This window comes from Salminus brasiliensis, chromosome 12 (assembly GCF_030463535.1).
Source record: "Salminus brasiliensis chromosome 12, fSalBra1.hap2, whole genome shotgun sequence".
NCBI classification, from domain to species: domain Eukaryota; kingdom Metazoa; phylum Chordata; class Actinopteri; order Characiformes; family Bryconidae; genus Salminus; species Salminus brasiliensis.
Window position 1 is genome coordinate 8,975,423 of NC_132889.1, and position 62,280 is coordinate 9,037,702.

At 41.6% G+C, this 62,280-nt stretch overlaps 9 protein-coding genes across 9 annotated transcripts; all 9 read right to left on the reverse strand.

The window, feature by feature from the left end:
• Positions 1–18,609: 18,609 nt before the first annotated feature.
• Positions 18,610–19,023, reverse strand: LOC140574138 (histone H3). The gene has a single exon (XM_072693868.1). The coding sequence runs from the start codon at positions 19,018–19,020 to the stop codon at positions 18,610–18,612; it is 411 nt and encodes a 136-aa protein (XP_072549969.1). The 5' UTR covers positions 19,021–19,023.
• Positions 19,024–19,590: 567 nt separating this feature from the next.
• LOC140574158 (uncharacterized) lies at positions 19,591–32,404 on the reverse strand. Its single transcript, XM_072693888.1, has 2 exons — positions 32,022–32,404; positions 19,591–20,008 (listed from the first exon to the last, which is right to left on the reverse strand). The coding sequence occupies exons 1-2, from the start codon at positions 32,402–32,404 to the stop codon at positions 19,591–19,593; spliced, it is 801 nt and encodes a 266-aa protein (XP_072549989.1).
• Positions 20,568–21,182, reverse strand: LOC140573713 (histone H1-like). Its single transcript, XM_072693225.1, has one exon. It carries the CDS (start codon positions 21,180–21,182, stop codon positions 20,568–20,570), a length of 615 nt encoding a protein of 204 aa, XP_072549326.1.
• Positions 23,759–24,133, reverse strand: LOC140574334 (histone H2B). The gene has a single exon (XM_072694124.1). The coding sequence runs from the start codon at positions 24,131–24,133 to the stop codon at positions 23,759–23,761; it is 375 nt and encodes a 124-aa protein (XP_072550225.1).
• Positions 24,972–25,283, reverse strand: LOC140574452 (histone H4). Its single transcript, XM_072694287.1, has one exon. The coding sequence runs from the start codon at positions 25,281–25,283 to the stop codon at positions 24,972–24,974; it is 312 nt and encodes a 103-aa protein (XP_072550388.1).
• LOC140574140 (histone H3) lies at positions 31,025–31,438 on the reverse strand. Its single transcript, XM_072693869.1, has one exon. It carries the CDS (start codon positions 31,433–31,435, stop codon positions 31,025–31,027), a length of 411 nt encoding a protein of 136 aa, XP_072549970.1. The 5' UTR covers positions 31,436–31,438.
• Positions 32,405–32,991: 587 nt separating the features above from the next.
• LOC140573657 (histone H1-like) lies at positions 32,992–33,615 on the reverse strand. The gene has a single exon (XM_072693128.1). It carries the CDS (start codon positions 33,613–33,615, stop codon positions 32,992–32,994), a length of 624 nt encoding a protein of 207 aa, XP_072549229.1.
• Positions 33,616–36,204: 2,589 nt separating this feature from the next.
• LOC140574333 (histone H2B) lies at positions 36,205–36,579 on the reverse strand. The gene has a single exon (XM_072694123.1). It carries the CDS (start codon positions 36,577–36,579, stop codon positions 36,205–36,207), a length of 375 nt encoding a protein of 124 aa, XP_072550224.1.
• An 838-nt stretch (positions 36,580–37,417) lies between these two features.
• On the reverse strand, positions 37,418–37,729 carry LOC140574451 (histone H4). The gene has a single exon (XM_072694286.1). It carries the CDS (start codon positions 37,727–37,729, stop codon positions 37,418–37,420), a length of 312 nt encoding a protein of 103 aa, XP_072550387.1.
• Between the last annotated feature and the right edge of the window lie 24,551 nt (positions 37,730–62,280).

The window sequence follows — 62,280 nt, forward strand, 5'->3', positions numbered from 1 at the left end:
ATCCAACTTGATTTAAAAAGCAACTCACCGACAGTATTCCTGCCACAACCAACATACTTAAGCTAATCTTGAACTTGAAAGTCTCTCTAGGCGCCATTTTGCTTGTTTCACACACATGGTGCTAAAAGCCAACATTAAAAAAGCTGCGATGGTAGTGTTAACATACACAAACTTTCCACAGTCTTGGTGAAAGAACACAATTACCAGCAGGAAAAAATGACAAAATATAAGGAGACAGGAACTTTCCAAAGGATTCTTTGTTAATTTCTTCACTGTGAATACTCCATGATTCAACTTTGTCATAATAGTCAAGCAGGTCTGAAAATAGGCTGTAAATAAATAAATAAAATAGAAGTGGATGCATTAAGTAATAAATTAATAAATGGACAAATGTCAGACATTATTAACACTGTCGAGGACTTACAAATATGTAATGCCTCGGCCTTGGTATATTTATAGTTTGGCAATAGGATGGCATCGGAGGTTCATCCATGGCTATAAATTGTACGCTTTTTTATCATTTTGCATAACAAACATGACAATGTCTCATGTTAACAATATCCAGATTAAATCTAAATAGAGCACTTAACCTACAATAGTTTAGAATTTTGTACATTCAGAGAGACCGGAAATAAGAGTCATCGTTAGCGCTACACTTACTTAGCTTACCACAACTTCTTTTCATCCTTCTTTCTCTTCCACTAACTGCATCATATGTCTAAAGTATAAAGCAACTTTCACTCCATCTGTGTTTGTCTAATACAGCAAATATGACTATTATAAAAAGATGTATTGTGTAAACCTGAACAAATGGTAAATGTGTAGCTTCGTAACCCTAGTAAGAAATAGGAAAATTTGGGTACCCTGAGGAGGGACATGTCCTTTTGCTGTTCTGTACTAAAATGTCATAAAATGATTTAAACAGTAGCTTTTCCAGCAGTGCTTCTACTTGTATTTTCACCTTTCAAACTTTTAGGTACGGCACGGAAATCTGGTTGAAGAGGCAAATATAGTTTATTACCAAACATGACACAGAAAAATAGTAGTTGGAAGCCACGCCTTTGTTAATGGTTTTTAATTCTTTATCATACACCTCCATACAATCCTGGAATCATAAAGTGATATATAATGTGTTCAATTGTACAGCTGGTGTGAAACTGAAGATACAAAAATCTTACATGAATAACAAGAAAATATATTTGCTAACAATTAACATAGGCACTGTTATTTTGCGCATGACAACAACAAATAGTAACTAGTCTAGCATAAGGATTAACTGGCCAAACATAAAGCAAAATGTGTAGGCACATCAGAAATAACAATGAGTAAATACTCATGCTCCAAAGCTTATATTTTTTTATATTAGTTCTGAATTTTGAATTCCAAGTTGGAATGCCAAAATCCAAATTTGGAACTCTGAATATGGAACTCAGATTTGGGAATTTAAAATTTGGAACATGTAACTTGGAGCTCGGAATTCGGAACTCGGAACATGCAATTTAGAATTCAGAACTCGGAACTTGGAACTTGAAATATTGAATTCAGAATTAGGAACTTGAGCTGCTTTTAGAGATGCAGCTCCATTTGGAGTTTGGAATTTGGCATTTGGAATTTGGTTCTCGGAATTTGGAATTCAGAACTCAAGAATTAAGAATTTGGAATTTGAAACTCTGAACATGGAGCTCGGAATGTAGAATTTGAACATTCGGCACTTGGAATTCAAAACTCGGAACATGCAATTGAAAATTTGGAACTTGGAATATGGAACTCAGAATTAGGAACTCTGAATTTGGAACTGGGAACTCTGAATTTAGATTTTTAAACAATCTCTGCTCTTGAACCTTTTGGTGGTGCTGGTTATGTTTTTCAGTCTGACTCACTGTTTGTCCCAGGAAGAATACATCAGTTGCGTCCTCCAAATTACTCTGAATGTCTGCTGCATTTCCAGGCTGTATTCAAAGGATCCTTAACTTTGGAAAAGCCTTCTAGGACGTAATGGCCGAGAAATGCAGCCTAGGCTTTATAATGCAGCTTAGTACACCAATGTGAGTGTACTTACAAGTACACTGTTCACCCAAAATTAGAGCTGAAATAATATGAATTTGATATCACTATTATAGTGGCCACAATGGTCAAGGTTATCAGTACTATCATGTGCTGAACAGTTAAATAAATACTGAATTACATGCTGAAATCCATTTCAGTAGACAAGGGAAAAGCAAATGTAAAATGTACAAGTTTGTGCCGCCTGTGAACATGTGTCAAAACGTGAACATGTGTCTTACTGAAAAATCCTTTCTTTGCTGCACTAGATGGATTTCATGCCATACTAACCACAATTGCAGCAGTAGTCGCATGGAGGCACTAACATATTCAAGAAGCTGCCAAGATCTCAAATCTCTCCCTCTTCACCATGTAGTGCACTTTGTGGAAGATGAAATAGCAGCAGCACTTCCATCAAACAGAGCAATATTAGTGTGACCAAGTCATTTCTATTCAGCAGTATGTTTGGATCTTGGAATTTGGAACTCGGAATTCGAAACTCTGAACATGGAATTCAGAATTCGGAACTCTGAATTTGCAATATGAAACATGAAATTTAGAATTTGGAACTCTGAACTCGGAATTAAGAACATGGAATTCAGAACTCGGAACTCAGAATTAAGAACATGGAATTCAGAACTCGGAACTCAGAATTCGGATTTCAGAATTTAGAATAGGGAACTCTGAATTTGGAATATGGAATCTCGGAAGTCGGAACTTGGAATTTGAAATTCTGAATTCAGAACTGAATAAAGAAATTGGAACATGGAATTCAGATTTCAGAATTTAGAATTCGGAAGTCAGAACATGGAAATTGGAGTGTGAAGCTAGGAATTCGGAACTCGCAACTCTGCATTTGGAATACAGAACTCGGAATTTGGAACTTGGAACTCAAAATTAAGAATTTAAAACTCAGAATTTAGAAGGCAGGAATTTAGAATGAATTTTTAATCAATGATTGCTCTTGAACCTTTTGGTGGTGCTGGTTATGATTTTCAGTCTGACCCACCGTTTGTACTCTGGGTAATTGATTCCTGGGAAGGATACATCAGTTGCGTCCTCCAAATCACTCTGAATGGGACGTATTGGCTGAGAAATGCAGCCTAGGCTTTGTAATGCAGCTTAAGACACCAATGTGAGTGTACTTTCAAGTACACCGTTCACCCAAAATTAGAGCTGAAATAATATGAATTTGATATCACAGTGGCCAAAATGGTCAAGGTTATCAGTATTATCATGTGCTGTTAAAATGTGCTGAACAGTTAAATACTGAATTACATGCTGAAATCATTTCAGTAGCATTAAAGGTCTTAATGAAAAATCACTGCACTAGATGGATTTCAGGCAATACTAACTGCAATTGCAGCAGTAGTGGCACAATAACATAATGAAGATGCTGCCAAAAGTCCAAATAAAAGTCCACACAGTGCGTCTCACCTGTGGAGCTGCATCTCTTAAAGCAGCTCAAAACTCAAAGCTAACTGAAAATTAACCTGCATTAGAGTTGAGTGCAGAAAAATTTCCTAAAACTCCATTTCTGAAAATCTATGTCTAACCATGTATCTCTGGTCAAAAAGTGCTTGGTTTACATAAATTGTGCTGTAGCCAACAAGCTCTTTTATTTTCATTTCGTGAGCTGTAGTCTCGACCTAATTTGCTCAATACTAATGATGCTAATCAAGTCCCCTGTCAAATATAACTGGTTAGGATGCTCAGATCATTAGTCGAGGTAACCTATATAAAGGTCTAGTAGTTATAACTTGTCTCTCTGCACTGCTCACTCACTCGGGCCTATGGAATTTAGAAGCGCGTGCGTCATAATGGCATGATGTGATAACGATGAGGTTTCTTCATGTCGCCAGTCACTGGGGCACTCTTGAGCTGCTTCTTTAGGAGCTTTTTAAACTAAATGCTGCATTTTGAACTAGTTGGAGCTTTTTTAATGATTTACATGAACTTCCAACCAGAGGGCATTACAGTAAAGCAATTGTTCTTTTATTATAATTGCATCTAATTCATTATTATTATTTTAGCAAAGTTCTTGTATTCTGCATTCAGTTAAATGTCTATAGTTTACATTTAATTGTTTATGCATATTTCTTATCATATTAGTTATTAAAAAAAAAACAAAAAAAAAAAAACATACTCACATTATCTACCACAATGTTTCTGAACATATTCTCATACCATGTTCTAATTAGGTTTCTCTTTTCTTTAGGTTCAGAAATTACATCTGTATCTGATGTGATCAAGATCATATGTGACAATTTTCTTAATCAAGTATAGAGACATCATTTTCTCTAGATTTAAAACGTTCAGTAAGGATCTGGATATTAGTCACATCTTGTCAGGCTCTCGTTATCACACTCTCCCCCGGGGCAATCCCAGGACTCCGCCCACAGGCCCATATAATGACTTCCTAAGGGCTTATATGGGCTTACCAGTCCACAGACTAGTAGGTGCTGTGAATTAGTTCTGTTGCAATCTCTTTACCACTGCGATCCATTGTCTGTTCAAGGGAAAATTATTCTGATACATTTCCTGTCTGGTCTAGCGTCTGGTGATCTTGTTCTCTTGTTTGTCCTGGTAGTCTGATTCTGTTTTTGTTTTTCTTGTCCCAGCCTTATCCCCCCCCCCCTCCCCTTTTTGTCAAAGCCCTGCTTCGAAGCTTTTGTTCACTATTTTTACGAAACCCTGTTTTGTGTTTGGTTTATCGCCATGTCCAAGCCCCTGCCTAGTGTTTTGCTTTTCTTGTATGTTTTGTGTTTATCCCTGTAGCTTGCTCAGTCTCTACTGGGAGGAAATCCTACCTTCTTGCAGCTTTTTCAGTTCCATCTCTTTTTTTTGCAAACGGGGTGAGAGTCCACACTGAGTTCCTCCTCTGTGGCACTGTCATAGGAATTGGCTATCGCATAGATATTTCACTGTCAGTCTCTTGACTGGAGTCTGACATAGAACAATCTTTCAACAGATTCTCTGTGAATCTATGTTTCACCCTAGAGCTGGGGGATATATTGGATAGTATATTTTTGCACGATTTTAAAAATTACCATATTCTTTATATCGAGTATGCAGAGGATCTTGTTCGCGCTCGCGTGCACACCCACCTACGCATGCACGCACACAAACCATGCTGCCCTGCCATTGTTCGTGTATGGTGCGGTAGAAGTTCTCAGCACAGTTGTGTGGAAGTGGTTTGGCTTTCGCAGGGATGATGCTGAATCGAGTAAAGCTTTGTGCAAACTGTGCAGTAAAAACGCTGCAACAAAAGGTAGAAGCACAATGAATTTATTTCATCATCTCAAACTACACCATCCACAGCAGTTTACTGGTGGTGAAATACTGCGAAAAGTCGGATAAACCCCCTCCTCTGTCGGAGGAAAGCAAGTAACACTGGCAGCTTCTTTTTCGAGAGACTGCGGTTTGTGTCCCAGCTCCTCGTTTACCCAAGAAGTTTGCTAGCGATAAGCATGATGGCTGAGGTGGCTTAAATGAACATTAAACTCGCAGAAAGGTGTTAATATTGTTGTGTTCAATTCTCTATGTTAATAGTTTATTTGGAACAAATGAGAAACAAACAGACGTGCTTAAACATGGCTAACAGTGGCGTGTCTCCTGTTTTTTTATAATTATAATTATAAAAATAATAATATATTGTTATTATATATATATAATAATAATTATTCACATCACAAACACATGGTAAAATCTACATAGTGTTTCACAAAAGTGAGTACACCCCTCACATTTCTGCAGATATTTAAGTATGTCTTTTCATGGGACAACACTGACAAAATGACACCTTGACACAATGAAAAGTAGTCTGTGTGCAGCTTATATAAAAGTGCAAATTTATTCTTCCCTCAAAATAACTTAATATACAGCCATTAATGTCTAAACCACCAGCAACAAAAGTGAATACACCGCTTAGTGAAAGTTCCTGAAGTGTCAATATTTTGTGTGGCCACCATTATTTTCCAGAACTGCCTTAACTCTCCTGGGCATGGAGTTTACCAGAGCTTCACAGGTTGCCACTGGAATGCTTTTCCACTCCTCCATGACGACATCACGGAGCTGGCGGATATTCGAAACTTTGCGCTCCTCCACTTTCCGCTTGAGGATGCCCCAAAGATGTTCTATTGGATTTAGGTCTGGTGACATGCTAGGTCAGTCCATCACCTTTACCCTCAGCCTCTTCAATAAAGCAGTGGTTGTCTTAGAGGTGTGTTTGGGGTCATTATCATGCTGGAAAACTGCCCTGCAACCCAGTTTTCGGAGGGAGGGGATCATGCTCTGCTTCAGTATTTCACAGTACATATTGGAGTTCATGTGTCCCTCAATGAAATGTAACTCCCAAACACCCGCTGCACTCATGCAGCCCCAGACCATGACATTCCCACCACCATGCTTGACTGTAGGCATGACACACATATCTTTGTACTGTGATGTAGTGTGTGACGTATGGTCTGAGCACTGACAGGCCGACCCCCCCCACCTCTTCAATCTCTGAAGCAAAGCTGACAGCACTTCTTGGCCTATCTTTCAAAGACAGCTTTTTGATGTGACACCTAAGCATGTGCACTCAGCTTCTTTGGACGACCAGCGCGAGGTCTATTCTGAGTGGACCCTGCTTATTTAAAACACTGGATGATCTTGGCCACTGTGCTGCAGCTCAGTTTCAGGGTGTTGGCAATCTTCTTGTAGCCTTGGCTATCTTCATGTAGCGCAACAATTCGTCTTTTAAGATCCTTAGAGAGTTCTTTGCCATGAGGTGCCATGTTGGAACTTTTAGTGACCAGTATGAGAGTGTGTGCGAGCTGTACTACAAAATTAAACACACCTGCTCCCTATGCACACCTGAGACCTAGTAACACTAATGAGTCATATGACATTTTGGAAGGAAAATGACAAGCTGTGCTCAATTTGGACATTTAGGGGTGTAGTATCTTAGGGGTGTCCTCACTTTTGTTGCAAATTTTCTGGATCTTTTGAGTGCAGCAAACCAAGCAAAGCTCCAGTTGTTCTGGGGGATCTTATTAGAGTTATGTAATGAGCAATGAAAATCGTATGACAAACAAGAACAGTGATATTTTACTCTTAGCAGACACTTTCTCAGGGCAGTCAAAAAAGGCTTCTTTTCATTCTTCGCTGCTGCTTTGTTCACCTTCAGCAGTTTTTAAGACCAGATTGTCAAGTAAGTGGATAAAAGACCGGAAAACTGTCGTGATAATTCATCATTATACATTTTTCATAATTAGACATTTATATAGGTTACCTTAATTAAGTCAAATAAATGACATAGTGGAAAGAGTAACCTAGCCAGTTATATTTGACAGGGAACTTGATTGGCTTTATTAGTATTGAGCAAATTAGGTCAAGACTACAGCTCATAAAATGAGGCATGGAGAGCTTGTTGGCTACAGCACAGTTTATGCGAATCATCAAGCCATTTTTTCACCCTGGACTGCAGAAGCCATGGATCTGGAATTCCTTGTTTGAACTTTCAATTTACAGCACACATAATAGATTAATGACTGATGAATAATTTCTTAGTCTTAGCAGGCCTACTTGGAAATCCTAGTGAACGTTCACATGAGGTTTGTTTGGGAGGAAGGAATGGTGATATATCCGTTAGTCGCAAAAACGGTATGCACTCAAGTTTTACTTAAATTAGTTGATGCAAAAATTACACAACAAAAATTACATCTAGTATTTTTGTATGAAGTCTTCTAGGCATGGCATGAACAAGCTGGCGACATAATGAAACATCAGTCCTTTTCCATTCTTCAGGAATGACCTCGAGCCTGGAAGCTGGATGGAGAATGATGCTCAACTTGTTTCTTCAAAATTCCCCTTAGGTGTTCGATTGGGTTCAGATCAGGAGACATACTTGGCCACTGAATCACTCTCATCCTGTTCTTCTTCAAAAATGCAACAGTGGCCTTAGATGTATGTTTTTGGATCATTGTCATGCTGGAAAAGTGCATGACAACCAAGGGCACAGAGTGATGGTAGCATCTTCTCTTTCAGTATAGAGCAGTGCATCTGTGAATGTGAGACAATCAATGAAATGCAGCTCCCGACACCAGCGGCACTCATGCTGCCCCACATAAGGACACCACCCCCACCATGTATTACTGTAGGCTCCATACATTTTCCGTTGTACTTCTTACCTTTGCGATGCCATACAGTTTGGAAGCTATCCGCTCCAAAAACATTTATCTTGGTCTAATCACTCCAGAGTATATCTTTTTCAGCATGGGCCCTGGCAAAAGCTAGATGGGCTTTTTGTGCATGGGCTTTAGGTGAGGCTTCCTTCGTGGACAACACCCATGCATGCCATTCCTGTGCAGTGTATACTCTATTGTGTCACGGGTCAGGCCCTCGTTGGGCCGCCGCCCACAGGCCCATATAAGGACTTCCATCTTATTTCCTGTTCATTTGCAGATTGTCTTTCTACTTCTTTAGCTAACTGCAGTGAACCTGCATGTCAATTTTGTTTAAGCCTTTTCAACAGAAGCGCTCCTCCTTATATGATAACTTTCGTGGACGGCCTGGACGTCTTTGGGAGATAATTGCAGTTCCATCTTTGTTAAATTTTTTGTATCACGTCTGCTACAGTATTCTGACTGCTAAGTAAAGCTTTGCTGATCATCTTGTAGCCTTCACTTTTCTTGTGTAAAGAATTTTTCTTTCGCATGTCTTGTGACATTTCTTTTCCATGTGGTGCCATTGATGACCGCATGAAATGGGAAGGGTTTTTTTCATTTTTCAATTAGTTTGTTTATCTCATTCTGTATGGTGTCTTATGGAAAAGGACTGTGCGCCTACTATGTTTTATGTCTAACCTTCTAGGGCTATTATGTTCCTTTAAGTTTCCATTTGGGTGTGGTGGAGGGTGGTTTAACTAAAGGTATGTGTGTCACTTGAGCCATGTGTTTGTCGACTCTGGGTCTTGCGGCCTATCGGGTCACGTTGGTCATGCCCCTTTCCCCAGGGGCTTATTACATTATCTACTTACCCCTGAAAATTTCTTCAGCTAGTTCTCCATGCTGCCAATGCCAAGGTCTTTTAACGATCGTGAAGGACTACATGAAAATATTTGTTGTCTTCCTGTACTTTTCGTGCAACATTTTGAGCTGTCTGCATTACCCTCGGCAAAATGGTACAAAACAACCCCCCCCTGAGAAAAGCGATCAATCACGGTCATCACAACCGTGTTCCCCTCCAACTTGGGAAGATCGGGCACAGGCAACGACATGAGTTTGCTAGAGCAAAGTGTTCTAGGGGTCTTTCACTGCGTACAATTCGTAATCGAGAAGAGGAATCTGGCAAAGAATAAGGACCACCGAGATTGCTGGGGGTTCAGACACTTTGCGTGGGCAACCACAAACACCTTCTGAGAGTCAGGGTGGCAAAGCAACGTCGTGAATGCGCCTTTAAGCGCTTGGAAAGACACCTCTGCATGCGGAGTCCATGTGATGCGACGGGGAGCCCCTTTTATCAAGAACGTGATGGGCACTGCCAAATAGAGATAGAACTAAGCAAAGTTTATTAAAACATTAGGGGCTTACAAAACAAGGTGCCGCAAACTAATGGCCAAAACTAGAACACAAACCGAAGGTGACAGTCCCAGGTTTGTTGTGTTCGCCATTTGGTTTAAGAGGAGCAGGGAGTGACAGGGAATGAGCAGGAATGAACTGAGATCTACATGAGGGAAGGGGACAAATTAAACCCACAAGCCTAGCTTGGGATGCAGGAAAAACTAGAACTGAGAACTAGAGCCGCGCTCTGAGTAAACAAAAGGGGTAGCTGGAGAACCAGTTGGCTGAACTAGATAAGGTTTGTGATAGGTTTATCCCAAACTTGTTTAGACTTATAACATTCAAGAAGAAAATGCTCTTAAGTTTCTTCATTATTACAATTGGGCATTGGACACTGTGTTGTCTTTACGTAGCAGCTCCATTTTACTACTGTTCTTACTGGAATCCGTCTTACTGAGATAAACCATGCAGTGTCTCGTAACTTTTCAGACTGTATTTTACTTGTGACATTGTGGATAACTAATTGATATTCATTTATAGGAATCTCTTTATTAATCCACCATATACAATATCTGCTATCTTCTTATATCTTTATTAGAATCAAAAGCCCAGTTAATATTAAGTAATATTAAGTTTATTTGTAAAGTCAGGATATATTATAATATGGTATTTAGGATCTAGCTTTTTCTCTTTTCAATTGCTAATACTTCACACCCGCTTGTCTATATAATCCATTTGCTATAATTTTACAAACTGCTGTTTTGGTTTTCAGACCAAAGTCTATTGCCCCTAAACCACCCTGTTCTTTACTTTTAAAAACTAGTTCTCTCTTTGTCACCTCCCGTGTGGTACCCCAAATAAAATTGCAACAAATTATATTTAATTTTTCACTCCAAACATCTGTAGGTGGAAATATACAAGACAAAAAATATTTAGTATAGTATTTGTAATTCCATTTCTTTAAAATTTCCAGTATTATCAAATTTTATTCCTAAAATCTTTATTTGATCCTTTTAAGGTATATTAACTGGGACTTTATATCTAGTTTCGCCGATCCACAAGCACTCCGATTTAGACATGTTTAACATGGCGCCTGAGGCTTGCTCATACTGTCTAAAATGTTGATAAATAATTTCTAATTTTTTCCTTGTTTTAATGATAACTGTGATGTCATCTGCATACGCAGAGATTATAAACTTTTCCCCATTAACTTTAACACCATTTAGTGCATTTTTGATTTTTTGAATTAAGGGGCTTATAGCTAAAACGTATAAGGCGGCACTAAGTAGGCAGCCTTGTTTAACTCCTCTCAGAATCAGAAAATCATCAGTTAATTGACCATTGACATTCACTTGAACTTTCGATTTCTTATACAAACATTTGATCATGTCAATAAAACTTCCTGGAAAACCGTATGTTTTAAGAACTGCAAAAATATAGTCTCTGGAAATTGAATCAAATGCCTTTTTTTGATCTAGGGCAACAGTATAAAAATGTATTCCTTTATTTATATTTATTCCTTTATTTACATTATATATCCTCCTATTTACAGCACATGTTTGTTCTTTTACAATAATCAAATCTAGCACATCTTCTAATCTATTCATAATAATCTTAGCAAGGATTTTATAATCTAAATTCATTAGGGTCAGATGCCTGTAATTATCAATATTTGATTTATCACCTTTTTTGTGTATAAGTGTTAATACTCCTTCATAGAAGGAGTCATGCATACACCCTGTCTGAATCCCTTCATTATATACCCGTGTTAATATTGGAGAGATTTCTTTAATAAAGTTTATTAAATCTCACCTTCCAAGGGATCAAAAGTTTCAATGTTTGGCGTGTGAATGTCCTAAAAAGTTTTTTTTTTTTTTTTATTAAGACAGTAAACTTCTCAGAAGTATATATTCTATCAATACGTGACTTAATAAAATAAATTATACGTTTAGACTTTTTCCTCAAAAAATTAGATTTACAAGATTTCATAGTGTTTTTATCTTTCATAATTTGTTTTAAAACACGCCCTTCTCCTAAAATTGTTTTCGGATTAGTTAACTATCTATCTCATCTGTAATAGTGTTAAAATCACCACAGATGATGATATAAAACCCAACATAAGTTTTTCATCTTATTAAACAGCAGAATTTTTTTTATTTCTATCCTGAGCTGTATATACATTGATTACTCTAATTTTGTTTCCATACATAAAAAATCTACATACATCAACCTTCCTGGGATTAATTCTCGAACTTTTATAATTTGAATATCATTTGTATAAAATATTGCTATACCATCTGCTCTATCTTCACCTACTGAAAAGAGATTTATTATTACCCCATATCTTTTTAACATCACATATATCATTATGATTACTCAATCTTGTTTCTTGTAAACATAGAATATCTCATTTTTCTTGCATTAAAACATGTAACTTTTTTTTTCTATTTCTACTAGATTGAATTCCACGAACATTACAACTAGCTACTGCTAGGTTGCAAGAAGACATGGTAAATTATTAAAATAATTTTCTTTCTTACTTTTCCCAGTAGTTCAGATCCACTCTTCCCCTCGGTCTCCTCGGATGAGATACGTTTTCTTTTAGCTTCTTGAGGCAAGTGTTTAACAGTCCCATTCGCTTTGTTTTCCCGTTTGGAGATCATCTTCTGCCCTTTTCTTTGTTCATGTCCTTGTTTAGTGGTCGGAGAAAGTGAGTCCGCACTAAAGTCCTCCTCAGTTGCGCTTTCCTGCGTTTCCTCCCCGCTGTGAGATGAGTAGTCTCCACTCATGTCGTCCTTCGACTCCTCTGAGTCACTATCACTGCTGCTGGACACAGTTTCTCCAGATGCTTGTAGAGTTCTGTGAGAATCGTTTTTTTTTCATTCTGAGATTTTATGACTTCCTTGTTTTTGTCAAACTGAGCTGGTTTAAGTCTCTCTTCCTCTTGTCTTGTCAGTATTAGCTGCAAATTTATTTGTCCTAATTTTACTCTATTTGTGTAAGATTGTGGGCAGTTAAAGAAGCTGTGGTCAACTATGCCACACAAACTGCACTTGGCAGTGTTGGAACATGTGGCAGATCTATGGCCTTACTGACCACATTTCCAACATTTAACTGTATCGCATTCTTTGGTGTGATGGTAAGATGACTGATAGATAAAGCAAGAAGTCACTTGTCCTTGATGGGAAATTTTTCCATTGTACGGGCCCAGAGAGATGGAATTTGGGAGGGTTAAAGTACGGCCTTGTGAATCTTTTTTTAATCTTAACTTGGTATTTCCTTATTCCATACCAAAAGCTAAAAGTTATCCACCGGCTTCTCTGCTGGTTTCAAGATTTCACAAAAACGGGATAAGTATAATTCAATGTCTGCATCTGTGATTCTGCCAGTCCAAAATTTTACAAAAACATTCTTAACATCAAAATTGATGGGGGAAAAAGACTGGAAATCTTTCCACTTGTCTTGATTTGACAAAAACTAATCCATAAACTTGCCGAGTGCTAACTCACTATTGAAGCAAATGTCATACTCCGTTTTATTTGGAAGGCCGATGAAAGAAAATATATCTTGAACTGAGAGCCATTGAGAGTCCAAGATCATCTCACCCACTGTCTGGTGGTCCACCACTGCCAATAAATTTGATTTTGGCCCAATATTTCAGGAACCTGTCGTTATAAGCAGAACTCGGCGCAATCACTTTCCAATGTATTTGCAGCATGTCTTCCTTCTACTGCTTGCCGTTTCACAGTCTGGCCACACAATGGCATCCATCCACCGAGGGGGAGAGTCCTTAGATTCAGAAGTCAAGTCAAATTTATTTGTACAGTGCTTTACATAATTAGTCATTAGTAAAAGACAGAGACAAATAAATAACGTAAGACATGAAGGATCAAAGACCCCCAGTGAGCATGCCAAACTAACAAGGGAGACCCATCCTCCTCTGGTCAGAACTATTTATAAATTACTGATAAAAGTTACCAAACCATCTATACTGTTGAACTGCTCTGATCACAATCATAATATATTAACCATGGTGTAACAGGAACAAACAACGGTTGCTACATAATATTGCAACACACACTGGATCATGCCTTTCCTTCACTGTGAATCCTTTAACTCATCATGATTCAACTTTGTAAACTTTGTAAAGTCAAGCAGGTCTGAAAGCTAGGCCGTTCAGTTATAATTAGGAGTCATAATAACTTCAGAAATAGCTAGGTCTAATGATGAAGTCATTCATAAATACATACATAAATAAATAAATAAATCCCAGTGACTTAAGCCAGCCAGGCCTTAGCTTAACATGAATTTACAGTGACTCAAAGTAGGCTCATACTCATACACACAGCCTATGACTCCTTTTCACTAAATAGAAGTGGATTGGGGCCATGTGACCTTTGACCTTTAGAAAACAGTGATCAAATGTTTATTTGCAATTACAATGATAATATCATTATTATTAATACATGTCAACAAAGGCTACAACTCTTCTTTCTGAACCACAGAATGCCCTCAAATCTCCATAAATTATAATTGGTTGGGGACACAAAAACAATGGCACTCCACTACTCCCTAAATAGTGCACTACGTGAGTGTAGAAGCCATTATTATATGCACTCTGTAGGGAGTAGTGAGCTGCTTGGGAATTGGACAGTGTAATTCCGGTTCCAATGTCATTGCTTTTCTGAGATTACTGAACTATTGGCCAACGAACGGCAAACAAACTTCAGTTAAGACGCGGACACACTAGGTTTCTGTTGGCGTTTTTATGCGAGCGAAATTAGCTACATTCATTTGTCGTTTCGGTAACTTACGGAAAATATATTTCGTGAACAAACACTAATTAGCCAACTACACACGCCACCCGGCTCTAAAACCCAGAAGATACGCTGCTGGTAGCTTGGTTTAAGCACGACCGTTTGTCCCTCACTTGTTCCAATTGCACACGAGTCCGTATTATCGTATTACAGCCACCTAGCCATCGCGCTACTCTCCAAGTTAAGATAAGATAGTCCTTTATTAGTCCCGCAGTGGGGAAATTCTCATGTGAAAGTTAGCTAGCTAGCCTCTCGGTTACACGAGTAGCTGGGACACAAATCACCCAAGTCAACCACGACAGTTAACATAAATAAAGCTATATACACCGTTCATACTAAACCTTGGCTGCCTCGAGTGAGTTTGTATTTATCTGGCAACTATATACGCACTGGCCTGTGTTATTGTTTGTGCTAACCGAGATAGCTAACATGCTAATCGCTAACTTTGCGTACTTTTTATTCATACTACAACTCAGCAGGCGGTACTGTTCCGTGGTCAATAGGAAATGGCACCCCATAATTAGGCCCATGTTTGTGTTTGCTGTTTATGCCAGCTAGCTGCGTTAGCCACGCTGCTAATCGCTAAACTGGCTCCAAGTGCAACTCCACACATAGATCCAGCAACGGCAGTTATACATCGATTTGCTGTGACTGGGTGTAAAACATTGCTCTCGGCACAATGGAGTTTTCGAGTAATCGAGTTTTAACGTTAACGTTATCGTACTAACGGCACCACAACAGAGCTGAGCACACGCCCATTCCACGAAGCGACGCAAACTGTAATGAAAAAAGGACGACGTTTCACATGGACATGTATGAACATTAAAAGTAGCTAACATTTCTCTTAACACCACACATACCTAGGTCAGCTGTTGACTCAATATTGATGGCTGTTCACATATGCGCCTTGGTCTCACATACAACCAAGTAAGTCCAAACACTACATCACGCTATTCTAACTATGCAACCACACACTGAGATCACAGCTCTAAATGAGCCAATACATGGCACATTTGTCAATAGGCTGAACTTGTAGTTCATCGTTGGAATTGTGGTCATTGATCTTAACACTACAATATAAAGACACTGTGTCCACAAAGACTTTTAAATAAAAAAAGAACAAACACACATCAATTGAATGGTTGAATCTATAAAACACGATCCTTCCTCTATCAACACATATTGCTCAAACACATATAACCAGTACAGGGTATGTATTTGTGTTTGTATCTGTCAGAATGAATAGGCCCTCAAAGTTTACATCAAGCATGCCATATGTTTACAAATGACAGTTGCGTGCACGCACGCAAGCACACACACACACACACACACACGCCCCACTTATATATATTTACCATTTAGATTCCCCAGGTTTATGGTATACATATTCGAATAACAGTCATATGTGCAGACAAGCACAGAGGGGGTAAAAGTTGCTTTATGCAGAGGCCTTAGAAATATGATGAATGAAGTGTGGATACCATCTGGTGGTCAGAATATGAATCTGCAGGTCCAAGTTACATTTATTTTCAGATATAGTTACATTTATTTTCAGATATATTCCTTTTGGGGGTTTTTTATTACTTTTTGTTGTACATTTACTGGGGCTGAAATGACCTAATGTAAGCTGATTCAAACAATGAAACATACAATAACACACAGAAACATGACATGACATCTAAATAGATGTAAACATTTGAACCCTGACTAAGATCATTAAGCTATAGCTTTGGATCAATAAAGCTAAGTGAATATACTGAGAATCAGTTACACTATACCAATGTTCTGTGTCACATGGGGACAGAATCTCTACTGCGGTTTACAAACACTGACATGACCTTTGCAGTCCTTTGTCCAGTTAGTACCCACACTGTTAACACTGACACAGGCCATTAGAAAAGATCTTTACCAATGTGAAGTTCAAGGCATAGGTTGTAGCAAATTAATACAACCGTGCTAAAATGTTTAAAAACAGCACTTGACTAGCCTTAATACTTGGCACATGTGTCAATAGGCAGAACTTGTAGTAAGGCATCATGGGTAGTGTAGTCCCATGTAATCTAATACACTACAAGTTAAAGACACAGTGTCCACAGAGACATTTGAAGAAAGAAAGAACAAACACGAGTATAATGAATGGTATATTTTGCCTATAAGGGAAAAGCCCCTAATGAGGCCAACTAAAGCTACACGTGTTTACCATTTGTATCCCTCAGGTTTCCGCTATACATCTTCTAATAACTGTCATATTTGCCAGATTAGACAAATGCAGAGGGAGTGAAAGTTGCTTTATACAAAGGCATATAGACATGTGATGCAGTTAATGGAAGAGAAAGAAGGATGGAAAGAAACTGCGGTAAGCAAAGTAAGTGTAGAGTCAGGGTGAGTGGAAGCAGTTTGGCTAGACCTACCCCTTAGGCTTCTGATGGGGTTTCAGTGCTAGGCCTTAAGTCGATGTAGTCGCAGAAAGTGAATGGAGTGTGTTTGCCATCTGGTGGTCAAAATATGAATCTGCAAAATGTAACGTAAAGAATCTGTTTTTGGTCCACAAAGTCATTTAAAGAAGCACCTGTCAAACTTCTCCCAGAGTAATGTGCCTTGGAAACGAAATGGGATGTGATCTATTCATTTATTTATTTTTTTGAGTATCTATGCGGTTTAAGAAATGGTTTGACTAAAAGGGTCATCAACGAGGTATCAAGGTAATATCTATCATTCTGTCCTACTTTGTCATTAGCATATTGTTCCAAACAAAATCTAACCCCTAACGAAAATCACCCCACAAGACGTATATTTACTTTTTTAGATGTACTGGTGCAGTTAAATATAAATAGCTTTGTAGACTTACTGGCGTTCACAACCATCTGTCATGTGTAAAATGTGCAATATACACATACATACACGTAGATATCCACATTGTTAACGTTTGCATTTGCCTAGTTTGACCACACGATGGCAGCCACGCTCCATTCATGACAGGTGTCCGTGGCCCCAAAACACCGGTGTCGTTTGTAATAGGACAATTCCAAAAGCCTTCCTATAAACTACATAGAAGCGCACTACTCTACTCAAGTGTCAAAGGATTCTACTCTCTATTAGATAGCCGGGTGCCTCCCAGACACGACAAATACTTCACCCGGTATTCATTGCCGGTATTCATTGTGCAAAACGCACAAATATAAAATAAAAAGACAAATAACAATAATAATAATAATAATAAATCGTTCCCTAGGCTTCTCTGAAGGGTAAATGTAATTTGCGCTATGGGTTACACTTGAAGGGTTACACTTCTAGACAAATTAAATAGGTGAGGGGAAACGTGAATTTTGGTTCAGTTTTATGGATTTTATAAAACCAAGCACAAACAATGGAGCCATCATCTCCATTGTAACTCCATCTCCAAAATTTTTGCATATGTCTGAAACTTAAGTACCCAAAATCAAGCTCTAAATATTTATGTATATACTCACACTGTATGTACACACAAATAGGGCTCTCAAACCGTGCTTGCAGTATAGTTTCAACACACGGTGACATCCACGCTCCATTCATGGACAAATTCCGTTTGCATTAAGTCAAAACCTTTCTACACACTACATAGAAGTGTACTGCTTTACTGAAGTGTCAGTGGCTATTTTTTTTCTACGGGGTTGAATGAAATTCGAACTGTACTGTTAGGATGATGTTGTCTCAACCAGTAAACATGTATTTAAAAAAAAAAATACTAATAAAAAGTGAAATATGTATTAATAAATACGGCAATTTTAATGTGAAACGTAGTACGAAATAACAATATTGTCAATAGTGTCTCAATATCGATATCGTTTTTGATTTTGGGGGGCGGGGGTCCCACTGATTTCGGCAAATAGAAAAATGACGGGAAAAAGGGTACCTTACAATATGAAATGCCCTGCATCGACAGAATTAGTTTTGACCAAAACAAATGGCTACATTTCCCCAATACGTGCTCACCTGGGCGGCGTAAACGCCTTTGCTGCTGCCCTTAACCAACGATACAGCCACTGTTGGTCTCGCTGCGCAGCTCTCTCGGCCTTACGGAATTGAGATGCGCGCGTCCTAATAGCTGTAAGGTATATAAAGACAACACAAGAGTGAGGCGGACATTTGCTGTTTCGCCACGGACACAGGTAGGTGGCTCTTAAAAGAGCCGTTGGGTATTTCAGGTAAACGTCAAAGCGCTCTGTTTAAGCGCGCTCTCCGCGAATACGGCGGGCCAGCTGGATGTCTTTAGGCATGATGGTGACTCTCTTGGCGTGGATAGCGCACAGGTTAGTATCTTCAAATAGACCCACCAAGTATGCCTCGCTAGCCTCCTGCAGGGCCATGACGGCGGAGCTCTGGAAGCGGAGATCGGTCTTGAAATCCTGAGCGATCTCACGCACTAGCCGCTGGAAGGGTAGCTTGCGGATCAGCAGCTCCGTCGACTTCTGGTAGCGGCGGATCTCCCGCAAAGCCACGGTGCCGGGCCTGTAACGGTGAGGCTTCTTTACGCCGCCGGTGGCGGGGGCGCTCTTGCGGGCAGCCTTGGTGGCGAGCTGCTTCCTCGGGGCCTTGCCACCGGTGGATTTACGGGCTGTTTGCTTGGTTCTTGCCATCGCGTTGAACTCTGCTCTCCTCAGCGGGTAAAGAAAGAGAATGAGCTGTTGCTTGCTTCACATGGCTTTTAAGCGTTCGAGCCGCTCGCCGCTCATTGGGCGTCCTAAAGGTGTCCGTTACCCATTGGGCGGCCGGCAATACGTCGGTGACACGCTATTGGGCGTCTTCTTTTCAAAACGAAAAATACAGCCCACTAATAGTGGCGGGCTCCATAAAAAAAAAATGAAAAAAGATAATATATATTTTAGCGAATACACATATATACACACACACATATATATATATATAAATAAATATAATATGTGCGTTGGACTCAGTACGTTAAATATATGAAAACAAATCACACATTGGCAATTGTTACAAAAATTGTACTACAGTAACACGGGAGGAGAATAGAAAAATAGAGGGCAGCCTGTTTATCAATAACTCCGGCCGTATGAAGCTACCATTCTTGGAAGTCACATTAAGAATATATGGTGGGTGTTTAAGGAACAGCACTTTTTTTAAGAAAAAATGGGTGGCTCTTAAAAGAGCCTTTGTGTATGGACAAATCAACTGAGAGCGCCAATTTACTTAGTCTTAACGGTCTTCTCGGTCTTCTTGGGCAGCAGTACAGCCTGAATGTTGGGAAGCACACCACCCTGGGCGATAGTGACTCCTCCGAGCAGTTTGTTCAGCTCCTCGTCGTTACGAACAGCCAGCTGCAGGTGACGGGGAATGATACGGGTCTTCTTGTTGTCGCGGGCGGCGTTGCCAGCCAACTCGAGAATCTCAGCGGTGAGATATTCCAGGACGGCGGCCAAGTAGACGGGAGCGCCGGCGCCGACTCGCTCAGCATAGTTGCCTTTGCGCAGGAGCCTGTGCACACGGCCAACAGGGAACTGCAATCCGGCGCGGGACGAGCGAGTCTTGGCCTTGGCCCTAGCTTTACCGCCGGTTTTACCCCTTCCACTCATGATTCGCGTCAGTCGAGTTCGTTGAACGCAGCTGAAATAAACACGGCGAGCGACCGACGCCGTTGATATAGCTAAAACGCCTGCGTTCCTATTGGCTAAAAGCTAGACACACCAACAGCCAATCGCATATCCGCCGTCAGACTCTAGCGTCCTCCCACCTCTGCTCGCTTTGCAACCCGACCCCCTCCTCCTCTCGTGCTGTGTGTCTGGTTGAGCGAGAGCGAGAAAGAAAGAAAACGGTGTAAAGAAAGAACCCCCCCCCCCCCACACACACACACACACACACACACACACACACACTCATGCCCAGTGTTTCCTTTCCCGCTCAAATAAAACACGTACGGCCATAAAGTACTCTGATCATAGAAGGAAAGCAAAGTCAAACCCGAAAATATGTACACTATTGTAAATAGAGCTATTTTATGGGATAGTTACTGCTGTTCTTCTTCCGGCTTAACGTTTTTTGTTTGTTTTTTGATTCATTTTGCAGTAACAAGGAAAATAAAGCTGTTTGAGATGAAACTGTGGGGTGGCTCTTAAAAGAGCCGTTGTAGAGGGAAACAAGACATGAAGTTAAAGGGCGTGACTGTTTACTTCTTCTTAGGGGCAGCCTTTTTCGCCTTCGCCGCTTTGGGCTTAGCTGCTTTAGGCTTGACCGCTTTGGCTTTCTTTGGGCTCTTGGTCGCCTTTTTGGGAGGCACCGGCTTCTTGGCCTTCTTGGGGCTTTTCGCTGCCTTCTTAGCGGCCGCGACGGGCTTCTTGGCCTTCTTGGGGGATTTCTTAGCCGCAGTGGGTTTCTTGGCTGCTACCTTCTTGGCCGCGGCTGGTTTCTTGGCGGCCGGCTTCTTAGCTTTAGGTGCCGGCTTCTTGGCGGCCGGCTTCTTCTTAGCCTCGGTCTGCTTCTTGTTAAGCTTGAAAGAGCCCGACGCGCCGGTGCCTTTGGTCTGCACCAGAGTGCCCTTGGTGACGAGGCTCTTGACGGCGAGCTTAACGCGTGAGTTGTTCTTCTCGACGTCGTAGCCGCCGGCAGCCAGGGCTTTCTTCAGGGCGGCGAGAGACACGCCGCTCCTCTCCTTGGACGCAGAGACGGCCTTGACGATGAGCTCGCCGACGCTGGGGCCGGCTTTCTTGGGGCGGGCGGCGGCCTTCTTCTTGGGGGCCTTGGCGGGCGCCGAGGCGGCTGGGGCTGGAGCGACTTCTGCCATTGTTCTGCTTTGCTGAGAGCTGGAGTGAGCACAAACTGCTGCAGCGTTCTGTGGAACCTCCGGCTGCAGCGAGGGGGGCGGCCCTTAAAAGTCACATGAGAACGTTGTGGACTCAACTCGCCCGTGCAGCCGTGCCGCAACGAAAGACTCGCACTTGTGTTTTCTCTCGGCGTTTGTCGAGCGAAATATGAGCGAAAGCCCAACCTGGCGATCGTGGAAATGCTCTATCGTCTCCGAAAGGCTCCATCGTGTGTAGAGAAGGCGGGAAGGGCAGCGAAACGACGCCGCTTTTCGCACGGCGCACACCAAAGCGTGCCGCGCTGCCGGCGTGCGGAACGGGCGACGGCGCATTTGACGTGCTAATCGGTGGAAAACGGCGTCAAAATGTGTTGCGAGCTGGGCGAGCCTTGTCCGGAGCGATAGAGGAGAGCCTCGGTGAGAGCGTGTTGGGAATCCGATGCATGGGTGCGTTGTTTTGCTCGTCGTGCGGGGCGCCCTTGAGAGGTGTGTAAAGCACAGTGTTGCCATGTGTGCGTTGTGACTCCCGCAGTATGACTCTCACCGTCGATGCGTCTTTGTCACCAGGGCTCCCACACTCGGAACGACTCTCCCCGTGACAATCGACCTTAAAACATAATGGAAAAGAATAAAGTCCTCTCTCCGACCCTTATATTAAATAAGCCCAAATTCATTCTAACCCTAATACAAAATCACAACCTTCTTCTCTCTAACCATCAAATGAAATAACCCCATCCTTCCTCCAACCATAGTACAAAATAACCCCAATCTCATTCTTACACAGATACAAAAGAACACATTCCTCCTTCTAACCCTAAAACAAAACCGTTCCAACCTTCTAACCCTAATCTAAAAAAATCAAATAAAATAAAATCCATCTACAATAACACCTCCTCTAATCCCAAGATGAAATAACCCAATTCCTTCTTATCCGTAATACAAAAAACCCTCCCTAATTCTTGCACTAATACAAAACAAATCCATTCTCATTCTAACCCTAACATGAAATAACTCTTAATAACTCTCAATCTCATTCTTACCCTAATACAAATTAATCCCATCCCTCCAGTAACACAACTCAAGTTAATTTGTTAAACTCTCACTCAGCCCATATTATGCTATGACCATTCTACTTAGTTATACATTCATCAGTGGGTCATGGCCTTGTGTATCTACTGTTGCTTGCGGTCACTGAATCATAAGGCTGACCACATGTCTGCGCTAAACATACTTTCACTGACCTACTTTTCTCATGGTAAAGCCCGAGGCCCAGCTACAAACCCATATTTACTTACTTTACCTTCATCATTTTGCCTTGCTTCCAACCTATACACCAGCACCTACTTTTGCTCACTCAAAACTCACCATAGACCTAAGACTTGGACTAACTTCATCCTTTTGTGACCCAACCAAAAAGCCCCAATACAATATAACTCCATACTCCTAACCCTAAAACAAACTCTTCCTCCTAGCCCTAATAAAAGAAAACCCCAACCTCAGTCTAACCCAAACACAATAACTCAATCTGCACTATAACCCTAATAAAAAAAAAAAACAATCTTATTCTATGCTTAATGAAAAAGCATGTACTCTCTCTAACCCTAATACAAATTAACTGCATCCTCACTTTAATGACAATATCAACTAACCTCAACACAAAACAACCCTATTCTCATTCTTGCCCCAACAGATTTTTTTAGAACTTTAATTTGACCCATTTTAAGCTGTCTTAGTTTTACATTTATCAGTAGGCCAAGGCCTTGTGTGCATCTACTGTTGCTTGCCCTCACTGAATCATAAGGCTGACGGCTGATGTTGAAATTTAATTTTACTGAACCTTCCTTTGTATCTTTAGGCTAAAGCCCAACTCACAGCCACTTTAACTCAATCCACCTTCATCATAAACCTGAAGCCCAGCTACAAACCTATTATTTACTTACTCTACCTTCCTCAAGCCGGCCTTGCTCTCAACCACTGTATCAAAAGCCTAGCTCTAGACCTACTTTTGCTCACTCAAATCTCACTCAAAGACTTTGACCAACTTTTGTAACCCAACCAAAAAGCTTGTGGAGGTCACTTATTTTCCTCTTTCCCCCCCCCCCCAACAAGTCAGCCCCCAATAAGGCCTTATTACATCCACCAGACCAGCCTCTAGTTTTAAGAGGCACTTTTCATTACCAAGATCAAGTGTGTAATATTATGGATGAACCCTACACTCTTCCACACCTGTAATGCTGATCATTTCAAGCCCACTTCATATGGTTAGTATGGCACAGTATAATAGTTTGCTATTCTGCCACTTAATCCTAGTACACACTACACCAATTAAATGCCAACAAACAAGAATAAATCTATTGACTTACATATGCATACATCCTTATATAATTGAAACAATTACTTCTACACCAAAGGCTGTACTCTCTGGAAGTAACATACAGACGTAAATTGAAGGCTTACCATCTGTGACTTGGTTCTCTCGCGTAAAAACTGCTCTTTGGTGGAAAACGTGGGTGGCTCTTAAAAGAGCCGTTGGGTTTTGATTATGCCGCGAACACTGTTTACTTGGAGCTGGTGTACTTGGTCACGGCTTTTGTGCCCTCGGACACGGCGTGCTTGGCCAACTCACCGGGAAGTAGCAGACGCACAGCGGTCTGGATCTCCCTGGAGGTGATAGTAGAACGCTTGTTGTAGTGAGCCAAACGAGAAGACTCACCGGCGATACGCTCGAAGATGTCGTTCACGAACGAGTTCATGATGCCCATCGCTTTGGAGGAGATACCAGTGTCTGGGTGGACCTGCTTCAGCACCTTATACACGTAGATAGCATAGCTTTCCTTCCTGGACTTTCTGCGCTTCTTGCCTCCTTTCCCGGCCGTCTTGGTCACGGCTTTCTTAGATCCCTTCTTCGGGGCGGACTTGGCTGGCTCAGGCATTCTGCTCGTCGTCGAATAAGACTGAAGAATGAGGGGGAGGTGACAAGCTCCAACATTATTTAGACTCTAACATTCTAATTAGACGAGTTTCCGCCTCCAGAATGCCGTCAAACGACCATTGGACAACAGTTGAATGCTCGCTTCTTCTCAACCCTCCGTTCCCGTCTCTCCACCCCCTCCCCCTCTCTTGCCTCCCTACACCCGCTTCCCCCTCCCCCTCCCCTCAGCAGCATTCTCTTTGTTCGCCTACCCGCGCATTTTTACCCGCTGTGCAGACGGTACAATTATTTTTTTGCCACACCGGCGTTGACGGCGACATTCTGATTTTATTCAAACGTATAGTTCTGATTTAATCAACACACACGGGGGGGAAAGGAAGACAATATGCACGTATGTACTATTTACATATATAATGTGTATTGAAGCTTATTATACACAGAAATATAATGTTTATTCCTTCTGAAGATTAACTTCTTAACACAGAGCGGCCGGGAGTTCCATGATCATCACTGACTTATTTGCAAATAAACAAACAAATAAGGGACGCAGACGGCTCAATGTTTATATAAGGTTTTTAACACGTACAGTTCTGAATTCTAAAACAACGCACACGGGGGAAAATGGAAAAAGTAAGTATATCATTAGATCACTTTTTATTCCTCATGCAGGTTAACTACTTAAGTGTCCTGGAGATATTTTCATTTTTTCAAATTTTCATTCACTTATTGACTACCGTATTTAAAACAAACAAACTAACATGAAAAACAATCTCTTTTGTTGGATCTGTGGGTGGCTCTTAAAAGAGCCGTTGTGTTTAAGATTTGTTTAAGCCGAGCGTTTAACCTCCGAAGCCGTATAGAGTGCGTCCCTGGCGCTTCAGGGCGTACACCACATCCATAGCGGTGACGGTCTTTCTTTTAGCATGCTCGGTGTACGTGACTGCGTCCCTGATCACGTTCTCCAGGAACACTTTGAGCACACCGCGGGTCTCCTCGTAGATCAGACCGGAGATACGCTTGACGCCACCACGACGAGCCAGACGACGAATAGCCGGCTTAGTGATACCCTGGATGTTATCGCGAAGCACTTTACGATGACGCTTGGCGCCTCCTTTTCCAAGGCCTTTGCCTCCCTTGCCTCTGCCAGACATTCTCTCTGCTTCTTTTCCCAGTCGACGAGAAGAGAATCAATGAAGCTGCAGCACCCGAGGCACGCCTGTTATACCGCTCTATAGGACCTAGTTGAAAACAAGAGTGACGTCACACTATATTAGCTCCGTCTCATCTTCTAGACGCTGTACAGGAAAACAAGTGTTCTGTACCTACGTGACTAGACCACTCAAACATCGCATATATATAGGCACTGAGTGGGTAGCCACACAAAATAGAGTCAACTAGCTGAATTGTCTTTTGTTTCAGTTCGCTCTGGATGTACACATGTTCACAATTCAAAATGCTCTATTTAGATAGTTTTAATGTGGATTTCATTAACACATAAGATGGTCATGTTGTTCATGTAACATGTGGTGTATTGCAACTTGGGGGGCAATCTGATAAGCCAAACAATAATAGCATCACTTTCCAATGTATTTGCAGCATGTCTTCCTTCTACTGCTTGCAGTTTCACAGTCTGGCCACACAATGGCATCCAGGCTCCACCGAGGGGGAGAGTCCATAGATTCAGAAGTCAAGTCAAATTTATTTGTACAGTGCTTTACATAATTAGTCATTAGTAAAAGACAGAGACAAATAAATAACGTAAGACATGAAGGATCAAAGACCCCCAGTGAGCATGCCAAACTAACAAGGGAGACCCATCCTCCTCTGGTCAGAACTATTTATAAATTACTGATAAAAGTTACCAAACCATCTATACTGTTGAACTGCTCTGATCACAATCATAATATATTAACCATGGTGTAACAGGAACAAACAACGGTTGCTACATAATATTGCAACACACACTGGATCATGCCTTTCCTTCACTGTGAATCCTTTAACTCCTCATGATTCAACTTTGTAAACTTTGTAAAGTCAAGCAGGTCTGAAAGCTAGGCTGTTCAGTTATAATTAGGAGTCATAATAACTTCAGAAATAGCTAGGTCTAATGATGAAGTCATTCATAAATACATACATAAATAAATAAATAAATCCCAGTGACTTAAGCCAGCCAGGCCTTAGCTTAACATGAATTTACAGTGACTCAAAGTAGGCTCATACTCATACACACAGCCTATGACTCCTTTTCACTAAATAGAAGTGGATAGGGGCCATGTGACCTTTGACCTTTAGAAAACAGTGATCAAATGTTTATTTGCAATTACAATGATAATATCATTATTATTAATACATGTCAACAAAGGCTACAACTCTTCTTTCTGAACCACAGAATGCCCTCAAATCTCCATAAATTATAATTGGTTGGGGACACAAAAACAATGGCACTCCACTACTCCCTAAATAGTGCACTACGTGAGTGTAGAAGCCATTATTATATGCACTCTGTAGGGAGTAGTGAGCTGTTTGGGAATTGGCAAACAAACTTCAGTTAAGACGCGGACACACTAGGTTTCTGTTGGCGTTTTTTTGCGAGCGAAATTAGCTACATTCATTTGTCGTTTCGGTAACTTCCGGAAAATATATTTCGTGAACAAACACTAATTAGCCAACTACACACGCCACCCGGCTCTAAAACCCAGAAGATACGCTGCTGGTAGCTTGGTTTAAGCACGACCGTTTGTCCCTCACTTGTTCCAATTGCACACGAGTCCGTATTATCGTATTACAGCCACCTAGCCATCGCGCTACTCTCCAAGTTAAGATAAGATAGTCCTTTATTAGTCCCGCAGTGGGGAAATTCTCATGTGAAAGTTAGCTAGCTAGCCTCTCGGTTACACGAGTAGCTGGGACACAAATCACCCAAGTCAACCACGACAGTTAACATAAATAAAGCTATATACACCGTTCATACTAAACCTTGGCTGCCTCGAGTGAGTTTGTATTTATCTGGCAACTATATACGCACTGGCCTGTGTTATTGTTTGTGCTAACCGAGATAGCTAACATGCTAATCGCTAACTTTGCGTACTTTTTATTCATACTACAACTCAGCAGGCGGTACTGTTCCGTGGTCAATAGGAAATTGCACCCCATAATTAGGCCCATGTTTGTGTTTGCTGTTTATGCCAGCTAGCTGCGTTAGCCACGCTGCTAATCGCTAAACTGGCTCCAAGTGCAACTCCACACATAGATCCAGCAACGGCAGTTATACATCGATTTGCTGTGACTGGGTGTAAAACATTGCTCTCGGCACAATGGAGTTTTCGAGTAATCGAGTTTTAACGTTAACGTTATCGTACTAACGGCACCACAACAGAGCTGAGCACACGCCCATTCCACGAAGCGACGCAAACTGTAATGAAAAAAGGACGACGTTTCACATGGACATGTATGAACATTAAAAGTAGCTAACATTTCTCTTAACACCACACATACCTAGGTCAGCTGTTGACTCAATATTGATGGCTGTTCACATATGCGCCTTGGTCTCACATACAACCAAGTAAGTCCAAACACTACATCACGCTATTCTAACTATGCAACCACACACTGAGATCACAGCTCTAAATGAGCCAATACATGGCACATTTGTCAATAGGCTGAACTTGTAGTTCATCGTGGGAATTGTAGTCATTGATCTTAACACTACAATATAAAGACACTGTGTCCACAAAGACTTTTAAATAAAAAAAGAACAAACACACATCAATTGAATGGTTGAATCTATAAAACACGATCCTTCCTCTATCAACACATATTGCTCAAACACATATAACCAGTACAGGGTATGTATTTGTGTTTGTATCTGTCAGAATGAATAGGCCCTCAAAGTTTACATCAAGCATGCCATATGTTTACAAATGACAGTTGCGTGCACGCACGCAAGCACACACACACACACACACACACGCCCCACTTATATATATTTACCATTTAGATTCCCCAGGTTTATGGTATACATATTCGAATAACAGTCATATGTGCAGACAAGCACAGAGGGGGTAAAAGTTGCTTTATGCAGAGGCCTTAGAAATATGATGAATGAAGTGTGGATACCATCTGGTGGTCAGAATATGAATCTGCAGGTCCAAGTTACATTTATTTTCAGATATAGTTACATTTATTTTCAGATATATTCCTTTTGGGGTTTTTTTATTACTTTTTGTTGTACATTTACTGGGGCTGAAATGACCTAATGTAAGCTGATTCAAACAATGAAACATACAATAACACACAGAAACATGACATGACATCTAAATAGATGTAAACATTTGAACCCTGACTAAGATCATTAAGCTATAGCTTTGGATCAATAAAGCTAAGTGAATATACTGAGAATCAGTTTCACTATACCAATGTTCTGTGTTACATGGGGACAGAATCTCTACTGCGGTTTACAAACACTGACATGACCTTTGCAGTCCTTTGTCCAGTTAGTACCCACACTGTTAACACTGACACAGGCCATTAGAAAAGATCTTTACCAATGTGAAGTTCAAGGCATAGGTTGTAGCAAATTAATACAACCGTGCTAAAATGTTTAAAAACAGCACTTGACTAGCCTTAATACTTGGCACATGTGTCAATAGGCAGAACTTGTAGTAAGGCATCATGGGTAGTGTAGTCCCATGTAATCTAATACACTACAAGTTAAAGACACAGTGTCCACAGAGACATTTGAAGAAAGAAAGAACAAACACGAGTATAATGAATGGTATATTTTGCCTATAAGGGAAAAGCCCCTAATGAGGCCAACTAAAGCTACACGTGTTTACCATTTGTATCCCTCAGGTTTCCGCTATACATCTTCTAATAACTGTCATATTTGCCAGATTAGACAAATGCAGAGGGAGTGAAAGTTGCTTTATACAAAGGCATATAGACATGTGATGCAGTTAATGGAAGAGAAAGAAGGATGGAAAGAAACTGCGGTAAGCAAAGTAAGTGTAGAGTCAGGGTGAGTGGAAGCAGTTTGGCTAGACCTACCCCTTAGGCTTCTGATGGGGTTTCAGTGCTAGGCCTTAAGTCGATGTAGTCGCAGAAAGTGAATGGAGTGTGTTTGCCATCTGGTGGTCAAAATATGAATCTGCAAAATGTAACGTAAAGAATCTGTTTTTGGTCCACAAAGTCATTTAAAGAAGCACCTGTCAAACTTCTCCCAGAGTAATGTGCCTTGGAAACGAAATGGGATGTGATCTATTAATTTATTTATTTTTTGTAGTGACAAGCTATGGGGTCATTCATAACTTTGCATCCTAATAATATGTCAAATCTCCTGAGTATCTATGCGGTTTAAGAAATGGTTTGACTAAAAGGGTCATCAACGAGGTATCAAGGTAATATCTATCATTCTGTCCTACTTTGTCATTAGCATATTGTTCCAAACAAAATCTAACCCCTAACGAAAATCACCCCACAAGACGTATATTTACTTTTTTAGATGTACTGGTGCAGTTAAATATAAATAGCTTTGTAGACTTACTGGCGTTCACAACCATCTGTCATGTGTAAAATGTGCAATATACACATACATACACGTAGATATCCACATTGTTAACGTTTGCATTTGCCTAGTTTGACCACACGATGGCATCCACGCTCCATTCATGACAGGTGTCCGAGGCCCCAAAACACCGGTGTCGTTTGTAATAGGACAATTCCAAAAGCCTTCCTATAAACTACATAGAAGCGCACTACTCTACTCAAGTGTCAAAGGATTCTACTCTCTATTAGATAGCCGGGTGCCTCCCAGACACGACAAATACTTCACCCGGTATTCATTGCCGGTATTCATTGTGCGAAACGCACAAATATAAAATAAAAAGACAAATAACAATAATAATAATAATAAATCGTTCCCTAGGCTTCTCTGAAGGGTAAATGTAATTTGCGCTATGGGTTACACTTGAAGGGTTACACTTCTAGACAAATTAAATAGGTGAGGGGAAACGTGAATTTTGGTTCAGTTTTATGGATTTTATAAAACCAAGCACAAACAATGGAGCCATCATCTCCATTGTAACTCCATCTCCAAAATTTTTGCATATGTCTGAAACTTAAGTACCCAAAATCAAGCTCTAAATATTTATGTATATACTCACACTGTATGTACACACAAATAGGGCTCTCAAACCGTGCTTGCAGTATAGTTTCAACACACGGTGACATCCACGCTCCATCCATGGACAAATTCCGTTTGCATTAAGTCAAAACCTTTCTACACACTACATAGAAGTGTACTGCTTTACTGAAGTGTCAGTGGCTATTTTTTTTCTACGGGGTTGAATGAAATTCGAACTGTACTGTTAGGATGATGTTGTCTCAACCAGTAAACATGTATTTAAAAAAAAAATACTAATAAAAAGTGAAATATGTATTAATAAATACGGCAATTTTAATGTGAAACGTAGTACGAAATAACAATATTGTCAATAGTGTCTCAATATCGATATCGTTTTTGATTTTGGGGGGCGGGGGTCCCACTGATTTCGGCAAATAGAAAAATGACGGGAAAAAGGGTACCTTACAATATGAAATGCCCTGCATCGACAGAATTAGTTTTGACCAAAACAAATGGCTAAATTTCCCCAATACGTGCTCACCTGGGCGGCGTAAACGCCTTTGCTGCTGCCCTTAACCAACGATACAGCCACTGTTGGTCTCGCTGCGCAGCTCTCTCGGCCTTACGGAATTGAGATGCGCGCGTCCTAATAGCTGTAAGGTATATAAAGACAACACAAGAGTGAGGCGGACATTTGCTGTTTCACGGACACAGGTAGGTGGCTCTTAAAAGAGCCGTTGGGTATTTCAGGTAAACGTCAAAGCGCTCTGTTTAAGCGCGCTCTCCGCGAATACGGCGGGCCAGCTGGATGTCTTTAGGCATGATGGTGACTCTCTTGGCGTGGATAGCGCACAGGTTAGTATCTTCAAATAGACCCACCAAGTATGCCTCGCTAGCCTCCTGCAGGGCCATGACGGCGGAGCTCTGGAAGCGGAGATCGGTCTTGAAATCCTGAGCGATCTCACGCACTAGCCGCTGGAAGGGTAGCTTGCGGATCAGCAGCTCCGTCGACTTCTGGTAGCGGCGGATCTCCCGCAGAGCCACGGTGCCGGGCCTGTAACGGTGAGGCTTCTTTACGCCGCCGGTGGCGGGGGCGCTCTTGCGGGCAGCCTTGGTGGCGAGCTGCTTCCTCGGGGCCTTGCCACCGGTGGATTTACGGGCTGTTTGCTTGGTTCTTGCCATCGCGTTGAACTCTGCTCTCCTCAGCGGGTAAAGAAAGAGAATGAGCTGTTGCTTGCTTCACATGGCTTTTAAGCGTTCGAACCGCTCGCCGCTCATTGGGCGTCCTAAAGGTGTCCGTTACCCATTGGGCGGCCGGCAATACGTCGGTGACACGCTATTGGGCGTCTTCTTTTCAAAACGAAAAATACAGCCCACTAATAGTGGCGGGCTCCATAAAAAAAAATGAAAAAAGATAATATATATTTTAGCGAATACACATATATACACACACACACATATATATATATATATATATATATAAATAAATATAATATGTGTGTTGGACTCAGTACGTTAAATATATGAAAACAAATCACACATTGGCAATTGTTACAAAAATTGTACTACAGTAACACGGGAGGAGAATAGAAAAATAGAGGGCAGCCTGTTTATCAATAACTCCGGCCGTATGAAGCTACCATTCTTGGAAGTCACATTAAGAATATATGGTGGGTGTTTAAGGAACAGCACTTTTTTTTAAGAAAAAATGGGTGGCTCTTAAAAGAGCCTTTGTGTATGGACAAATCAACTGAGAGCGCCAATTTACTTAGTCTTAACGGTCTTCTCGGTCTTCTTGGGCAGCAGTACAGCCTGAATGTTGGGAAGAACACCACCCTGGGCGATAGTGACTCCTCCGAGCAGTTTGTTCAGCTCCTCGTCGTTACGAACAGCCAGCTGCAGGTGACGGGGAATGATACGGGTCTTCTTGTTGTCGCGGGCGGCGTTGCCAGCCAACTCGAGAATCTCAGCGGTGAGATATTCCAGGACGGCGGCCAAATAGACGGGAGCGCCGGCGCCGACTCGCTCAGCATAGTTGCCTTTGCGCAGGAGCCTGTGCACACGGCCAACAGGGAACTGCAATCCGGCGCGGGACGAGCGAGTCTTGGCCTTGGCCCTAGCTTTACCGCCGGTTTTACCCCTTCCACTCATGATTCGCGTCAGTCGAGTTCGTTGAACGCAGCTGAAATAAACACGGCGAGCGACCGACGCCGTTGATATAGCCAAAACGCCTGCGTTCCTATTGGCTAAAAGCTAGACACACCAACAGCCAATCGCATATCCGCCGTCAGACTCTAGCGTCCTCCCACCTCTGCTCGCTTTGCAACCCGACCCCCTCCTCCTCTCGTGCTGTGTGTCTGGTTGAGCGAGAGCGAGAGAGAGAAAGAAAGAAAACGGTGTAAAGAAAGAACCCCCCCCACACACACACACACACACACACACACACACTCATGCCCAGTGTTTCCTTTCCCGCTCAAATAAAACACGTACGGCCATAAAGTACTCTGATCATAGAAGGAAAGCAAAGTCAAACCCGAAAATATGTACACTATTGTAAATAGAGCTATTTTATGGGATAGTTACTGCTGTTCTTCTTCCGGCTTAACGTTTTTTGTTTGTTTTTTGATTCATTTTGCAGTAACAAGGAAAATAAAGCTGTTTGAGATGAAACTGTGGGGTGGCTCTTAAAAGAGCCGTTGTAGAGGGAAACAAGACATGAAGTTAAAGGGCGTGACTGTTTACTTCTTCTTAGGGGCAGCCTTTTTCGCCTTCGCCGCTTTGGGCTTAGCTGCTTTAGGCTTGACCGCTTTGGCTTTCTTTGGGCTCTTGGTCGCCTTTTTGGGAGGCACCGGCTTCTTGGCCTTCTTGGGGCTTTTCGCTGCCTTCTTAGCGGCCGCGACGGGCTTCTTGGCCTTCTTGGGGGATTTCTTAGCCGCAGTGGGTTTCTTGGCTGCTACCTTCTTGGGCTTCTTGGCCGCGGCTGGTTTCTTGGCGGCCGGCTTCTTAGCTTTAGGTGCCGGCTTCTTGGCGGCCGGCTTCTTCTTAGCCTCGGTCTGCTTCTTGTTAAGCTTGAAAGAGCCCGACGCGCCGGTGCCTTTGGTCTGCACCAGAGTGCCCTTGGTGACGAGGCTCTTGACGGCGAGCTTAACGCGTGAGTTGTTCTTCTCGACGTCGTAGCCGCCGGCAGCCAGGGCTTTCTTCAGGGCGGCGAGAGACACGCCGCTCCTCTCCTTGGACGCAGAGACGGCCTTGACGATGAGCTCGCCGACGCTGGGGCCGGCTTTCTTGGGGCGGGCGGCGGCCTTCTTCTTGGGGGCCTTGGCGGGCGCCGAGGCGGCTGGGGCTGGAGCGACTTCTGCCATTGTTCTGCTTTGCTGAGAGCTGGAGTGAGCACAAACTGCTGCAGCGTTCTGTGGAACCTCCGGCTGCAGCGAGGGGGGCGGCCCTTAAAAGTCACATGAGAACGTTGTGGACTCAACTCGCCCGTGCAGCCGTGCCGCAACGAAAGACTCGCACTTGTGTTTTCTCTCGGCGTTTGTCGAGCGAAATATGAGCGAAAGCCCAACCTGGCGATCGTGGAAATGCTCTATCGTCTCCGAAAGGCTCCATCGTGTGTAGAGAAGGCGGGAAGGGCAGCGAAACGACGCCGCTTTTCGCACGGCGCACACCAAAGCGTGCCGCGCTGCCGGCGTGCGGAACGGGCGACGGCGCATTTGACGTGCTAATCGGTGGAAAACGGCGTCAAAATGTGTTGCGAGCTGGGCGAGCCTTGTCCGGAGCGATAGAGGAGAGCCTCGGTGAGAGCGTGTTGGGAATCCGATGCATGGGTGCGTTGTTTTGCTCGTCGTGCGGGGCGCCCTTGAGAGGTGTGTAAAGCACAGTGTTGCCATGTGTGCGTTGTGACTCCCGCAGTATGACTCTCACCGTCGATGCGTCTTTGTCACCAGGGCTCCCACACTCGGAACGACTCTCCCCGTGACAATCGACCTTAAAACATAATGGAAAAGAATAAAGTCCTCTCTCCGACCCTTATATTAAATAAGCCCAAATTCATTCTAACCCTAATACAAAATCACAACCTTCTTCTCTCTAACCATCAAATGAAATAACCCCATCCTTCCTCCAACCATAGTACAAAATAACCCCAATCTCATTCTTACACAGATACAAAAGAACACATTCCTCCTTCTAACCCTAAAACAAAACCGTTCCAACCTTCTAACCCTAATCTAAAAAAATCAAATAAAATAAAATCCATCTACAATAACACCTCCTCTCTCTAATCCCAAGATGAAATAACCCAATTCCTTCTTATCCGTAATACAAAAAACCCTCCCTAATTCTTGCACTAATACAAAACAAATCCATTCTCATTCTAACCCTAACATGAAATAACTCTTAATAACTCTCAATCTCATTCTTACCCTAATACAAATTAATCCCATCCCTCCAGTAACACAACTCAAGTTAATTTGTTAAACTCTCACTCAGCCCATATTATGCTATGACCATTCTACTTAGTTATACATTCATCAGTGGGTCATGGCCTTGTGTATCTACTGTTGCTTGCTGTCACTGAATCATAAGGCTGACCACATGTCTGCGCTAAACATACTTTCACTGACCTACTTTTCTCATGGTAAAGCCCGAGGCCCAGCTACAAACCCATATTTACTTACTTTACCTTCATCATTTTGCCTTGCTTCCAACCTATACACCAGCACCTACTTTTGCTCACTCAAAACTCACCATAGACCTAAGACTTGGACTAACTTCATCCTTTTGTGACCCAACCAAAAAGCCCCAATACAATATAACTCCATACTCCTAACCCTAAAACAAAATCTTCCTCCTAGCCCTAATAAAAGAAATAATAAAAGAAAACCCCAACCTCAGTCTAACCCAAACACAATAACTCAATCTGCACTATAACCCTAATATAAAAAAAACAATCTTATTCTATGCTTAATGAAAAAGCACGTACTCTCTCTAACCCTAATACAAATTAACTGCATCCTCACTTTAATGACAATACCAACTAACCTCAACACAAAACAACCCTATTCTCATTCTTACCCCAACAGATTTTTTTAGAACTTTAATTTGACCCATTTTAAGCTGTCTTAGTTTTACATTTATCAGTAGGCCAAGGCCTTGTGTGCATCTACTGTTGCTTGCCCTCACTGAATCATAAGGCTGACGGCTGATGTTGAAATTTAATTTTACTGAACCTTCCTTTGTATCTTTAGGCTAAGGCCCAACTCACAGCCACTTTAACTCAATCCACCTTCATCATAAACCTGAAGCCCAGCTACAAACCTATTATTTACTTACTCTACCTTCCTCAAGCCGGCCTTGCTCTCAACCACTGTATCAAAAGCCTAGCTCTAGACCTACTTTTGCTCACTCATATCTCACTCAAAGACTTTGACCAACTTTTGTAACCCAACCAAAAAGCTTGTGGAGGTCACTTATTTTCCTCTTCCCCCCCCCCCCAACAAGTCAGCCCCCAATAAGGCCTTATTACATCCACCAGACCAGCCTCTAGTTTTAAGAGGCACCTTTCATTACCAAGATCAAGTGTGTAATATTATGGATGAACCCTACACTCTTCCACACCTGTAATGCTGATCATTTCAAGCCCACTTCATATGGTTAGTATGGCACAGTATAATAGTTTGCTATTCTGCCACTTAATCCTAGTACACACTACACCAATTAAATGCCAACAAACAAGAATAAATCTATTGACTTACATATGCATACATCCTTATATAATTGAAACAATTACTTCTACACCAAAGGCTGTACTCTCTGGAAGTAACATACAGACGTAAATTGAAGGCTTACCATCTGTGACTTGGTTCTCTCGCGTAAAAACTGCTCTTTGGTGGAAAACGTGGGTGGCTCTTAAAAGAGCCGTTGGGTTTTGATTATGCCGCGAACACTGTTTACTTGGAGCTGGTGTACTTGGTCACGGCTTTTGTGCCCTCGGACACGGCGTGCTTGGCCAACTCACCGGGAAGTAGCAGACGCACAGCGGTCTGGATCTCCCTGGAGGTGATAGTAGAACGCTTGTTGTAGTGAGCCAAACGAGAAGACTCACCGGCGATACGCTCGAAGATATCGTTCACGAACGAGTTCATGATGCCCATCGCTTTGGAGGAGATACCAGTGTCTGGGTGGACCTGCTTCAGCACCTTATACACGTAGATAGCATAGCTTTCCTTCCTGGACTTTCTGCGCTTCTTGCCTCCTTTCCCGGCCGTCTTGGTCACGGCTTTCTTAGATCCCTTCTTCGGGGCGGACTTGGCTGGCTCAGGCATTCTGCTCGTCGTCGAATAAAACTGAAGAATGAGGGGGAGGTGACAAGCTCCAACATTATTTAGACTCTAACATTCTAATTAGACGAGTTTCCGCCTCCAGAATGCCGTCAAACGACCATTGGACAACAGTTGAATGCTCGCTTCTTCTCAACCCTCCGTTCCCGTCTCTCCACCCCCTCCCTCTCTCTTGCCTCCCTACACCCGCTTCCCCCTCCCCCTCCCCTCAGCAGCATTCTCTTTGTTCGCCTACCCGCGCATTTTTACCCGCTGTGCAGACGGTACAATTATTTTTTTGCCACACCGGCGTTGACGGCGACATTCTGATTTTATTCAAACGTATAGTTCTGATTTAATCAACACACACGGGGGGGAAAGGAAGACAATATGCACGTATGTACTATTTACATATATAATGTGTATTGAAGCTTATTATACACAGAAATATAATGTTTATTCCTTCTGAAGATTAACTTCTTAACACAGAGCGGCCGGGAGTTCCATGATCATCACTGACTTATTTGCAAATAAACAAACAAATAAGGGACGCAGACGGCTCAATGTTTATATAAGGTTTTTAACACGTACAGTTCTGAATTCTAAAACAACGCACACGGGGGAAAATGGAAAAAGTAAGTATATCATTAGATCACTTTTTATTCCTCATGCAGGTTAACTACTTAAGTGTCCTGGAGATATTTTCATTTTTTCAAATTTTCATTCACTTATTGACTACCGTATTTAAAACAAACAAACTAACATGAAAAACAATCTCTTTTGTTGGATCTGTGGGTGGCTCTTAAAAGAGCCGTTGTGTTTAAGATTTGTTTAAGCCGAGCGTTTAACCTCCGAAGCCGTATAGAGTGCGTCCCTGGCGCTTCAGGGCGTACACCACATCCATAGCGGTGACGGTCTTTCTTTTAGCATGCTCGGTGTACGTGACTGCGTCCCTGATCACGTTCTCCAGGAACACTTTGAGCACACCGCGGGTCTCCTCGTAGATCAGACCGGAGATACGCTTGACGCCACCACGACGAGCCAGACGACGAATAGCCGGCTTAGTGATACCCTGGATGTTATCGCGAAGCACTTTACGATGACGCTTGGCGCCTCCTTTTCCAAGGCCTTTGCCTCCCTTGCCTCTGCCAGACATTCTCTCTGCTTCTTTTCCCAGTCGACGAGAAGAGAATCAATGAAGCTGCAGCACCCGAGGCACGCCTGTTATACCGCTCTATAGGACCTAGTTGAAAACAAGAGTGACGTCACACTATATTAGCTCCGTCTCATCTTCTAGACGCTGTACAGGAAAACAAGTGTTCTGTACCTACGTGACTAGACCACTCAAACATCGCATATATATAGGCACTGAGTGGGTAGCCACACAAAATAGAGTCAACTAGCTGAATTGTCTTTTGTTTCAGTTCGCTCTGGATGTACACATGTTCACAATTCAAAGTGCTCTATTTAGATAGTTTTAATGTGGATTTCATTAACACATAAGATGGTCATGTTGTTCATGTAACATGTGGTGTATTGCAACTTGGGGGGCAATCTGATAAGCCAAACAATAATAGCATCACTTTCCAATGTATTTGCAGCATGTCTTCCTTCTACTGCTTGCAGTTTCACAGTCTGGCCACACAATGGCATCCAGGCTCCACCGAGGGGGAGAGTCCATAGATTCAGAAGTCAAGTCAAATTTATTTGTACAGTGCTTTACATAATTAGTCATTAGTAAAAGACAGAGACAAATAAATAACGTAAGACATGAAGGATCAAAGACCCCCAGTGAGCATGCCAAACTAACAAGGGAGACCCATCCTCCTCTGGTCAGAACTATTTATAAATTACTGATAAAAGTTACCAAACCATCTATACTGTTGAACTGCTCTGATCACAATCATAATATATTAACCATGGTGTAACAGGAACAAACAACGGTTGCTACATAATATTGCAACACACACTGGATCATGCCTTTCCTTCACTGTGAATCCTTTAACTCCTCATGATTCAACTTTGTAAACTTTGTAAAGTCAAGCAGGTCTGAAAGCTAGGCTGTTCAGTTATAATTAGGAGTCATAATAACTTCAGAAATAGCTAGGTCTAATGATGAAGTCATTCATAAATACATACATAAATAAATAAATAAATCCCAGTGACTTAAGCCAGCCAGGCCTTAGCTTAACATGAATTTACAGTGACTCAAAGTAGGCTCATACTCATACACACAGCCTATGACTCCTTTTCACTAAATAGAAGTGGATAGGGGCCATGTGACCTTTGACCTTTAGAAAACAGTGATCAAATGTTTATTTGCAATTACAATGATAATATCATTATTATTAATACATGTCAACAAAGGCTACAACTCTTCTTTCTGAACCACAGAATGCCCTCAAATCTCCATAAATTATAATTGGTTGGGGGACACAAAAACAATGGCACTCCACTACTCCCTAAATAGTGCACTACGTGAGTGTAGAAGCCATTATTATATGCACTCTGTAGGGAGTAGTGAGCTGTTTGGGAATTGGCAAACAAGCTTCAGTTAAGACGCGGACACACTAGGTTTCTGTTGGCGTTTTTTTGCGAGCGAAATTAGCTACATTCATTTGTCGTTTCGGTAACTTCCGGAAAATATATTTCGTGAACAAACACTAATTAGCCAACTACACACGCCACCCGGCTCTAAAACCCAGAAGATACGCTGCTGGTAGCTTGGTTTAAGCACGACCGTTTGTCCCTCACTTGTTCCAATTGCACACGAGTCCGTATTATCGAATTACAGCCACCTAGCCATCGCGCTACTCTCCAAGTTAAGATAAGATAGTCCTTTATTAGTCCCGCAGTGGGGAAATTCTCATGTGAAAGTTAGCTAGCTAGCCTCTCGGTTACACGAGTAGCTGGGACACAAATCACCCAAGTCAACCACGACAGTTAACATAAATAAAGCTATATACACCGTTCATACTAAACCTTGGCTGCCTCGAGTGAGTTTGTATTTATCTGGCAACTATATACGCACTGGCCTGTGTTATTGTTTGTGCTAACCGAGATAGCTAACATGCTAATCGCTAACTTTGCGTACTTTTTATTCATACTACAACTCAGCAGGCGGTACTGTTCCGTGGTCAATAGGAAATTGCACCCCATAATTAGGCCCATGTTTGTGTTTGCTGTTTATGCCAGCTAGCTGCGTTAGCCACGCTGCTAATCGCTAAACTGGCTCCAAGTGCAACTCCACACATAGATCCAGCAACGGCAGTTATACATCGATTTGCTGTGACTGGGTGTAAAACATTGCTCTCGGCACAATGGAGTTTTCGAGTAATCGAGTTTTAACGTTAACGTTATCGTACTAACGGCACCACAACAGAGCTGAGCACACGCCCATTCCACGAAGCGACGCAAACTGTAATGAAAAAAGGACGACGTTTCACATGGACATGTATGAACATTAAAAGTAGCTAACATTTCTCTTAACACCACACATACCTAGGTCAGCTGTTGACTCAATATTGATGGCTGTTCACATATGCGCCTTGGTCTCACATACAACCAAGTAAGTCCAAACACTACATCACGCTATTCTAACTATGCAACCACACACTGAGATCACAGCTCTAAATGAGCCAATACATGGCACATTTGTCAATAGGCTGAACTTGTAGTTCATCGTGGGAATTGTAGTCATTGATCTTAACACTACAATATAAAGACACTGTGTCCACAAAGACTTTTAAATAAAAAAAGAACAAACACACATCAATTGAATGGTTGAATCTATAAAACACGATCCTTCCTCTATCAACACATATTGCTCAAACACATATAACCAGTACAGGGTATGTATTTGTGTTTGTATCTGTCAGAATGAATAGGCCCTCAAAGTTTACATCAAGCATGCCATATGTTTACAAATGAGAGTTGCGTGCACGCACGCACGCAAGCACACACACACACACACACACACGCCCCACTTATATATATTTACCATTTAGATTCCCCAGGTTTATGGTATACATATTCGAATAACAGTCATATGTGCAGACAAGCACAGAGGGGGTAAAAGTTGCTTTATGCAGAGGCCTTAGAAATATGATGAATGAAGTGTGGATACCATCTGGTGGTCAGAATATGAATCTGCAGGTCCAGATTACATTTGATATAGTTTTTAGATATAGTTACATTTATTTTCAGATATATTCCTTTTGGGGGTTTTTTATTACTTTTTGTTGTACATTTACAGGGGCTGAAATGACCTAATGTAAGCTGATTCAAACAATGAAACATACAATAACACACAGAAACATGACATGACATCTAAATAGATGTAAACATTTGAACCCTGACTAAGATCACTAAGCTATAGCTTTGGATCAATAAAGCTAAGTGAATATACTGAGAATCAGTTACACTATACCAATTTTCTGTGTTACATGGGGACAGAATCTCTACTGCGGTTTACAAACACTGACATGACCTTTGCAGTCCTTTGTCCAGTTAGTACCCACACTGTTAACACTGACACAGGCCATTAGAAAATATCTTTACCAATGTGAAGTTCAAGGCATAGGTTGTAGCAAATTAATACAACCGTGCTAAAATGTTTAAAAACAGCACTTGACTAGCCTTAATACTTGGCACATGTGTCAATAGGCAGAACTTGTAGTAAGGCATCATGGGTGTTGTAGTCCTATGTAATCTAATACACTACAAGTTAAAGACACAGTGTCCACAGAGACATTTGAAGAAAGAAAGAACAAACACGAGTATAATGAATGGTATATTTTGCCTATAAGGGAAAAGCCCCTAATGAGGCCAACTGAAGCTACACGTGTTTACCATTTGTATCCCTCAGGTTTCCGCTATACATCTTCTAATAACTGTCATATTTGCCAGATTAGACAAACGCAGAGGGAGTGAAAGTTGCTTTATACAAAGGCATATAGACATATGATGCAGTTAATGGAAGAGAAAGAAGGATGGAAAGAAACTGCGGTAAGCAAAGTAAGTGCAGAGCTCATGATGAAGTCAGGGTGAGTGGAAGCAGTTTGGCTAGACCTACCCCTTAGGCTTCTGATGGAGTTTCAGTGCTAGGCCTTAAGACTATGTAGTCACAGAACGTGAATGAAGTGTGGATACCATCTGGTGGTCAGAATATGAATCTGCAGGTCCAAGTTACATTTATTTTCAGATATATTCCTTTTGGGGGTTTTTTATTACTTTTTGTTGTACATTTACAGGGGCTGAAATGACCTAATGTAAGCTGATTCAAACAATGAAACATACAATAACACACAGAAACATGACATGACATCTAAATAGATGTAAACATTTGAACCCTGACTAAGATCACTAAGCTATAGCTTTGGATCAATAAAGCTAAGTGAATATACTGAGAATCAGTTACACTATACCAATTTTCTGTGTTACATGGGGACAGAATCTCTACTGCGGTTTACAAACACTGACATGACCTTTGCAGTCCTTTGTCCAGTTAGTACCCACACTGTTAACACTGACACAGGCCATTAGAAAATATCTTTACCAATGTGAAGTTCAAGGCATAGGTTGTAGCAAATTAATACAACCGTGCTAAAATGTTTAAAAACAGCACTTGACTAGCCTTAATACTTGGCACATGTGTCAATAGGCAGAACTTGTAGTAAGGCATCATGGGTGTTGTAGTCCCATGTAATCTAATACACTACAAGTTAAAGACACAGTGTCCACAGAGACATTTGAAGAAAGAAAGAACAAACACGAGTATAATGAATGGTATATTTTGCCTATAAGGGAAAAGCCCCTAATGAGGCCAACTGAAGCTACACGTGTTTACCATTTGTATCCCTCAGGTTTCCGCTATACATCTTCTAATAACTGTCATATTTGCCAGATTAGACAAACGCAGAGGGAGTGAAAGTTGCTTTATACAAAGGCATATAGACATATGATGCAGTTAATGGAAGAGAAAGAAGGATGGAAAGAAACTGCGGTAAGCAAAGTAAGTGCAGAGCTCATGATGAAGTCAGGGTGAGTGGAAGCAGTTTGGCTAGACCTACCCCTTAGGCTTCTGATGGAGTTTCAGTGCTAGGCCTTAAGACTATGTAGTCACAGAACGTGAATGAAGTGTGGATACCATCTGGTGGTCAGAATATGAATCTGCAGGTCCAAGTTACATTTATTTTCAGATATATTCCTTTTGGGGGTTTTTTATTACTTTTTGTTGTACATTTACAGGGGCTGAAATGACCTAATGTAAGCTGATTCAAACAATGAAACATACAATAACACACAGAAACATGACATGACATCTAAATAGATGTAAACATTTGAACCCTGACTAAGATCACTAAGCTATAGCTTTGGATCAATAAAGCTAAGTGAATATACTGAGAATCAGTTACACTATACCAATTTTCTGTGTTACATGGGGACAGAATCTCTACTGCGGTTTACAAACACTGACATGACCTTTGCAGTCCTTTGTCCAGTTAGTACCCACACTGTTAACACTGACACAGGCCATTAGAAAATATCTTTACCAATGTGAAGTTCAAGGCATAGGTTGTAGCAAATTAATACAACCGTGCTAAAATGTTTAAAAACAGCACTTGACTAGCCTTAATACTTGGCACATGTGTCAATAGGCAGAACTTGTAGTAAGGCATCATGGGTGTTGTAGTCCTATGTAATCTAATACACTACAAGTTAAAGACACAGTGTCCACAGAGACATTTGAAGAAAGAAAGAACAAACACGAGTATAATGAATGGTATATTTTGCCTATAAGGGAAAAGCCCCTAATGAGGCCAACTGAAGCTACACGTGTTTACCATTTGTATCCCTCAGGTTTCCGCTATACATCTTCTAATAACTGTCATATTTGCCAGATTAGACAAACGCAGAGGGAGTGAAAGTTGCTTTACACAAAGGCATATAGACATATGATGCAGTTAATGGAAGAGAAAGAAGGATGGAAAGAAACTGCGGTAAGCAAAGTAAGTGCAGAGCTCATGATGAAGTCAGGGTGAGTGGAAGCAGTTTGGCTAGACCTACCCCTTAGGCTTCTGATGGAGTTTCAGTGCTAGGCCTTAAGACTATGTAGTCACAGAACGTGAACAAAGTGTGGATACCATCTGGTGGTCAGAATATGAATCTGCAGGTCCAAGTTACATTTATTTTCAGATATAGTTACATTTATTTTCAGATATATTCCTTTTGGGGTTTTTTTATTACTTTTTGTTGTACATTTACAGGGGCTGAAATGACCTAATGTAAGCTGATTCAAACAATGAAACATACAATAACACACAGAAACATGTCATGACATCTAAATAGATGTAAACATTTGAACCCTGACTAAGATCACTAAGCTATAGCTTTGGATCAATAAAGCTAAGTGAATATACTGAGAATCAGTTACACTATACCAATTTTCTGTGTTACATTTACATTTACATTTACATTTACGGCATTTAGCAGACGCTCTTATCCAGAGCGACTTACAAAGTGCTTTGCTATTTACCCAAGAAAACCTCAGCTAGTTAGAATAGACTAATACAAAAGATACCTCCAAGCTTAGACATTACTAAACACAATACAATAAGGCGACCATAGAACTATTCGTCCAAGTACTCTCTGAAGAGGTGGGTCTTCAGTCTGCGTTTGAAGACAGCGAGCGACTCGGCCGTTCGGACATCCAGGGGCAGCTCGTTCCACCACTTTGGTGCCAGGACAGAAAAAAGCCTGGACGCTTGTCTTCCGCGGATTTTGAGGGATGGTGGGTCGAGCCGAGCCGTACTTGAAGCTCGAAGGGCTCTTGGTGCGGATTGGCTTTTGACCATTGCCATCAGATACGGAGGGGCTGGTCCGTTCTTGGCTTTGTAGGCCAGCGTCAGGGTTTTAAATCTGATGCGGGCAGCTACAGGAAGCCAGTGGAGAGAACGCAGCAGTGGAGTGACATGGCTAAATTTTGGGACATTGAAGACGACCCGTGCCGCTGCATTCTGGATGAGTTGCAGGGACCTGATGGTGCGCAGAGGGAGACCAGCCAGAAGAGAGTTGCAGTAGTCAAGTCTGGAAGTGACGAGAGACTGAACAAGCACCTGGGTGGCCTCTCTAGAGAGGAAGGGTCGAATTCTCCGGATGTTGTACAGAAGAAATCTGCAGGACCGAGTTACGTTTGCAACATGACTTGAGAACGATAACTGATCATCCATCACTACACCAAGGCTGCGGGCTTCAGTAGAGGGAGTGACCAGTGAGTTCTCGAAGGTGATGGCAAGATCGTTTCTTGGTCCAGCAGTTCCCGGGATGTACAGCAACTCCGTCTTGCTGGGGTTCAGTTTGAGGTGGTGAGCCGCCATCCAAGACGAGACGTCGGCGAGGCATGCTGAGATACGGGCAGAAACCTGTGTGTCAGACGGTGGGAAAGAGAGCATGAGTTGAGTGTCGTCGGCGTAACAGTGGTAAGAGAATCCATGGGAGGATATCACTTTACCAAGAGAGTGAGTGTATAGTGAGAAAAGAAGAGGACCAAGAACTGAGCCTTGTGGAACGCCAGTGGAGAGACTACAAGGAGCGGACGTGTCGCCCTGCCACGTTACCTGGTATGAGCGTCCCTGCAGGTATGATGCGAACCATTGCCATGCAGAGCCGGTAATTCCAAGACCGGCAAGGATAGACAGGAGGATCTTGTGGTCCACTGTGTCAAAAGCTGCGGAGAGGTCAAGAAGGATCAGAACCGAGGACAGTCTGGCAGCTTTAGCTGCATGGAGCTTCTCTGTAACTGCAATGAGAGCAGTTTCAGTAGAGTGTGCAGCTTTGAAGCCAGACTGGTGGGGGTCCTGAAGATTGTTCAGAGTGAGAAAGAGAGACAGCTGGTTGTAGACGGAACGTTCGAGAATCTTTGAGAGGAAAGAGAGAAGAGAGATAGGTCTGTAGTTGCCGATGTCCAAGCTGTCTAGAGCTTGGGGACAGAATCTCTACTGCGGTTTACAAACACTGACATGACCTTTGCAGTCCTTTGTCCAGTTAGTACCCACACTGTTAACACTGACACAGGCCATTAGAAAAGATCTTTACCAATGTGAAGTTCAAGGCATAGGTTGTAGCAAATTAATACAACCGTGCTAAAATGTTTAAAAACAGCACTTGACTAGCCTTAATACTTGGCACATGTGTCAATAGGCAGAACTTGTAGTAAGGCATCATGGGTGTTGTAGTCCCATGTAATCTAATACACTACAAGTTAAAGACACAGTGTCCACAGAGACATTTGAAGAAAGAAAGAACAAACACGAGTATAATGAATGGTATATTTTGCCTATAAGGGAAAAGCCCCTAATGAGGCCAACTGAAGCTACACGTGTTTACCATTTGTATCGCTCAAGTTTCCGCTATACATCTTCTAATAACTGTCATATTTGCCAGATTAGACAAACGCAGAGGGAGTGAAAGTTGCTTTATACAAAGGCATATAGACATATGATGCAGTTAATGGAAGAGAAAGAAGGATGGAAAGAAACTGCGGTAAGCAAAGTAAGTGCAGAGCTCATGATGAAGTCAGGGTGAGTGGAAGCAGTTTGGCTAGACCTACCCCTTAGGCTTCTGATGGAGTTTCAGTGCTAGGCCTTAAGACTATGTAGTCACAGAACGTGAATGAAGTGTGGATACCATCTGGTGGTCAGAATATGAATCTGCAGGTCCAAGTTACATTTATTTTCAGATATATTCCTTTTGGGGGTTTTTTATTACTTTTTGTTGTACATTTACAGGGGCTGAAATGACCTAATGTAAGCTGATTCAAACAATGAAACATACAATAACACACAGAAACATGACATGACATCTAAATAGATGTAAACATTTGAACCCTGACTAAGATCACTAAGCTATAGCTTTGGATCAATAAAGCTAAGTGAATATACTGAGAATCAGTTACACTATACCAATTTTCTGTGTTACATGGGGACAGAATCTCTACTGCGGTTTACAAACACTGACATGACCTTTGCAGTCCTTTGTCCAGTTAGTACCCACACTGTTAACACTGACACAGGCCATTAGAAAAGATCTTTACCAATGTGAAGTTCAAGGCATAGGTTGTAGCAAATTAATACAACCGTGCTAAAATGTTTAAAAACAGCACTTGACTAGCCTTAATACTTGGCACATGTGTCAATAGGCAGAACTTGTAGTAAGGCATCATGGGTGTTGTAGTCCCATGTAATCTAATACACTACAAGTTAAAGACACAGTGTCCACAGAGACATTTGAAGAAAGAAAGAACAAACACGAGTATAATGAATGGTATATTTTGCCTATAAGGGAAAAGCCCCTAATGAGGCCAACTAAAGCTACACGTGTTTACCATTTGTATCCCTCATGTTTCCCCTATACATCTTCTAATAACTGTCATATTTGCCAGATTAGACAAACGCAGAGAGAGTGAATGTTGCTTTATACAAAGGCATATAGACATGTGATGCAGTTAATGGAAGAGAAAGAAGGATGGAAAGAAACTGCGGTAAGCAAAGTAAGTGTAGAGCTCATGATGAAGTCAGGTTGAGTGGAAGCAGTTTGGCTAGACCTACCCCTTAGGTTTCTGATGGAGTTTCAGTGCTAGGCCTTAAGACTATGTAGTCTCAGAACGTGAACGAAGTGTGGATACCATCTGGTGGTCAGAATATGAATCTGCAGGTCCAAGTTACATTTATTTTCAGATATAGTTACATTTATTTTCAGATATATTCCTTTTGGGGGTTTTTTATTACTTTTTGTTGTACATTTACAGGGGCTGAAATGACCTAATGTAAGCTGATTCAAACAATGAAACATACAATAACACACAGAAACATGACATGACATCTAAATAGATGTAAACATTTGAACCCTGACTAAGATCACTAAGCTATAGCTTTGGATCAATAAAGCTAAGTGAATATACTGAGAATCAGTTACACTATACCAATTTTCTGTGTTACATTTACATTTACGGCATTTAGCAGACGCTCTTATCCAGAGCGACTTACAAAGTGCTTTGCTATTTACCCAAGAAAACCTCAGCTAGTTAGAATAGACTAATACAAAAGATACCTCCAAGCTTAGACATTACTAAACACAATACAATAAGGCGACCATAGAACTATTCGTCCAAGTACTCTCTGAAGAGGTGGGTCTTCAGTCTGCGTTTGAAGACAGCGAGCGACTCGGCCGTTCGGACATCCAGGGGCAGCTCGTTCCACCACTTTGGTGCCAGGACAGAAAAAAGCCTGGACGCTTGTCTTCCGCGGATTTTGAGGGATGGTGGGTCGAGCCGAGCCGTACTTGAAGCTCGAAGGGCTCTTGGTGCGGATTGGCTTTTGACCATTGCCATCAGATACGGAGGGGCTGGTCCGTTCTTGGCTTTGTAGGCCAGCGTCAGGGTTTTAAATCTGATGCGGGCAGCTACAGGAAGCCAGTGGAGAGAACGCAGCAGTGGAGTGACATGGCTAAATTTTGGGACATTGAAGACGACCCGTGCCGCTGCATTCTGGATGAGTTGCAGGGGCCTGATGGTGCGCAGAGGGAGACCAGCCAGAAGAGAGTTGCAGTAGTCAAGTCTGGAAGTGACGAGAGACTGAACAAGCACCTGGGTGGCCTCTCTAGAGAGGAAGGGTCGAATTCTCCGGATGTTGTACAGAAGAAATCTGCAGGACCGAGTTACGTTTGCAACATGACTTGAGAACGATAACTGATCATCCATCACTACACCAAGGCTGCGGGCTTCAGTAGAGGGAGTGACCAGTGAGTTCTCGAAGGTGATGGCAAGATCGTTTCTTGGTCCAGCAGTTCCCGGGATGTACAGCAACTCCGTCTTGCTGGGGTTCAGTTTGAGGTGGTGAGCCGCCATCCAAGACGAGACGTCGGCGAGGCATGCTGAGATACGGGCAGAAACCTGTGTGTCAGACGGTGGGAAAGAGAGCATGAGTTGAGTGTCGTCGGCGTAACAGTGGTAAGAGAATCCATGGGAGGATATCACTTTACCAAGAGAGTGAGTGTATAGTGAGAAAAGAAGAGGACCAAGAACTGAGCCTTGTGGAACGCCAGTGGAGAGACTACAAGGAGCGGACGTGTCGCCCTGCCACGTTACCTGGTATGAGCGTCCCTGCAGGTATGATGCGAACCATTGCCATGCAGAGCCGGTAATTCCAAGACCGGCAAGGATAGACAGGAGGATCTTGTGGTCCACTGTGTCAAAAGCTGCGGAGAGGTCAAGAAGGATCAGAACCGAGGACAGTCTGGCAGCTTTAGCTGCATGGAGCTTCTCTGTAACTGCAATGAGAGCAGTTTCAGTAGAGTGTGCAGCTTTGAAGCCAGACTGGTGGGGGTCCTGAAGATTGTTCAGAGTGAGAAAGAGAGACAGTTGGTTGTAGACGGAACGTTCGAGAATCTTTGAGAGGAAAGAGAGAAGAGAGATAGGTCTGTAGTTGCCGATGTCCAAGCTGTCTAGAGCTTGGGGACAGAATCTCTACTGCGGTTTACAAACACTGACATGACCTTTGCAGTCCTTTGTCCAGTTAGTACCCACACTGTTAACACTGACACAGGCCATTAGAAAATATCTTTACCAATGTGAAGTTCAAGGCATAGGTTGTAGCAAATTAATACCACCGTGCTAAAATGTTTAAAAACAGCACTTGACTAGCCTTAATACTTGGCACATGTGTCAATAGGCAGAACTTGTAGTAAGGCATCATGGGTGTTGTAGTCCCATGTAATCTAATACACTACAAGTTAAAGACACAGTGTCCACAGAGACATTTGAAGAAAGAAAGAACAAACACGAGTATAATGAATGGTATATTTTGCCTATAAGGGAAAAGCCCCTAATGAGGCCAACTGAAGCTACACGTGTTTACCATTTGTATCCCTCAGGTTTCCGCTATACATCTTCTAATAACTGTCATATTTGCCAGATTAGACAAACGCAGAGGGAGTGAAAGTTGCTTTATACAAAGGCATATAGACATATGATGCAGTTAATGGAAGAGAAAGAAGGATGGAAAGAAACTGCGGTAAGCAAAGTAAGTGCAGAGCTCATGATGAAGTCAGGGTGAGTGGAAGCAGTTTGGCTAGACCTACCGCTTAGGCTTCTGATGGAGTTTCAGTGATAGGCCTTAAGACTATATAGTCACAGAACGTGAATGAAGTGTGGATACCATCTGGTGGTCAGAATATGAATCTGCAGGTCCAAGTTACATTTATTTTCAGATATATTCCTTTTGGGGGTTTTTTATTACTTTTTGTTGTACATTTACAGGGGCTGAAATGACCTAATGTAAGCTGATTCAAACAATGAAACATACAATAACACACAGAAACATGACATGACATCTAAATAGATGTAAACATTTGAACCCTGACTAAGATCACTAAGCTATAGCTTTGGATCAATAAAGCTATGTGAATATACTGAGAATCAGTTACACTATACCAATTTTCTGTGTTACATGGGGACAGAATCTCTACTGCGGTTTACAAACACTGACATGACCTTTGCAGTCCTTTGTCCAGTTAGTACCCACACTGTTAACACTGACACAGGCCATTAGAAAAGATCTTTACCAATGTGAAGTTCAAGGCATAGGTTGTAGCAAATTAATACAACCGTGCTAAAATGTTTAAAAACAGCACTTGACTAGCCTTAATACTTGGCACATGTGTCAATAGGCAGAACTTGTAGTAAGGCATCATGGGTGTTGTAGTCCCATGTAATCTAATACACTACAAGTTAAAGACACAGTGTCCACAGAGACATTTGAAGAAAGAAAGAACAAACACGAGTATAATGAATGGTATATTTTGCCTATAAGGGAAAAGCCCCTAATGAGGCCAACTGAAGCTACACGTGTTTACCATTTGTATCCCTCAGGTTTCCGCTATACATCTTCTAATAACTGTCATATTTGCCAGATTAGACAAACGCAGAGGGAGTGAAAGTTGCTTTATACAAAGGCCTATAGACATATGATGCAGTTAATGGAAGAGAAAGAAGGATGGAAAGAAACTGCGGTAAGCAAAGTAAGTGCAGAGCTCATGATGAAGTCAGGGTGAGTGGAAGCAGTTTGGCTAGACCTACCCCTTAGGCTTCTGATGGAGTTTCAGTGCTAGGCCTTAAGACTATGTAGTCACAGAACGTGAATGAAGTGTGGATACCATCTGGTGGTCAGAATATGAATCTGCAGGTCCAAGTTACATTTATTTTCAGATATAATCCTTTTGGGGGTTTTTTATTACTTTTTGTTGTACATTTACAGGGGCTGAAATGACCTAATGTAAGCTGATTCAAACAATGAAACATACAATAACACACAGAAACATGACATGACATCTAAATAGATGTAAACATTTGAACCCTGACTAAGATCACTAAGCTATAGCTTTGGATCAATAAAGCTAAGTGAATATACTGAGAATCAGTTACACTATACCAATTTTCTGTGTTACATGGGGACAGAATCTCTACTGCGGTTTACAAACACTGACATGACCTTTGCAGTCCTTTGTCCAGTTAGTACCCACACTGTTAACACTGACACAGGCCATTAGAAAAGATCTTTACCAATGTGAAGTTCAAGACATAGGTTGTAGCAAATTAATACAACCGTGCTAAAATGTTTAAAAACAGCACTTGACTAGCCTTAATACTTGGCACATGTGTCAATAGGCAGAACTTGTAGTAAGGCATCATGGGTGTTGTAGTCCCATGTAATCTAATACACTACAAGTTAAAGACACAGTGTCCACAGAGACATTTGAAGAAAGAAAGAACAAACACGAGTATAATGAATGGTATATTTTGCCTATAAGGGAAAAGCCCCTAATGAGGCCAACTGAAGCTACACGTGTTTACCATTTGTATCCCTCAGGTTTCCGCTATACATCTTCTAATAACTGTCATATTTGCCAGATTAGACAAACGCAGAGGGAGTGAAAGTTGCTTTATACAAAGGCATATAGACATAAGATGCAGTTAATGGAAGAGAAAGAAGGATGGAAAGAAACTGCGGTAAGCAAAGTAAGTGCAGAGCTCATGATGAAGTCAGGGTGAGTGGAAGCAGTTTGGCTAGACCTACCCCTTAGGCTTCTGATGGAGTTTCAGTGCTAGGCCTTAAGACTATGTAGTCACAGAACGTGAATGAAGTGTGGATACCATCTGGTGGTCAGAATATGAATCTGCAGGTCCAAGTTACATTTATTTTCAGATATATTCCTTTTGGGGGTTTTTTATTACTTTTTGTTGTACATTTACAGGGGCTGAAATGACCTAATGTAAGCTGATTCAAACAATGAAACATACAATAACACACAGAAACATGACATGACATCTAAATAGATGTAAACATTTGAACCCTGACTAAGATCACTAAGCTATAGCTTTGGATCAATAAAGCTAAGTGAATATACTGAGAATCAGTTACACTATACCAATTTTCTGTGTTACATGGGGACAGAATCTCTACTGCGGTTTACAAACACTGACATGACCTTTGCAGTCCTTTGTCCAGTTAGTACCCACACTGTTAACACTGACACAGGCCATTAGAAAAGATCTTTACCAATGTGAAGTTCAAGGCATAGGTTGTAGCAAATTAATACAACCGTGCTAAAATGTTTAAAAACAGCACTTGACTAGCCTTAATACTTGGCACATGTGTCAATAGGCAGAACTTGTAGTAAGGCATCATGGGTGTTGTAGTCCCATGTAATCTAATACACTACAAGTTAAAGACACAGTGTCCACAGAGACATTTGAAGAAAGAAAGAACAAACACGAGTATAATGAATGGTATATTTTGCCTATAAGGGAAAAGCCCCTAATGAGGCCAACTGAAGCTACACGTGTTTACCATTTGTATCCCTCAGGTTTCCGCTATACATCTTCTAATAACTGTCATATTTGCCAGATTAGACAAACGCAGAGGGAGTGAAAGTTGCTTTATACAAAGGCCTATAGACATATGATGCAGTTAATGGAAGAGAAAGAAGGATGGAAAGAAACTGCGGTAAGCAAAGTAAGTGCAGAGCTCATGATGAAGTCAGGGTGAGTGGAAGCAGTTTGGCTAGACCTACCCCTTAGGCTTCTGATGGAGTTTCAGTGCTAGGCCTTAAGACTATGTAGTCACAGAACGTGAATGAAGTGTGGATACCATCTGGTGGTCAGAATATGAATCTGCAGGTCCAAGTTACATTTATTTTCAGATATAATCCTTTTGGGGGTTTTTTATTACTTTTTGTTGTACATTTACAGGGGCTGAAATGACCTAATGTAAGCTGATTCAAACAATGAAACATACAATAACACACAGAAACATGACATGACATCTAAATAGATGTAAACATTTGAACCCTGACTAAGATCACTAAGCTATAGCTTTGGATCAATAAAGCTAAGTGAATATACTGAGAATCAGTTACACTATACCAATTTTCTGTGTTACATGGGGACAGAATCTCTACTGCGGTTTACAAACACTGACATGACCTTTGCAGTCCTTTGTCCAGTTAGTACCCACACTGTTAACACTGACACAGGCCATTAGAAAAGATCTTTACCAATGTGAAGTTCAAGGCATAGGTTGTAGCAAATTAATACAACCGTGCTAAAATGTTTAAAAACAGCACTTGACTAGCCTTAATACTTGGCACATGTGTCAATAGGCAGAACTTGTAGTAAGGCATCATGGGTGTTGTAGTCCCATGTAATCTAATACACTACAAGTTAAAGACACAGTGTCCACAGAGACATTTGAAGAAAGAAAGAACAAACACGAGTATAATGAATGGTATATTTTGCCTATAAGGGAAAAGCCCCTAATGAGGCCAACTGAAGCTACACGTGTTTACCATTTGTATCCCTCAGGTTTCCGCTATACATCTTCTAATAACTGTCATATTTGCCAGATTAGACAAACGCAGAGGGAGTGAAAGTTGCTTTATACAAAGGCCTATAGACATATGATGCAGTTAATGGAAGAGAAAGAAGGATGGAAAGAAACTGCGGTAAGCAAAGTAAGTGCAGAGCTCATGATGAAGTCAGGGTGAGTGGAAGCAGTTTGGCTAGACCTACCCCTTAGGCTTCTGATGGAGTTTCAGTGCTAGGCCTTAAGACTATGTAGTCACAGAACGTGAATGAAGTGTGGATACCATCTGGTGTTCAGAATATGAATCTGCAGGTCCAAGTTACATTTATTTTCAGATATATTCCTTTTGGGGGTTTTTTATTACTTTTTGTTGTACATTTACAGGGGCTGAAATGACCTAATGTAAGCTGATTCAAACAATGAAACATACAATAACACACAGAAACATGACATGACATCTAAATAGATGTAAACATTTGAACCCTGACTAAGATCACTAAGCTATAGCTTTGGATCAATAAAGCTAAGTGAATATACTGAGAATCAGTTACACTATACCAATTTTCTGTGTTACATGGGGACAGAATCTCTACTGCGGTTTACAAACACTGACATGACCTTTGCAGTCCTTTGTCCAGTTAGTACCCACACTGTTAACACTGACACAGGCCATTAGAAAAGATCTTTACCAATGTGAAGTTCAAGGCATAGGTTGTAGCAAATTAATACAACCGTGCTAAAATGTTTAAAAACAGCACTTGACTAGCCTTAATACTTGGCACATGTGTCAATAGGCAGAACTTGTAGTAAGGCATCATGGGTGTTGTAGTCCCATGTAATCTAATACACTACAAGTTAAAGACACAGTGTCCACAGAGACATTTGAAGAAAGAAAGAACAAACACGAGTATAATGAATGGTATATTTTGCCTATAAGGGAAAAGCCCCTAATGAGGCCAACTGAAGCTACACGTGTTTACCATTTGTATCCCTCAGGTTTCCGCTATACATCTTCTAATAACTGTCATATTTGCCAGATTAGACAAACGCAGAGGGAGTGAAAGTTGCTTTATACAAAGGCATATAGACATATGATGCAGTTAATGGAAGAGAAAGAAGGATGGAAAGAAACTGCGGTAAGCAAAGTAAGTGCAGAGCTCATGATGAAGTCAGGGTGAGTGGAAGCAGTTTGGCTAGACCTACCCCTTAGGCTTCTGATGGAGTTTCAGTGCTAGGCCTTAAGACTATGTAGTCACAGAACGTGAATGAAGTGTGGATACCATCTGGTGGTCAGAATATGAATCTGCAGGTCCAAGTTACATTTATTTTCAGATATATTCCTTTTGGGGGTTTTTTATTACTTTTTGTTGTACATTTACAGGGGCTGAAATGACCTAATGTAAGCTGATTCAAACAATGAAACATACAATAACACACAGAAACATGACATGACATCTAAATAGATGTAAACATTTGAACCCTGACTAAGATCACTAAGCTATAGCTTTGGATCAATAAAGCTAAGTGAATATACTGAGAATCAGTTACACTATACCAATTTTCTGTGTTACATGGGGACAGAATCTCTACTGCGGTTTACAAACACTGACATGACCTTTGCAGTCCTTTGTCCAGTTAGTACCCACACTGTTAACACTGACACAGGCCATTAGAAAAGATCTTTACCAATGTGAAGTTCAAGGCATAGGTTGTAGCAAATTAATACAACCGTGCTAAAATGTTTAAAAACAGCACTTGACTAGCCTTAATACTTGGCACATGTGTCAATAGGCAGAACTTGTAGTAAGGCATCATGGGTGTTGTAGTCCCATGTAATCTAATACACTACAAGTTAAAGACACAGTGTCCACAGAGACATTTGAAGAAAGAAAGAACAAACACGAGTATAATGAATGGTATATTTTGCCTATAAGGGAAAAGCCCCTAATGAGGCCAACTGAAGCTACACGTGTTTACCATTTGTATCCCTCAGGTTTCCGCTATACATCTTCTAATAACTGTCATATTTGCCAGATTAGACAAACGCAGAGGGAGTGAAAGTTGCTTTATACAAAGGCCTATAGACATATGATGCAGTTAATGGAAGAGAAAGAAGGATGGAAAGAAACTGCGGTAAGCAAAGTAAGTGCAGAGCTCATGATGAAGTCAGGGTGAGTGGAAGCAGTTTGGCTAGACCTACCCCTTAGGCTTCTGATGGAGTTTCAGTGCTAGGCCTTAAGACTATGTAGTCACAGAACGTGAACAAAGTGTGGATACCATCTGGTGGTCAGAATATGAATCTGCAGGTCCAAGTTACATTTATTTTCAGATATAGTTACATTTATTTTCAGATATATTCCTTTTGGGGTTTTTTTATTACTTTTTGTTGTACATTTACAGGGGCTGAAATGACCTAATGTAAGCTGATTCAAACAATGAAACATACAATAACACACAGAAACATGACATGACATCTAAATAGATGTAAACATTTGAACCCTGACTAAGATCACTAAGCTATAGCTTTGGATCAATAAAGCTAAGTGAATATACTGAGAATCAGTTACACTATACCAATTTTCTGTGTTACATTTACATTTACATTTACGGCATTTAGCAGACGCTCTTATCCAGAGCGACTTACAAAGTGCTTTGCTATTTACCCAAGAAAACCTCAGCTAGTTAGAATAGACTAATACAAAAGATACCTCCAAGCTTAGACATTACTAAACACAATACAATAAGGCGACTATAGAACTATTCGTCCAAGTACTCTCTGAAGAGGTGGGTCTTCAGTCTGCGTTTGAAGACAGCGAGCGACTCGGCCGTTCGGACATCCAGGGGCAGCTCGTTCCACCACTTTGGTGCCAGGACAGAAAAAAGCCTGGACGCTTGTCTTCCGCGGATTTTGAGGGATGGTGGGTCGAGCCGAGCCGTACTTGAAGCTCGAAGGGCTCTTGGTGCGGATTGGCTTTTGACCATTGCCATCAGATACGGAGGGGCTGGTCCGTTCTTGGCTTTGTAGGCCAGCGTCAGGGTTTTAAATCTGATGCGGGCAGCTACAGGAAGCCAGTGGAGAGAACGCAGCAGTGGAGTGACATGGCTAAATTTTGGGACATTGAAGACGACCCGTGCCGCTGCATTCTGGATGAGTTGCAGGGGCCTGATGGTGCGCAGAGGGAGACCAGCCAGAAGAGAGTTGCAGTAGTCAAGTCTGGAAGTGACGAGAGACTGAACAAGCACCTGGGTGGCCTCTCTAGAGAGGAAGGGTCGAATTCTCCGGATGTTGTACAGAAGAAATCTGCAGGACCGAGTTACGTTTGCAACATGACTTGAGAACGATAACTGATCATCCATCACTACACCAAGGCTGCGGGCTTCAGTAGAGGGAGTGACCAGTGAGTTCTCGAAGGTGATGGCAAGATCGTTTCTTGGTCCAGCAGTTCCCGGGATGTACAGCAACTCCGTCTTGCTGGGGTTCAGTTTGAGGTGGTGAGCCGCCATCCAAGACGAGACGTCGGCGAGGCATGCTGAGATACGGGCAGAAACCTGTGTGTCAGACGGTGGGAAAGAGAGCATGAGTTGAGTGTCGTCGGCGTAACAGTGGTAAGAGAATCCATGGGAGGATATCACTTTACCAAGAGAGTGAGTGTATAGTGAGAAAAGAAGAGGACCAAGAACTGAGCCTTGTGGAACGCCAGTGGAGAGACTACAAGGAGCGGACGTGTCGCCCTGCCACGTTACCTGGTATGAGCGTCCCTGCAGGTATGATGCGAACCATTGCCATGCAGAGCCGGTAATTCCAAGACCGGCAAGGATAGACAGGAGGATCTTGTGGTCCACTGTGTCAAAAGCTGCGGAGAGGTCAAGAAGGATCAGAACCGAGGACAGTCTGGCAGCTTTAGCTGCATGGAGCTTCTCTGTAACTGCAATGAGAGCAGTTTCAGTAGAGTGTGCAGCTTTGAAGCCAGACTGGTGGGGGTCCTGAAGATTGTTCAGAGTGAGAAAGAGAGACAGTTGGTTGTAGACGGAACGTTCGAGAATCTTTGAGAGGAAAGAGAGAAGAGAGATAGGTCTGTAGTTGCCGATGTCCAAGCTGTCTAGAGCTTGGGGACAGAATCTCTACTGCGGTTTACAAACACTGACATGACCTTTGCAGTCCTTTGTCCAGTTAGTACCCACACTGTTAACACTGACACAGGCCATTAGAAAATATCTTTACCAATGTGAAGTTCAAGGCATAGGTTGTAGCAAATTAATACCACCGTGCTAAAATGTTTAAAAACAGCACTTGACTAGCCTTAATACTTGGCACATGTGTCAATAGGCAGAACTTGTAGTAAGGCATCATGGGTGTTGTAGTCCCATGTAATCTAATACACTACAAGTTAAAGACACAGTGTCCACAGAGACATTTGAAGAAAGAAAGAACAAACACGAGTATAATGAATGGTATATTTTGCCTATAAGGGAAAAGCCCCTAATGAGGCCAACTGAAGCTACACGTGTTTACCATTTGTATCCCTCAGGTTTCCGCTATACATCTTCTAATAACTGTCATATTTGCCAGATTAGACAAACGCAGAGGGAGTGAAAGTTGCTTTATACAAAGGCATATAGACATATGATGCAGTTAATGGAAGAGAAAGAAGGATGGAAAGAAACTGCGGTAAGCAAAGTAAGTGCAGAGCTCATGATGAAGTCAGGGTGAGTGGAAGCAGTTTGGCTAGACCTACCCCTTAGGCTTCTGATGGAGTTTCAGTGATAGGCCTTAAGACTATATAGTCACAGAACGTGAATGAAGTGTGGATACCATCTGGTGGTCAGAATATGAATCTGCAGGTCCAAGTTACATTTATTTTCAGATATATTCCTTTTGGGGGTTTTTTATTACTTTTTGTTGTACATTTACAGGGGCTGAAATGACCTAATGTAAGCTGATTCAAACAATGAAACATACAATAACACACAGAAACATGACATGACATCTAAATAGATGTAAACATTTGAACCCTGACTAAGATCACTAAGCTATAGCTTTGGATCAATAAAGCTATGTGAATATACTGAGAATCAGTTACACTATACCAATTTTCTGTGTTACATGGGGACAGAATCTCTACTGCGGTTTACAAACACTGACATGACCTTTGCAGTCCTTTGTCCAGTTAGTACCCACACTGTTAACACTGACACAGGCCATTAGAAAATATCTTTACCAATGTGAAGTTCAAGGCATAGGTTGTAGCAAATTAATACAACCGTGCTAAAATGTTTAAAAACAGCACTTGACTAGCCTTAATACTTGGCACATGTGTCAATAGGCAGAACTTGTAGTAAGGCATCATGGGTGTTGTAGTCCCATGTAATCTAATACACTACAAGTTAAAGACACAGTGTCCACAGAGACATTTGAAGAAAGAAAGAACAAACACGAGTATAATGAATGGTATATTTTGCCTATAAGGGAAAAGCCCCTAATGAGGCCAACTAAAGCTACACGTGTTTACCATTTGTATCCCTCATGTTTCCGCTATACATCTTCTAATAACTGTCATATTTGCCAGATTAGACAAACGCAGAGAGAGTGAATGTTGCTTTATACAAAGGCATATAGACATGTGATGCAGTTAATGGAAGAGAAAGAAGGATGGAAAGAAACTGCGGTAAGCAAAGTAAGTGTAGAGCTCATGATGAAGTCAGGTTGAGTGGAAGCAGTTTGGCTAGACCTACCCCTTAGGCTTCTGATGGAGTTTCAGTGCTAGGCCTTAAGACTATGTAGTCTCAGAACGTGAACGAAGTGTGGATACCATCTGGTGGTCAGAATATGAATCTGCAGGTCCAAGTTACATTTATTTTCAGATATAGTTACATTTATTTTCAGATATATTCCTTTTGGGGGTTTTTTATTACTTTTTGTTGTACATTTACAGGGGCTGAAATGACCTAATGTAAGCTGATTCAAACAATGAAACATACAATAACACACAGAAACATGACATGACATCTAAATAGATGTAAACATTTGAACCCTGACTAAGATCACTAAGCTATAGCTTTGGATCAATAAAGCTAAGTGAATATACTGAGAATCAGTTACACTATACCAATTTTCTGTGTTACATGGGGACAGAATCTCTACTGCGGTTTACAAACACTGACATGACCTTTGCAGTCCTTTGTCCAGTTAGTACCCACACTGTTAACACTGACACAGGCCATTAGAAAAGATCTTTACCAATGTGAAGTTCAAGGCATAGGTTGTAGCAAATTAATACAACCGTGCTAAAATGTTTAAAAACAGCACTTGACTAGCCTTAATACTTGGCACATGTGTCAATAGGCAGAACTTGTAGTAAGGCATCATGGGTGTTGTAGTCCCATGTAATCTAATACACTACAAGTTAAAGACACAGTGTCCACAGAGACATTTGAAGAAAGAAAGAACAAACACGAGTATAATGAATGGTATATTTTGCCTATAAGGGAAAAGCCCCTAATGAGGCCAACTAAAGCTACACGTGTTTACCATTTGTATCCCTCAGGTTTCCGCTATACATCTTCTAATAACTGTCATATTTGCCAGATTAGACAAACGCAGAGAGAGTGAATGTTGCTTTATACAAAGGCATATAGACATGTGATGCAGTTAATGGAAGAGAAAGAAGGATGGAAAGAAACTGCGGTAAGCAAAGTAAGTGTAGAGCTCATGATGAAGTCAGGTTGAGTGGAAGCAGTTTGGCTAGACCTACCCCTTAGGCTTCTGATGGAGTTTCAGTGCTAGGCCTTAAGACTATGTAGTCACAGAACGTGAACAAAGTGTGGATACCATCTGGTGGTCAGAATATGAATCTGCAGGTCCAAGTTACATTTATTTTCAGATATATTCCTTTTGGGGGTTTTTTATTACTTTTTGTTGTACATTTACAGGGGCTGAAATGACCTAATGTAAGCTGATTCAAACAATGAAACATACAATAACACACAGAAACATGACATGACATCTAAATAGATGTAAACATTTGAACCCTGACTAAGATCACTAAGCTATAGCTTTGGATCAATAAAGCTAAGTGAATATACTGAGAATCAGTTACACTATACCAATTTTCTGTGTTACATGGGGACAGAATCTCTACTGCGGTTTACAAACACTGACATGACCTTTGCAGTCCTTTGTCCAGTTAGTACCCACACTGTTAACACTGACACAGGCCATTAGAAAATATCTTTACCAATGTGAAGTTCAAGGCATAGGTTGTAGCAAATTAATACAACCGTGCTAAAATGTTTAAAAACAGCACTTGACTAGCCTTAATACTTGGCACATGTGTCAATAGGCAGAACTTGTAGTAAGGCATCATGGGTGTTGTAGTCCCATGTAATCTAATACACTACAAGTTAAAGACACAGTGTCCACAGAGACATTTGAAGAAAGAAAGAACAAACACGAGTATAATGAATGGTATATTTTGCCTATAAGGGAAAAGCCCCTAATGAGGCCAACTGAAGCTACACGTGTTTACCATTTGTATCCCTCAGGTTTCCGCTATACATCTTCTAATAACTGTCATATTTGCCAGATTAGACAAACGCAGAGGGAGTGAAAGTTGCTTTATACAAAGGCATATAGACATATGATGCAGTTAATGGAAGAGAAAGAAGGATGGAAAGAAACTGCGGTAAGCAAAGTAAGTGCAGAGCTCATGATGAAGTCAGGGTGAGTGGAAGCAGTTTGGCTAGACCTACCCCTTAGGCTTCTGATGGAGTTTCAGTGCTAGGCCTTAAGACTATGTAGTCACAGAACGTGAATGAAGTGTGGATACCATCTGGTGGTCAGAATATGAATCTGCAGGTCCAAGTTACATTTATTTTCAGATATAGTTACATTTATTTTCAGATATATTCCTTTTGGGGTTTTTTTATTACTTTTTGTTGTACATTTACAGGGGCTGAAATGACCTAATGTAAGCTGATTCAAACAATGAAACATACAATAACACACAGAAACATGACATGACATCTAAATAGATGTAAACATTTGAACCCTGACTAAGATCACTAAGCTATAGCTTTGGATCAATAAAGCTAAGTGAATATACTGAGAATCAGTTACACTATACCAATTTTCTGTGTTACATGGGGACAGAATCTCTACTGCGGTTTACAAACACTGACATGACCTTTGCAGTCCTTTGTCCAGTTAGTACCCACACTGTTAACACTGACACAGGCCATTAGAAAATATCTTTACCAATGTGAAGTTCAAGGCATAGGTTGTAGCAAATTAATACAACCGTGCTAAAATTTTTAAAAACAGCACTTGACTAGCCTTAATACTTGGCACATGTGTCAATAGGCAGAACTTGTAGTAAGGCATCATGGGTGTTGTAGTCCCATGTAATCTAATACACTACAAGTTAAAGACACAGTGTCCACAGAGACATTTGAAGAAAGAAAGAACAAACACGAGTATAATGAATGGTATATTTTGCCTATAAGGGAAAAGCCCCTAATGAGGCCAACTGGAGCTACACGTGTTCACCATTTGTATCCCTCAGGTTTCCGCTATACATCTTCTAATAACTGTCATATTTGCCAGATTAGACAAACGCAGAGGGAGTGAAAGTTGCTTTATACAAAGGCATATAGACATGTGATGCAGTTAATGGAAGAGAAAGAAGGATGGAAAGAAACTGCGGTAAGCAAAGTAAGTGTAGAGCTCATGATGAAGTCAGGGTGAGTGGAAGCAGTTTGGCTAGACCTACCCCTTAGGCTTCTGATGGGG

Bases quoted from the DNA above. Each gene is read 5' to 3' on its own strand.
- LOC140574138 (XM_072693868.1), bottom strand. From the start codon at position 19,020: ATGGCAAGAACCAAGCAAACAGCCCGTAAATCCACCGGTGGCAAGGCC.
- LOC140573713 (XM_072693225.1), bottom strand. From the start codon at position 21,182: ATGGCAGAAGTCGCTCCAGCCCCAGCCGCCTCGGCGCCCGCCAAGGCC.
- LOC140574334 (XM_072694124.1), bottom strand. From the start codon at position 24,133: ATGCCTGAGCCAGCCAAGTCCGCCCCGAAGAAGGGATCTAAGAAAGCC.
- LOC140574452 (XM_072694287.1), bottom strand. From the start codon at position 25,283: ATGTCTGGCAGAGGCAAGGGAGGCAAAGGCCTTGGAAAAGGAGGCGCC.
- LOC140574140 (XM_072693869.1), bottom strand. From the start codon at position 31,435: ATGGCAAGAACCAAGCAAACAGCCCGTAAATCCACCGGTGGCAAGGCC.
- LOC140574158 (XM_072693888.1), bottom strand. From the start codon at position 32,404: ATGAGTGGAAGGGGTAAAACCGGCGGTAAAGCTAGGGCCAAGGCCAAG. The intron at 20,009-32,021 runs GTAAATTGGCGC...TGTTTATTTCAG, and splicing joins GAGAAGACCGTTAAGACTAA to CTGCGTTCAACGAACTCGAC.
- LOC140573657 (XM_072693128.1), bottom strand. From the start codon at position 33,615: ATGGCAGAAGTCGCTCCAGCCCCAGCCGCCTCGGCGCCCGCCAAGGCC.
- LOC140574333 (XM_072694123.1), bottom strand. From the start codon at position 36,579: ATGCCTGAGCCAGCCAAGTCCGCCCCGAAGAAGGGATCTAAGAAAGCC.
- LOC140574451 (XM_072694286.1), bottom strand. From the start codon at position 37,729: ATGTCTGGCAGAGGCAAGGGAGGCAAAGGCCTTGGAAAAGGAGGCGCC.